Source organism: Rhinoderma darwinii, unplaced genomic scaffold (genome assembly GCF_050947455.1).
Source record: "Rhinoderma darwinii isolate aRhiDar2 unplaced genomic scaffold, aRhiDar2.hap1 Scaffold_130, whole genome shotgun sequence".
NCBI classification, from domain to species: domain Eukaryota; kingdom Metazoa; phylum Chordata; class Amphibia; order Anura; family Rhinodermatidae; genus Rhinoderma; species Rhinoderma darwinii.
In genome coordinates, this window is record NW_027461962.1 from 936,713 (window position 1) to 1,008,801 (window position 72,089).

Here is a 72,089-nt window from a genome sequence, read left to right on the forward strand (position 1 = left end):
GTGGGGTATGTTCAAAAAATTTCAGAGGCGGTAATGAGCAGCAGAGGCAGGCCGGGGCACAGTTCCAGGGCTAGAGTGTGACGGCAGGCAGCGTAGGCCGGGGAAGAGTTCCAGGGCGGTGGGGAGAGGACTAGGCCTCAATCTAAGGAGATCCCCACCAAACAGCAGTGACAATAAAAAGGCCCAAATGTCAAAGAATGAAATTTCTGCTACTGAAAGTGAAACATTTAAAATCAAGTTAAAGTGGGGTATGTTCACAAATGTCAGAGGCGGTGGTGAACAGCAGGGGCAGGCCGGGGCAGAGTTCCAGGGCCAGGGTGTGACGGCAGGCAGCGTAGGCCGGGGCAGAGTTCCAGGGCGGTGGGGAGAGGACTAGACCTCAATCCAAGGAGATCCATTTGGTGACCAAGCAGCAGTGAAAATAAAAAGGCCCAAATGTCAAAGAATGGCATTTCTGATACTGAAAGTGACACATTTAAAATCACGTTAAAGTGGGGTATGTTCAAAAAAATGTCAGAGGCGGTAATGAGCAGCAGAGGCAGGCCGGGGTAGAGTTCCAGGGCCAGGAGTGTGATGGCAGCACAGGCCGGGGCAGAGTTCCAGGGCCAGAGTGTGACGGCAGGCAGCACAGGCCGGGGCAGAGTTCCAGGGCGGTGGGGAGAGGACTAGGCCTCAATCCAAGGAGATCCATTTGGTGACCAAACAGCAGTGACAATAAAAAGGCCCAAATGTCAAAGAATGACATTTTTGATACTGAAAGTGAAACATTTAAAATCAAGTTAAAGTGGGGTACGTTCAAAAATGTCAGAGGCGGTAATGAGCAGCAGAGGCAGGCCGTGGGCACAGTTCCAGGGCCAGAGTGAGACGGCAGCACAGGCCGGGGCAGAGTTCCAGGGCCAGAGTGTGACGGCAGGCAGCATAGGCCGGGGCACAGTTCCAGGGCCAGAGTGTGACGGCAGGCAGCGTAGGCCGGGGCAGAGTTCCAGGGCGGTGGGGAGAGGACTAGGCCTCGAGATAAGGAGATCCATTTGGTGACCCAACAGCAGTGAAAATAAAAAGGCCCAAATGTCAAAGAATGACATTTCTGCTACTGAAAGTGACACATTTAAAATCAAGTTAAAGTGGGGTATGTTCAAAAAATGTCAGAGGCGGTAATGAGCAGCAGAGGCAGGCCGGGGCACAGTTCCAGGGCCAGAGTGTGACACTGTCCGCCGATAGATAACCCTTTGCACATTATCGTCATCATCATTATCAGCAGCAGTTGCTGTCAGCCAGCTCCAGAGTGTATGAGCGGCGTGTGCTGCCCATTGCAGCCCGGGGTAGAGGAGCCGTGTGCAAGCTGTGCATGCCCGGGGGCAACAGTGTATGAGCTCCACAGCGCCAGCGGGGGGGTCCCACTATGTCCCAAGCCGCCTGACATGTACTTCCGGTCCGCTAGGAGGTGGCATGTCAGCTGGGCTGTCAGCCAGCTCCAGAGTGTATGAGCGGCGTGTGCCTGCACCCGTGGGGGGGGATACAGGAGCCATGGGGAAGCTGTGCAGGACCGGGGGCAGCCGTGTACGAGCTCCGCAGCGCCCGCTGTGGACTTCCAGGGCAAGAGCGGTAGGAGCGGCCACATCATGCCGACCTCCTGGAAGTCCCCGTCGGCCTCGCTCGCGGGTCGGTCCCGCTGTTTTTTTTACCTTCTTAATAAAAAAATATATATTTTTTTATGGTATTTTCGGAAGCTTCAAGCCCACCTGCAGTTGCACGAGCAAGGCCACCTCGGTGACTCCTACCGAAAGCGGCCGGGAGCCAGCTCCGTGTACGAGCGGCGTGTGCCTGCCTATTGCACCTGTGGGGGGATAGAGGAGCCATGGGGAAGCTGTGCCAGCCCGGGGGCAGCCGTGTACGAGCTCCACAGCGCCCGCGGCGAGTCCCGTTGTGTCCTCCCGGCTGACAAGCACTTCCGGTCCGCGAATGATGCATGTCAGCGGCGGGGAGCCAGCTCCGCGTATCAGCGGCGTGTGCCTGCCTTCTGCACCCGTGGGGGGATAGAGGGGCCCCGTGGGAGCTTGTGCATGCCGGCAGCTTCCTTGTGGGAGCTGGGCATCGCCCGCGGCGAGTCCTGTTGTGTCCACCCGGCTGACAAGCACTTCCGGTCCGCGAGTGATGCATGCCCCCCCCCAAGGCCACCTCGGTGACTCCTACCGAAAGCGGCCGGGAGCCATCTCCGAGTACGAGCGGCGTGTGCCTGCCTATTGCACCCGTGGGGGGATAGAGGAGCCATGGGGAAGCTGTGCAAGACCGGGGGCAGCCGTGTACGAGCTCCGCAACGGCCGCGGCGAGTCCCGTAGTTCACCCGCCCGACAAGCACTTCCGGTCCGCTGCAGACTTCCAGGGCTCAAGCGGTAGGCGCGGCCACCTCATGCCGACCTCCTGGAACTCCCCCTCGGCCTCGCTCGCGTGTCTGTCTTCATTCACGTTTTGGAGAAAAAACCCTATGAGGTTTTTATTTTGGCCTTCAGCCAAGCAGCCGTTCCAGGAGGCCGGGCATTTTGGCACCTCCCACCGGTGTAATTGGCGAGGTGACACTTTTAGGGGTGTGAACATCTCCTACGCCTGAAATACTGTGAGAGGGAGAACTTGCTCCGCCTCCCAAGTCCAACACTTCCAGGACGAGAGGAGGGCGGGAGGCGTTCCCGGCTTAGGCCGAATGATGCTTCCACGGCGATAGCAGCACCAAGCCGCCCTCTCACGCCGCTGCCCTGGATGTCCCCGTCGGCCTCGCTCGCTGGTCGGGTCCGGTGTTTTTTTTTTACCTTCTTAATAAAATTTATTTTTTTTTTTTATGGTATTTCCTGAAGCCCCAAGCCCACCTGCAGTTGCACGAGCAAGGCCACCTCGGTGGCTCCTACCGAAAGCGGCGGAGAGCCAGTTCAGAGTACGAGCGGCGTGTGCCTGCCTATTGCACCCGTGGGGGGATAGAGGAGCCATGGGGAAGCTGTGCCAGCCCCGGGGCAGCAGTGTACGAGCTCCGCTGCGCCCGCGGTCCTCGGCGGACTTCCAGGGCAAGAGCGGTAGGCGCGGCCACCTCATGCCGACCTCCTGGAAGTCCCCGTCGGCCTGGCTCGCGGCTCGGTCCCGCTGTGTGTTTTACCTTCATAATAAAAAACACTTTTTTTTTTTTATGGTATTTTCTGAAGTCCCAAGCCGACCTGCAGTTGCAGGAGCTCGGCCACCTCGGCAACTCCTACCGAAAGCCGTGAACGAGGAAGTACAAACGGGAGCTGCTCCCGTTCCAAGCCGAGAAGGACTTCCATGGTGTGACCGGTAGGTAGTGGCACCTCCTGCCGTCCTCCTGGAAGTCCCCGTCGGTCTGGCTCGCGGCTCGGTCCCGCTGTGTGTTTTACCTTCATAATAAAAAACACTTTTTTTTTTTATGGTATTTTCTGAAGTCCCAAGCCGACCTGCAGTTGCAGGAGCTCAGCCACCTCGGCAACTCCTACCGAAAGCCGTGAACGAGGAAGTACAAACGGGAGCTGCTCCCGTTCCAAGCCGAGAAGGACTTCCATGGTGTGACCGGTAGGTAGTGGCACCTCCTGCCGTCCTCCTGGAAGTCCCCGTCGGCCTCGCTCGCAGGTCTGTCCTCATTGACGTTTTGGAGAAAAAACCCTATGAGGTTTTTATTTTGGGCCTCAGCCGGGCAGCAGTTCCATGAGCCCGGGTACTTTGGCACCTTACCCCGGTGTATTTGAGGTGTTGACACTTTTAGGGGTGTGAATATCTCCTTCACCTGAAATCCTGTGAGAGGGCATTTAGGTTTTGAGTTCCAAGTCCCAACGGTTCTTCCTAGAGGGAAGTCCTAACCGTTCGTGGCCGAGAGTGACTTCCAGGGTTTGAGCAATAGGTACCGGCCCGCCCTCTCACAGTGCCTCCTGGAAGTCCCCGTCGGCCTCGTTCGCTGGTCGGTCCGCTGCACCTTAACTTCCATGAAAGAACTTTGGTGCATTCTTTCTGGAGTCCCAGGCCGACCAGCAGTTGCAGGAGCTCGGCCAGCTCTGTGACTCCAACCGAGTACCGTGAAGGAGGACGTGCTGCACGTTCTAGCGGGAGCTGCACCTGGTCCAACCCGAGAAGGACTTCCATGGTGTGACCGGTATGTAGTGGCATGCCATGCCGGCCTCCTGGAAGTCCCCGTCGGTCTCGCTCGCTGGTCGGTCCGCTGCACCTGAACTTCCACGAAAGAACTTTGATGCATTCTTTCTGGAGTCCCAGGCCGACCAGCAGTTGCAGGAGCTCGGCCACCTTGGCGACTCCAACCGAACACCTTGAAGGAGGACGTGCTGCACGTTCTAGCGGGAGCTGCACCTGGTCCAACCCGAGAAGGACTTCCATGGTGTGACCGGTATGTAGTGGCACGCCATGCCGGCCTCCTGGAAGTCCCCGTCGGCCTCGTTCGCTGGTCGGTCCGCTGTGCCTGAACTTCCACGAAAGAACTTTGGTGCATTCTTTCTGGAGTCCCAGGCCGACCAGCAGTTACAGGAGCTCGGCCACGTTGGTGACTCCAACCGAGTACCGTGAAGGAGGACGAGCTGCACGTTCTAGCGGGAGCTGCACCTGGTTCAAACCGAGAATGACTTCCATGGTGTGACCGGTATGTAGTGGCACGTCATGCCGGCCTCCTGGAAGTCCCCGTCGGCCTCGTTCGCTGGTCGGTCCGCTGCACCTGACTTTCCATGAAAAAACTTTGGTGCATTCTTTCTGAAGTCCCAGGCCGACCAGCAGTTGCAGGAGCTCGGCCAGCTTGGCGACTCCAACCCGAGTACCTTGAAGGAGGACGTGCTGCACGTTCTAGCAGGAGCTGCACCCGTTCCAAGCCGAGAAGGACTTCCATGGTGTGACCGGTATGTAGTGGCACGTCATGCCGGCCTCCTGGAAGTCCCCGTCGGCCTCGCTCGCAGGTCTGTCTTCATTGACGTTTTGGAGAAAAAACCCTATGAGGTTTTTATTTTGGGCTTCAGCCGGGCAGCAGTTCCAGGAGCCCGGGTACTTTGGCACCTTACCCCGGTGTATTTGAGGTGGTGACACTTTTAGGGGTGCAAATATCTCCTTCACCTGAAATCCTGTGAGAGGGCATTTCTGCTCCGCGTTCCAAGTCCTAACGGTTCTTCCTAGCGGGAAGTCCTAACCGTTCGTGGCCGAGAAGGACTTCCAGGGAGTGAGCGGTAGGCACCGGCCCCCTCATGCCGGCCTCCTGGAAGTCCCCATCGGCCCTGCTCGCTGGTCGGTCCGCTGCACCTGAACTTCCACAAAAGAACTTTGGTGCATTCTTTCTGAAGTCCCAGGCCGACCAGCAGTTGCAGGAGCTCGGCCACGGTGGTGACTCCAACCGAGTACTGTGAAGGAGGACGTGCTGCACGTTCTAGCGGGAGCTGTACCTGGTTCAACCCGAGAAGGACTTCAATGGTGTGACCGGTATGTAGTAGCACGTCATGCCGGCCTCCTGGAAGTCCCCGTCGGCCTCGCTCGCAGGTCTGTCTTCATTGACGTTTTGGAGAAAAAACCCTATGAGGTTTTTATTTTGGGCTTCAGCCGGGCAGCAGTTCCAGGAGCCCGGGTACTTTGGCACCTTACCCCGGTGTATTTGAGGTGGTGACACTTTTAGGGGTGCAAATATCTCCTTCACTTGAAATCCTGTGAGAGGGCATTTCTGCTCCGCGTTCCAAGTCCTAACGGTTCTTCCTAGCGGGAAGTCCTAACCGTTCGTGGCCGAGAAGGACTTCCAGGGAGTGAGCGGTAGGCACCGGCCCCCTAATGCCGGCCTCCTGGAAGTCCTCATCGGCCTTGCTCGCTGGTCGGTCCGCTGCACCTGAACTTCCACAAAAGAACTTTGGTGCATTCTTTCTGGAGTCCAAGGCCGACCAGCAGTTGCAGGAGCTCGGCCACGTTGGCGACTCCAACCGAGTACCGTGAAGGAGGACGTGCTGCACGTTCTAGCGGAAGCTGCACCTGGTCCAACCCGAGAAGGACTTCCATGGTGTGACCGGTATGTAGTGGCACGTCATGCCGGCCTCCTGGAAGTCCCCGTCGGCCTCGCTCGCAGATCGGTCTTCATTGACGTTTTGGAGGAAAAACCCTATGAGGTTTTTATTTTGGGCTTCAGCCGGGCAGCAGTTCCAGGAGCCCGGGTACTTTGGCACCTTACCCCGGTGTATTTGAGGTGGTGACACTTTTAGGGGTGCGAATATCTCCTTCACCTGAAATCCTGTGAGAGGGCATTTCTGCTCCGCGTTCCAAGTCCTAACGGTTCTTCCTAGCGGGAAGTCCTAACCGTTTGTGGCCGAGAAGGACTTCCAGGGAGTGAGCGGTAGGCACCGGCCCCCTCATGCCGGCCTCCTGGAAGTCCCCATCGGCCTTCCTAATGGTCGGTACACTGCACCTGAACTTCCACGAAAGAACTTTGGTGCATTCTTTCTGGAGTCCCAGGCCGACCAGCGGTTGCAGGAGCTCGGCCACGTTGGTGACTCCAACCGAGTACCGTGAAGGAGGACCTGCTGCACGTTCTAGCGGGAGCTGCACCTGGTTCAAACCGAGAAGGACTTCCATGGTGTGACCGGTATGTAGTGGCACGTCATGTCGGCCTCCTGGAAGTCCCCGTCGGCCTTGTTCGCTGGTCGGTCCGCTGCACCTGACTTTCCATGAAAGAACTTTGGTGCATTCTTTCTGAAGTCCCAGGCCGACCAGCAGTTGCAGGAGCTCGGCCAGCTTGGCGACTCCAACCCGAGTACCTTGAAGGAGGACGTGCTGCACGTTCTAGCAGGAGCTGCACCCGTTCCAAGCCGAGAAGGACTTCCATGGTGTGACCGGTATGTAGTGGCACGTCATGCCGGCCTCCTGGAAGTCCCCGTCGGCCTCGCTCGCAGGTCGGTCTTCATTGACGTTTTGGAGGAAAAACCCTATGAGGTTTTTATTTTGGGCTTCAGCCGGGCCGCAGTTCCAGGAGCCCGGGTACTTTGGCACCTTACCCCGGTGTATTTGAGGTGGTGACACTTTTAGGGGTGCGAATATCTCCTTCACCTGAAATCCTGTGAGAGGGCATTTCTGCTCCGCGTTCCAAGTCCTAACGGTTCTTCCTAGCGGCAAGTCCTAACCGTTTGTGGCCGAGAAGGACTTCCAGGGAGTGAGCGGTAGGCACCGGCCCCCTCATGCCGGCCTCCTGGAAGTCCCCATCGGCCTTGCTCGCTGGTCGGTCCGCTGCACCTGAACTTCCACGAAAGAACTTTGGTGCATTCTTTCTGGAGTCCCAGGCCAACCAGCAGTTGCAGGAGCTCGGCCACGTTGGCGACTCCAACCGAGTACCGTGAAGGAGGACGTGCTGCACGTTCTAGCGGGAGCTGCACCTGGTCCAACCCGAGAAGGACTTCCATGGTGTGACCGGTATGTAGTGGCACGTCATGCCGGCCTCCTGGAAGTCCCCGTCGGCCTCTGCCACCTGTCGTTAAGCTGTGAGAGGAGCACGTGCTCCCGCGCCGTTTGAGCTTTGGAATTTGTCCAAGACTCCTCAGATCGATCTGGCTCCCCCGACCCGGCGGCGGAGGGACCACTCGCTCGGCAGTGCTTTGGAGCCCTGTCGGTTACGGCGAGCGCGTCTTCCTCCCACATCGTCCGGGTCTGTTTCGCCCCCGGCCACTTACGGCCGGTGTCCCAAAAAGCCCGGTGGTCCTGCTAAGGCGGGTGCCGGTACCTCTCGCTCCCGCGAGGTGCGTTTGCTCAGTGCTGCTTCTATCACTCTAAAAGGCGTCCGAGAGTGCGCTGGTGTCGCTGGAGCCCGAGGCGCGAGAGAAAGCTTTAAACGACGGGGAGGCAGTGACCGCCCCCGTATGTCCGCTGCTCGCAAGGGCCTCTCTAGCCGAGGTGCTCCCAGGCGCACCCGCGCATGGGGCACGGTTGTTTCTCGCAAGTAGTCCAAAGCCGTCTTCCGCCTCGCCCGAGGCTGGAAGTGTCGGCGTGGCTCCCGAATGCAAGCCACACGCGGCTCCACGGTGGCTTCCCTCCCCCCCTCTCCGGAGGGGGGCGGCCCCATCCCATGTGGAGCCGCTAAGCCGCCGGGAAAGCGGCCTCGGTTCCCCGTGGGCGACAAAGGCGTCCTCCTCGGCACTTTGCGAGCTGGGCCGCCGGAGAGAGCAGTTAACCCGGATTGTCGAGGTTGTCGTTGCCTTTGTCCCATATTACCTAAGCCTGGTCCTTGTTACCTTACTGGTAAGGGTTAGGGACGCTGAGCGCGCTCCATCTTCTCGGCTCTATGTTGGGCTCTCTCTAAACAGGTCCTCGACTTAAGACCGCCCGATCTTCGTAGGCGTCCTTCATCTCGGCAGGTTGCGAGCTGGGCCGCCGGTGAGAGCAGTTAACCCGGATTGTCGAGGTTGCCGTTGCCTTTGTCCCATATTACCTAAGCCTGGTCCTTGTTACCTTACTGGTAAGGGTTAGGGACGCTGAGCGCGCTCCATCTTCTCGGCTCTATGTTGGGCTCTCTCTAAACAGGTCCTCGACTTTCGATTCTGCCCCGACCGACAGACCGGTCTTCGTAGGTGTCCTCCATCTCGGCAGGTTGCGAGCTGGGCCGCCGGTGAGAGCAGATAACAACGCGGATTGTCGAGGTTGCCGTTGCCTTTGTCCCATATTACCTAAGCCTGGTCCTTGTTACCTTACTGGTAAGGGTTAGGGACGCTGAGCGCGCTCCATCTTCTCGGCTCTATGTTGGGCTCTCTCTAAACAGGTCCTCGACTTTCGATTCTGCCCCGACCGACCGGTCTTCGTAGGTGTCCTCCATCTCGGCAGGTTGCGAGCTGGGCCGCCGGTGAGAGCAGATAACAACCCGGATTATCGAGGTTGCCGTTGCCTTTGTCCCATATTACCTAAGCCTGATCCTTGTTACCTTACTGGTAAGGGTTAGGGACGCTGAGCGCGCTCCATCTTCTCGGCTCTATGTTGGGCTCTCTCTAAACAGGTCCTCGACTTACGATGCTGCCCCGACCGACCGGTCTTCGTAGGCGTCCTCCTCCTCGGCAGGTTGAGAGCTGGCCCGCGGTGAGAGTATGTAGCCCGGACTGTTCTGAAGCGTCACAGTGGCATATTGAACCCCCCGGTTGACTTACATTCGTGTGGTCGCGAAACCTGGTTGCGGTCTCAGTACCAATCTGCGTCCAACAACGGGGCTCTTGGTTGCTCTCTTTCCATGTGTCCTCGACTCTTCCGATGCCTTGGAAGGGTCGGTCGGTTGATTGAAGGCATCCTCCTCGGCAGGTTGAGAGCTGGCCCGTGGTGAGAGTATGTAGCCCGGACTGTTCTGAAGCGTCACAGTGGCATATTGAACCCCCCGGTTGACCCCATTTGGAAACTACACCCCTCAAGGCATTTATTAAGGGGTGTAGTGAGCATTTTCACTCCACAGGTCTTTTCTATAAATGATTGCAATGCGGATGGTGCAAATTAAAAATTAATATTTTTCCCTAGATATGCCATTTCAGTGACAAATATGTCATGCCCAGCTTATGCCACTGGAGACACACACCCCAAAAATTGTTAAAAGGGTCTCCCGGGTATGAAGATGCCATATATGTGGAAGTAAACTGCTGTTTGGGCACATTGTAGGGTTCAGAGCGGAGGGAGCACCATTTGGCTTTTTGAGAGCGGATTTTGCTTGGTAGTAGATTTGTTTGATTATTACTGGTGTTTCCATTTATAATGTGGGGCATATGTAAGCTGGGCAGAGTACATCAGGGACATAGTCAGGTGGCATAATAATGGGGTAAAAAAGCAATAAAATGATCCATAGATGTGTGTTACGCTGTGAAGCAATCCTTTCTGCACAGGCCGGTGTCGCACTGATATATGGCGTCCTTTCTTATCCCCCTTTTGGTCCACACTCCGCACCTTTGCAGTTTGGGGAATTTTGCTGGGAAAGTGTTGCACTGGTATAATACGGGCACCCTCGCTTCCAGCAGATATGTTTGGGCCCTGCCCTTCCTGGTTCCCTAATTTTAGGTCCTTGGTAAATCGCCTCTTGAAACAGAAGAAATGTTCCCCTCGGGCCGGCACAACTGCATATTTTTTCTTTCCTGACTTATTGGAGCCTTAACTAATTTTATTTTTTCATAGACGTAGTGGTATGAGGGCTGTTTTTTTGCTGGACGAGCTGTAGTTATTATTGGTACCATTTTGAGGTACATGTGACTTTTTGATCACCTTTTATCCTATTTTTTGGGAGGCCAGGTAAACAAAAAAATACAATTCTGGCATAGTTTTTTTTTTAGTTTTTTTTTATACAGCATTCACCAAGCATTATAAATTACATGTTAACTTTATTCTGCGGGTCCGTACGATTCTGGCGATACCTAATTTCTAGCACTTTTTTATGTTTTACATTTTTTTGCACAATAAAATTACTTTTGTAAAAAGAATGTATTTTTTCTGTCGCCAAGTTGTGAGAACCATAACTTTTTTACTTTTTTGTCGACGGAGCTGTATGAGGGCTTGTATTTTGCGAGACGAGCTATAGTTTTTATAGGTACCATTTTTGGATACGTGCGACTTTTGATCACTTTTTATTCCAATATATGTAGGTCAAAGTGACCAAAAAACAGAAACTCTGGTACGTTTTTTTTTTACGTTGTTCACCGTGTGCAATAAATAATATTATATTTTGATACCTCAGGTCGTTACAGTCCCGGCGATACCAAATACGTATGGTTTATTATTATTTTTCAATAATAAAAGATAAGTGAAAAAGGGCGATTGTGTTTTATTTTATTACTTGAAACTTTTATTGTTTTCAAACTTTTATTTTTTTCACTTTTTTTTGACACTTTTTTTATACTTTTTTTTACACTTTTTCTCAAGTCCCACTAGGGGACTTGACGGTCCAACTGTCAGCTTTAGTTTTTTTCTAATACATTGCACTACCTACGTAGTGAAATGTATTAGATCTGTCAGTTATTCACTGACAGCAAGCCGATTAGGCTTCGCCTCCCGGCGGGGCCTAATCAGCTTCCGTAATGGCAGAGCAGGAGGTCATTGTGTCTCCTGTTGCCATAGTAGCAGTCGCAAGTCCTGATTGCCTGTCAGGGCTAGCGATCTGCTAGCAACCGCTAAGATGCAGCAATCGCTTTCGATTGCTGCATCAAAGGGGTTAATGGCAGGGATCGGATCCTACCATTTCATGTGGATGTCAGCTGTAATATACAGCTGACCTCCACCGCTGATGACGCTGGATCAGCTCCTGAGTCGGCGCCATCTTGCCGGCGGCTACGGAAGCCGATCAGGCTCCGCCGCTGTACGGATCTTGACCGGCTTCCGTGCTAGGCAGACTGGGAGGCCAGTATTAGGCCTCCGGTTGCTATTGCAGCCACCGGAACCCCGGCAATTTCATTGCTGTGGTTCCAATAAGCTGCAAACAGGTTAAATGTAGCGATCACGTTTGAACGCTGCATTGAAGGGGTTAATGGCGGGGATCGAAGCTAATTTTGGTCCCCGCCATTACAGCCGGATGTCAGCTGTCAGATACAGCTGAGATCCGGCGATGATGCCACCGACTCAGCTTCTGAGCCGGTGCCAATTATTTGGCGTAAGTATATTACATTTTGCGGGAAGCACTGGCTTTCCATGTCGTATACTTACGACAAATGTCGGGAAGGGGTTAAGCTTTCTATGCATTTAAACGTCTTTTCTCCTATCCATATGGGACTGTTAATCAGTGGATACAACAACTGGGGTAATACTATCATTTTAATTACGGCTATTCGATCTGCCATAGAAAGGGGTAACCTATTCCATATCTTAATTTTTGGGTGAGAATTTTGTAGCGGGTGTCGATCCACGTAGGGTAGCCTCTTCAATCAACCCATCGGGTTGACCACCAGATCATGGGTGCAGGGGATTTAACAGGTGAGTAATGGCTGTTTTTTTCATTTCAAAACATTCCATGCAACTAGTTTAATGTCTCGGACATTCTTTTTAAGGAAATATCGGGGCACAATGCACCATTTCTGGGCGCTGTATCCAATGTTTATCTGGACAGTCGCCTGGTTATATTTCTGGACTTTGTATGCACTATTTACCTGGATGCTGGGTAATAATTATGTGAGTTAGAAACAGGAGGACCTGCAATCTCATCAACATTGTCCTTTCCTCATAAAATGTTCTTCTTGAGACATCTGATGGATTACTCTGAAAATATGGCGTAGATGCCAATCAAGGTCCAAAGGTTGACATACTCAATGGCCTCAAGGATCTGAATTTTACCTTTTTCTTTCACTAACCCATTTCTCTAGGAGTCATATATAAAGGTTGGGTCTATGGAGCCCAGATGAGCTACATTAGCAACTTTGAAAGAGCAGCCTCAGAGACATTCAGCTCCAGGATGGTCTGTGCCAGATAAGTAGTGGTTCAGAACGCACTGGACGATGTAGGTGCACGAATAGGGTCCCAACCCAATCGTAGTCAAAATAAGTATTTGGCACACAAAGCTGAAGTTTAAAGAAGAAATCTTGATTTTTTTCAAGTGGTTGTAGATGCCAGAGGCTTAGTGCGACGCTTCGGTCATTACATGACCTTCATCAGGCACTGTGCCGTTCTGGTTGCTGGTACATCCAGTAGTTGGCGCTTCGTTCCGAATGGCGGCTGACCGCTGTAGTTGGCGCACTTGAGATTTCTTAAAACTTTGGCTTTGAGTGCCGAATACTTATTTTGGTCTGTGTCAGATGTTAGGGATGAAGTCTACAACTGGCCAGACCACCTATCTTTCCTTCGCTCTGGAAATATAGGACAGTCCACGAGGCAGCACATCATGTCTGGTCAATTCCCCTACTACTCTGTACACTAACATCTTCAAAAGAGAAGAGGAAGGTGCAGATGTGACGTTCAGGTTAGGTATTTGCAGTATTGAAGTTGTATTGTGCTCCCCTTGGAGCGCTGTGCAAAGGCAAAACTCCTTTATTGGAATGATGTGTAGATGGTTGGTACTCTATTTGGGTGCGCAGGCTTAGTTTGTTGTGTGCTCACTTGGCTAGGTCGGCATTAATGAGTGAAATGTATACAGTACCTTAGGAAAATACAGTGTGAGAAAAAGATGATAACAGGAGCGCTCCCTAGAGTAATACCTTGAAAAAAAATGTCAATTAGTCTTCTCACCTTTTAAACCTCTTTGTTGATAAGAACATCGACTGGATGCAGTTGTCTCTCTTTTTGTAGCTTCTTGTTCTTCTGACACAGAGTACAGTATGTCTCAGGCTGGGGGATTTCTTTGCTGGACTTCAATGAATCAGTGACCATGTCCACAATTGATTACACAGGTATAATATAGATTTTATGAAAGTTCTTTGGAATTAAAACAAATTATTTTTATGTATTTGTCTATCCATTTTTATTAGAAATACAATAAATACATTGACGTATGTTTTTATTGACATGTGTTGCTATCAGCCAGACAGGAAAAAAATATGGATGGCCTTGGGAATCTGTAGAGGCAGCTGTTCTACAGGAAAGGGAGTGCAGAGACCCTACCAAACAGGACGAGGGGAGGAAGTCCATTGCCGGGCATCTGAAGAGACTTGCCATTAAACACCCAAAACCATTGTACTTCACCGCAGCCCTGCGAATCATGGACAAGGCTTCATTTTCAAAGACTTCTGGACAGTTGTCTTTTAATTAGATGGATCTTAAAAACCCCTTCTGGACAGTGGGGGATGGGAAGGAGGAGGTGTGGACGGATGACGTTCCGGCATTCTTAGATGGACATTAGTGGTTCATATCTGCTGCCTCTTTAGCGTAGAGACCTTGATCTGGCACATCCCTTTCCATGGCTGACGTTCTCGACACCAGGGCTTCCTCCTGCTGATGTTGTACGGTACATTCCCTTCAGTTCTGAAACAAGAATAAATAAAATGTCCTAGTGAAGAGTTGCTCTCTTGAAGATATTCCCCGTGACCCACACCAAGACCCTTTATCTGCCAGGTAGGTAGATAGTGCGTTCTATGTTCAACTAAGATACAAAATTCACAAGTAAATCTGCTCAACTAAGATGCGGTTAACACAAAGGTTTCAAAACGGGGACAGATAGGGCGCCAAGCGATGGTAGAATTTTATTTAAATACGCGTTTCTGGCACGACTTGTCCCTTTATCTGATCTTAACCTGACGAAGGGACCAGTCAAGTTTAGTCCCGGACCAGTCCGGTCCAGAAATACAGTCAAAATAAAATGGGTTTTACTTTACTGTCCACGTGTGAAGTATTTGTGTTACCCGCCGCTTACCAATTTTTAAAGGGGAACTCCAAGAAAAATTTGTCATGCAATCAAAGGCGCAGTGCCCACCCAAACTACATCGCAGGATTTTATTTAAAAAATTGGCTGTTATCTATTGGATTACTCCAATATGTAAAGGCCAATATCACTAACAGCTCCTGGCTCAGCCAGCAGAGGTGGGGTCCGGAGCCGAATGGGACCCAGAGCTGCTGAAGGAGCGGGAAGTACATAAAGGGGATTTGTCCGGGGGTCTGAATACATTTTAGGGTTTGGTATTAAAGGGGTTTTCCAGGCTTTATAAAAATTGTAATTCAAACTGAAAATTGCACCATTTAGCAAATACCCACCTTCTAATTCTCTGCGGCTCCAGTGCCGGCGGTTCACAATCCCCTGCCGGCCTGTTTACATAGGCTGGACCAGTGATGTCCCGTATCGGCACATGATCGCACTAGTCAATCACTGGCCACAGTGGTCACGTGCCATACTTACTTAGATCACTTCAGCAGGCGATACCCTCCCTCTATACTGTCCTTACTGCAATGTTTTTATAGTGAGGACAGAATACAGGGAATATCTGGTACACAAAGTGTATTCTCACTAACCCTGCCCCATGACAAGCCATGCCCAATGAACCACGTTCTGTCAAAGGTAGGCCCTGTCAAGTCCTGTCTCAATCCATCTGAAACCGAAGTGTCCCTAGAAAGAAATTCCAAATATTGTCAACTATGCTCTATTAGGGTATAGTATGAAGAATCAGTGCAGTAGGGTCTATATACTACTATATACACAAAGCTGCCATGTGCTGAACATTGCAAAACACACTTTTCATAAAAGAGCGTTAATTCCAGTCCTGCAGTCACCCTGATGACCTTATACTGTGCCAGTACTTGAGGTAGGTGTGCCCCTTTATATATTACTTGCAGCCAGAATTGGCACCGGGATTATCAGCTCATTGACGAATTCTTGAGGTCACATTTGTGTCTTGATGTCACCAGTCTGAACCAATCCTACGCCACTTGCTCTTTATAGAATTTTCAGAAAAAAAAATACCCCTAGCAATAAATACTGCATGTAAATAATATTCTCATTACAGTACAACAACAAATAAATGGAAAAAGAGCCATATCCCTATTAGGTCCCGCGGACATCATAGAGGTGGTCCTTGACTTCCAGTCCTGCAGTCACCATGAAGACTTTGTGCTGTCAGTGCAGGCAGAATAAAGCTGACATGGTGACAATGTAATGTTTTATATGTACTACTACTCCCTGTACTGACTGATAGTAGAGAGAATGGACTAAGCTGAAGGATTCCCGACTCTTATCAATTCTTTAAATAGGGAATATGCCCTGAATACTAACCCCAAATTTATATTACATTTATAGTAGGACAGATTTACTATTCAAATTGAGCCAGAATTATGGCGTACATGTTGTGCGCCATATTTATTAATTGTTTTAGACACATTTTGCGGCGTGCTTGACAAGGGGTGTGGCCTAGAATAAAGGGGCGTGTCTTAAACTAAGCCAACCAAGAGGTGGTATAAGGAAGAGAAAAGTGTCTAACATGTCTAGCAAAATCTATCATACATTGTGCACCACTGTGATAAATTTGGCGCAATTTCTGACTTCCTTGTATCAGTTTACACTGTGTAAAACTCAGATAGTTTTAGGCCCCATGCACACTAACTTATTTTTGCGGCCGCAATTCACCCGCAAATCTGCAGGTGAATTGCGACCCCATTCATTTCAATGGGCCCATGCATACGACCTTGGTTTCCACGGTCCATGCATTGCCCAGGAACCTGGACCGCAAAAACAACGGACATGTCTTATTACGGTCGTGTTTTGCGGTACAGGCTCATAGAAAATAATGCACGCGGTCATATGCACGGCCCGCGATTTGAGGGTGGCCGTGGGTGACACTCCGCGGACGTACGAGCCGTAAGTCACGGTCAATGCACCTCACTATGGTCGTGTGCATGAGGCCTTAGTAAATCTGCCCCATGGTAATACCAGTGACAGCCCGCTCTTTCCCGGTGGGGTACAGTCCTCCGCACATCTTCATCCACGTCTCATCTTGTATGTGCCGGATACTTTTCTCCTTATACCCGAGAAGTAACAAAAATAACATCAGAAACTAAAAAAACACAATTCCAAGTATTTCTCCCCATTTCTAAAAATAACATTTCCTGCAGGTGAATAATGGAAAATATAAAGATATAAATATATTCAGGCCTATGTGTCTGTCCAGGGGGTCAGTGAGGGTCCTGCCTGTTATATGTGGGGAGGTCTTGCTGCACAATAACGGAGGGGAAAATGTCTGTACATCAATATATATTTGTCTCTAGGAGCCCCTACAAAGTCTCAGTGAGGGCCCTGTCTGTTATACGGGGGGAGCTTGTATACAGCGTTAGTAACAGGCATGTCACTCCAGTATAGATATTTTGGGTGCCGGTTCTTCGACCTCACTGTCCATAGTTTAATTAAACACCTTAAGAAAATGGATCATCACCAAGAAGTTTTATTTAAAGGGGTACTCCCATCTTACTATTTCTCTGGGACTCACACCTATGTGGAAAACGGAGGTCTCTCCCTGACCCTGTCCTGCTTTTTTCCCACATCCCTGTCCCGTCTAATGGCTGCTGATTCCAGGTGGAGAATGACTTCGGAAAGGCCTCGCACGTCCCTCTCTCTATTCTGTTCTATGGAAGTTTCGGAAACAGCTGAGCGCTGTTGAACTATTTGCGTAACTCCCATAGTACAGAACGGAGAGAGCTGTGTGCATGCGCATAGGTGGATATCACATAAACGTCTGAGATGGAGAAAACACTCTAAAGAGATTATTTCATTAAAGGGGTTGTACATAATTAGAAAAATAGAGCTGATATCTTCCAAAAACAGAGCCACACCTGTCCACAGGTGATGTGCGGTGTGTGGACAGCTTAGCCCTATACATTTCAATACAGAAAAGCTGCAATACCACACACAGCCTCTGGACAGAGGTGGCGCAGAACTTCCATTTGGGTCATAGAGAGGGTCTCCAGCGTGATACCCCCCTCTATGATATCTAAATACCCTTATAGGGCATTTCAGGTGTAACCAGAAGTTAAGGTGATACAAAAAAATATTCCATACGTGAGATTTCCTTAATGGAGATATTGTAACAATAATTACTGAAAATATGTAACTGACTTTTTCCTCCATTGTAGGAATAGAACCCGAGAAGTGACGTTTTGGACTACGGAACAGTCGATCCTCCGGATGAAATGCTGTGTGGTTGGAGCGCAGTCCCAGGAGTGCTGGTGTTGTTGTGCTGATCCATGTTCTTCTTATCTGGAGCTTGTATACAGAACACGCGATCCTTCTGGTCCGACCTACTAACATATATAAGCACAGCCTAAACACACACGTAATGATATATAATAACATAACATTAACATAACATTACTATGTATCAGCCCTGATACGTCAGTGTCATCATATTTCTGGGGTCCCCGCACACAGGATATACGTTACCTCCTGTGATGATGTCACTTCCCGGTATTTCCTGTATGACATGGCTGCTCTTCCTCTTCCCGTTTCCCTTTCTGATGTATTTCCTCTTCCTGTGTGATAAGACGTGTGCTGTTGCCTCCTGCTGTGTATAACACGAGATGCAACATGTCTTATAAAACATGTAAATAATAATCGCAGAAAGCAAAAAACATTTTGTTCATTTCCATTCACATCAATGGTTATTTGTTTGCAGCCGTTTTTCTGAGCCGTACTTGTCTGTTTTTAGAATCAACTACAGGGAGATTTGAGATGTGGTTTGAGAATTTCTTTCCTATGTAAACCCCACCGATAAGGACAGCTAAGAAGCCTCAGTTATCAGCGAGCGACCCCATCATTAGACTAAGCAGAGTGCCCCCATACAGTGCCAGCAGAGTATTGTCCCTTAAACAGTGCCAGTATACTGCCCCCTCATAAACAACACTACCAGCAGAGACCCCTCAATAAACCATATTGCCAGCAAAGTGCCTCCAATAATTAGTGCCAGCAGACTACCCCCAATAACCACTACAAGCAGAGTTCCCCCTCACAAATAGTCCCAGCAGAGTGCCTTCCTTTATGCAGCTACATCATGTAAGATCTTCCCTAGTTTGGAAGTCTCCAGGACAATCTGGGAGAGAAGACAAGTGTGATGTAACCTGGTTGCAGTGTGTAAATGTAGCCTGAAACATCACGTGTAGCCCCTAAGTCTATGTTCACATGTTACATATTTATTGCAGATTTCCATGGTCAAATTGACACATAAAGTATGAATGTGAATAGGGTTATAGAAAACTGCATAAACTTTTAGCAGTAACAATCTGCAGTAGATTGTAATGCAAAGGATGCACAGCCAAATATGCTGCAAAAGCCACATGTAATATATGGAGAAATATTAGGCCTAGTTCACACAGAGTTTTTTGGAGCGTTTTTTTAAGTGGAAAACGCATCGAAAACCGCACCAAAAAACGTCCGAAAACTAATCTTATTGATTTCAATGGGATGCAGAGGCGTTTTTCCCACGAGAAAAAAACACTCACAGGAAAAAGCAGCGTCAAGCCCTTTCTTCAAGCGTTTCCGTCTCTGACCTCCCATTGCCATCAATGGGAGGCAAAGAAAATGGTTTTCGCAGCATTTTTGCCTGCGGTGCTCAATGGCCGTGGTCGAAAAATGCGTAAAAAAAGCGGCAGAAGGAATTTTGAGGCAGATTTTTCCACCTGCAAAAAACTTGGTGTGTAAACAGGGACTTCGTGTCCACATGTGACCTACTCTATCCAATCACAGCTGTAATTCCAGCCAAGGCTGCCTAAGATTATGTTCACACCCCCCACTTCTCCTGCGGTTTGGCCGCTGCAGCCCGATGAGGAGGGATTATAACTAGAAATTGTGGATATAAAGAACATGCAGAGGTTTCTGTGTGACAGTCTAAGGGCATGACCAGACGTGGCGGAGTTCTGCATACACTGTCCGCATCAATGCCGCACATAATCTGCGTTGCAGATTCTGTCGCGGCTTTGCCTAAAATGGGCATTAAATTGATGCGGACTGGCCGTTGCGTATTGAGTGCAGGATAGAGAGAAGGGACAGCCCTTTCCCTAGTAAAAGAAAAATAAATTCATACTTACCCGGCCGTTGTCTTGGTGACGCGTCCCTCTTTCGACATCAAGCCCGACCTCCCTGTATGACGCGGCAGTTCATGTGACCGCTGCAGCCTGTGATTGGCCTGTGATTGGCTGCAGCCGTCACTTGGACTGAAACGTAATCCCGGGAGGCCGGACTGGAGGAAGAAGCAGGGAGTTATGGGTAAGTATGAACTTCTATTTTTTTTACAGGCTGATGTATATTGTGATCGGATGTCACTGTCCAGGGTGCTGAAACAGTTACTGCCAATCGTTTAACTCTTTCAGCACCCTGGACAGTGACTATTTACTGACATCGCCTATTAACGCTCCTGTAATTACGGGTGCACACACGTAATCACCCGTAATTACGGGAGCCCCATTGACTTCCTCAGTCTGGCTGTAGATCTAGAGATACATAGGTTTAGCCAGAATGAAGAACTATCATGTTAGTAAAACCAGTACGCTCCGCAGCACACATAACATCTGCGGACTTCATTGCGGAATTTTCACTCTCCATTGTAGTCAATGGAGAAATTCCGCAATGAGTCCGCAACAAGTCCGCTACACGTCCGCAACAGCCAGTGTATGCTGCGGACACCAAATTCCGCACCACAGTCTATGCTCCGCAGAATTGTCCGCAACGTGTAAACGAACCCAACTAAAAAGCTGTGGAAAGCAATGGAGAAACGTGTACGCTGCGGATTTCCGCTGCGGACTATCCGCAGCGGAATTGCAGAGCAATTCCGCCACGTCTGGTCATGCCCTAAGGCTCTGTTCACATCTGCATTGGGGTCCCGTTCTGACGTTCCCGTCAGAGGTTTTCGTCAGAACAGGACCCTGAGCAGACACAAACTGACACCGACGGAAACCAGGGGTTTCCGTTTCCATCACCATTGATTTCAGTAGTCGACTAAGCTATTGCTTCCGGCAAAACGAAGGGTCCGGAGCACAAAAGAGACAAACGGAAACCACGGGCACCGGCTCCGTCACCATTGAAATCAATGGTGATGGAAACGGAAACCCCTGGTTTTCGTCGGTGTCTGCTCAGGGTCCCGTTCTAACGGAAACCTCCGACGGAACGTCAGAACGGGACCCCAACGCAGATGTGAACAGAGCCTAATATGGATGAGAAAGGGGAGGTGGGACTACTCATTTATTATGCCCTGATACTGAACTGGTATTACTAGTATTATACCCTGTTCTATGAACTCTACCCGCTGGAGTACCCCAAAGATGCTTGTACCACTGATCGAGGTGCTATGTGTTTTGTAGTAAAATTAAATTGGTATTTGATTATTTTTTTTACAGTTAATATTTATTAAAAATTCTGTTTTAAAGTTTTTTGCCTGGCAGTGATAGTTTGATATTTGTCCAAAACCTATTTATTTCCATATTTCATGGATATTATGAGGTGGGACTACTCACCTAACCAGTATGTTCCTGACGGGAGCTGCATGCGTCCATCTCATCAAGTCCCCGATCTCCTGGCAGCTCCACTTTGTACAGATCCTACAATGAAAATCTATGCAAAAAGTTTACACCAAAAAAACTGAACATTCTACTGCGGAACCAGGATTGTTGTTGTGTGGCAGGGCTGCACCTCGCCCTTCTGCTGCCGGAGGTAAACAGTGAAATAGCGCCCCCACCTGCATCACCATAGAGTGGCCATGTGGGGTAGAGAAAAGATAGCAAAGAAAATATAGAAAACCTTTATGTTTACATGTAGTAGAAATCTATTTAATACAAGTGAATAATATTTATAAAAATCGTAATCACATGCTGCGTTAGGCCTCATTCCCACGACAGGGTTTCCAGGCCGGGTGCCGGCCGTTCATAAATCGGCCGGCACCCGGCTGCATTAGGAATAATAGACCCCTAATGGGGCTATTCACACGACCGATTTTTTGACGGCCGGGGAAACCGGCCGTCAAAAAGTAGGACATGCTCTATCTTCGGCCGGGTACCCGGCCGCCCGTCTCCCATAGAAGTCTATGGGGCCGGGTAATACCCGGCCATCACCGGGATGTGTCCCGAGTGATGGCCGGGTTTTTCGGCGCTTGCGCTCTATCTCCTCCTCCTCACAGCGCAGAGTGCATGTGAGGAGGAGGAGTTGATGCCATTCTGACGAATGGCATCGCTGTACACTGTGTTGCAGGGCCGGGGTGTACAGCAGGTGGAAGGGAGCACTGCGCTGGCTCCCTTCCCCTGCTTGTTTTAAAAGCACCCTGGCCCGGCGACACCTTCGATGGCGCCGCTAGCAGCTGCTGCGGCTGCTACTACTGCAGCGACGCCACTATCGCAGAGCAAGGAGGTATCTCCCCGCTCTGCTATGTGCTAGCCGCACTTTAGCTCCTTGAAGGAGCGGAATCCCCGTGTTTTCGGGGATTCCGCTCCTGGACAGAGCGCTTGATGTCTCTGTCCATATCTGGGCAGTGACATCAGGGGAAACTCCTGAAGCGGAATCCCCGAACACATGGGGATTCCCCTTCAGGAGTTGCCGCTGATGTCACTGTCCAGATCTGCCCGGCCCGGATGCAAAACTTTATGCAAACCGGCCGGGCAGAATGGCCGATTTTACCGGCCGGCACTCGGGCTCGGGCGCGACCCGGTCGCGTGAATCCCGCCTTAGGCCTCACTCACACGACAGGGTCCGAGTGTCGGCCGGGAAAATCGGCCGTTTTTGGCCGATTTTCCCCCGCCGTTTGCATCCGTTCCGATTCTGTTCCGGGCCGTGTTGCTGTTTTTACCGGCCGATTTGGACCCGATTTGCATCCGGTTTTTTCCCTGACCGGTTTTTAATCGGATTAATTTTTTGCACTTTACTTATTTTTTTATTATTATGTTCTGTCCCTCAAAGGTCAAAAAAGACCTTTTTGGAACTTTTAATATTTTTTTTCTTTCTTTTACACCATGTTTTTCCCTGTAACTGGAGCTGCACAGCAGCCCCAGTTACAGGGGAAATCAGCCCTCTCACAGTGACGATTGTCACTAATAGGATTGTGCTAGGTCTAGTAAGACCCAGCAGCAGTCTGTCACTAACGGCACCCGGCGATCATGTGACCAGTCACATGATCACCGGGAGGAATAGAGACAGCACCGCTGCTGTCTCTATTTCTATACACAGCGTTCATTGAGCGTTGTGTAAAAAGACATCGTAGAAGACAGAAGCAGTGAAAGCTGCTTCTATCCTCTCCGTAGGTTCCCCGGCAGTCACGGACAGCCGGAGACCCGACACTCAGCTGCCCGATCGCGCGGGCAGCAAGTTAAAACCCGAGCCGTAAAAAGTCTATGGCTCGGGTTTTAAGGACCCTGACCACTGGCCGTAAAAACACAGCCAGCGGTCGGGAACCGTAACAAGCAGGGGAAGGGAGCCAGCGCAGCGCTCCCTTCCACCTGCTGTACACCCCGACCCTGCCACACAGTATCACCAGCGTAGCCATTCGTCCGAATGGCATCAACTCCTCCTCCTCACATGCACTCTGCACTGTGAGGAGGAGAGAGTGCGCGAGTGACGGTTGACCCGGCCATCACTCGGGACACATTCCGGTGATGGCCGTGTATTACCCGGCCCCATAGACTTCTATGGGAGCCGGGCGGCCGGGTACCCGGCCGAATATAGGGCATGTCCCATTTTTTGACGGCCGGTTTTCCTGGCCCGTCAAAAAATCGGTCGTGTGAATAGCCCCATTAGGGGTCTATTATTCCTAATGCAGCCGGGTGCCGGCCGATTTATGAACGGCCGGCACCCGGCCGGGAAACCCTGTCGTGTGAATCCCGCCTTAATTCTGCAGTGTATTACTGACATACCTACCTACCTGCACTCATTATATTACACTCATCCATTATATACCTACCTGCACTCATTATATTACACTCATCCATTATATACCTACCTGCACTCACTACGTTACACTCATACATTATATACCTACCTGCACTCATTATATTACACTCATACATTATATACCTACCTGCACTCATTATATTACACTCATCCATTATATACCTACCTGCACTCATTATATTACACTCATCCATTATATACCTACCTGCACTCACTATATTACACTCATCCATTATATACCTACCTGCACTCATTATATTACACTCATCCATTATATACCTACCTGCACTCATTATATTACACTCATATATTATATACCTACCTGCACTCACTATATTACACTCATCCATTATATACCTACCTGCACTCATTATATTACACTCATCCATTATATACATACCTGCACTCACTATATTACACTCATCCATTATATACCTACCTGAACTCACTATATTACACTCATCCATTATATACTTACATGCTGGCCCTTTAAGAAACGGCCTGGGCCAGCGCACACTTGGGAACCGGCTGCCGTGAGCAGGAGACATCAGTGGACGTTAGCGACCTCGTGGTGGAGGAGGCTGTCAAGCAAGGTACAGGATCCAGCGACGGAGACCACTGGCAGGAGAGGGACCTGCCGCCAGCGTTACAATAACTTTACCCCAGTCCTCTGCAGTCCAATCAATATACTTAAAACAGGATGTCAGTCTGTCCTTGATGTTTTTCTTGGAGAGAAGTGGCTTCTTTGCAGCTCTTCTTGACACCAGTCCAGCCTCCAAAAGCCTTCACCTCACTGTGCGTGCAGATGCACTGACAGATGTCTGAGGAAGCGCTGCACTGCTGTTGAACCGATCCCATAGCTGAATCCTCTTTAGGAGAAGGTCCTGGTACTTGCTGGAATTTCATGGACACCCTGAAGCCTTCTTCATAGCAAATGAACCTCTCTCCTTGAAGTACTGGATGATCCGATAAATGGTTCATTTTGGGGTAATCTTACAAGCAGCAATGTCTTTGCCTGTAAGGCTCTTTTGATGCAAAGCAATGATAAGCAAGTTAACGACATCCACCGGGATCCGTTATATGTCAATGTGGTGATGTATCTAGACGACATCAAGATTTTCTCACCCGCTTTGACTACACATTGGAAACGTGTTCGACAGGTCTTTCAACGGTTGCTGGAGAATAAGCTCTGTGCAAAGTTGGAGAAGTGGGTCTTCCAGAAATCCTCCCTTCCCTTTCTAGATTATATAGTCTCTGACCAGGGATTGAAGATGGACACCAACAAAACATCTGCTGTGTTGAACTGGCTTTGTTCTCAGGGTCTCCGTGCAATTCAACGCTTTCTGGGATTTGCACATTTCTGCCGGCAGTTTATTCCCCACTACTCTTCATTACTGGCGCCTATTTCAGCTCTTACAAAGAAAGGAGTGAATGCCAAAAATGAGACCCAAGAGACCAAATTGGCATTTCTTCAACTCAGTCTATCTCTGCCGCCCCTATATTGCAGCATCCGGACATCTCCAAGCAATTCTTCTTTGAGGTGGATGCCTCTACTATCGATGCAGGTGCAGACCTGACGCAAAAAGGTCTTACCGGCAAGACTGTTACCTGCGGCTTCTTCTCCTAGTTATTTTCTCCTGCCGAGAAGAATTACTCTTAGAGATCAGATTCTGGCCATTGAATTGGCATTGGAAGAGTGGAAACATCTGCTAGAAGAGGTCATGCATCCTGTAATTATTTTCAGACCACGAATATTTGGTCTATCTACAGACCGCTCAGCGGTTAAATCCGCGCCAGGCCAGGTGGGCGCTCTTCTTTGCCTGATTTGAAATTCTGTTACATTTCCGTCCTGCCGAAAGGAATACTAAGGCTGACGCTCTGTCTCGGTGAATTGAAATTAACTTGGTTTTTATTTTTCCAAAGTACAATACAAAAGTATACAACATCCCAATGATACAGTCTCACAGTGTTGTATACAGAACACAGAAAAAGCTTGCACCTTTAGATATCAGAAACGTGCCTCGGACGTTGACATACTGACATATTAACAGACAAACAAACATAAAAACAGACATACAAAGAGTGGTGGTGATAAATACAAGCAATTATACATATGAGATGTCAAAAAGAAACAGGATGATGCAGGATATGAAAACCATGTATAAGTTAGCATAGATACATTCACAGAGTGACAGAGTTCTTGCGGAGCAGAAGTTGAACATGGGGTAACTCCGTCCAAGGGGCCCATTGAGACAAACACTTCTGCCTATATCCTTTAGATGTAGCAAAGTGCAATACGTAATAGAAGTGAAGATAAACCCTGTTTAGCACCTCCGAGAGATTCAGAGCCTCAGCTGTTTTCCATCTCTTGGCTATATGGAATCTGGAAGCGATAAGAATATGGCTTATTGGCCACCTATATTCTAAAGGGATCTCATCCATCTGCATATCAGTTAAAGCCAATGCAGGGGAAGGTAAAAGTTCTGCTCCCATTAATTCTGATATGTAGCGGAAGATAGGCTTCCAGAATGGGTAGACTGATTTACATGTCCACCATAGATGAAATAATGTGCCCCTTGCTCCACATTCCCTCCAACACAAAGGAGAAGCCCTGGCTTGCATATGTTGTAACAGGTGTGAGGTACCAACGAAACTGAATTATCCTAATGGCTTCTATATGATTGACACATTTGGATATCCTATGTGAGTGATGTAAAGCAGCCCTCCAGTCCTCCTCCGAGAACTCCCGACCCATATCCGTCTCCCACTGAGACATGTATTTCAATTTGAGAAATGAGCTGTGGGTGTTTAAGGACAAGTAAGCTGAGGCCAAACCTTTCAGCGATGTAATATCCGAATCTGTCTCGGTGATTTGATGACTCTGATCAAGTGAAACATATAATATCGATCCTTCTCGCATCATTCTGGTGGCTCCAGTCCTACTGAAGGATATCCATCATCGTAAAACCTTTGTTCCCTCAGCCAGAAGAAGGACAGTGCTTTCCTGGGGACATAACCCTAAACTGGCCGGTCACGCAGGAGTGCATAAAACCAGAGAGCTAATTTCTCATCAATTTTGGTAGCCAGCCATGGTCCAGGATGTTCAGGACTATGTGGCTTCCTGTTCCTTCTGCTCCCAGAACAAGACCTCCAAGTCCAGACCACCTGGTCTTCTTCTACCTCTTCCAGTCCCTGATTCTCTGTGGCAACATATTGCGATGGACATTGTGAGGGATCTACTCCTTTCATCCAAATGCAATACCATCTGGCCGGTGGTAGATCGCTTATTCAAAATGGCACATTTTGGTCTTTTGTCTTGTTTGCCTTCTGCTCCTCATCTTGCCGGTCTCTTTATACAGCATATATTTCGCCTGCATGTTCTTTCCCATCATATTGTTTCAGGCCACGGTGTACAGTTCACCTAAAGATTTTGGAGAGCTCTGTGTGGCCTGCTGGAAGTCAAGTCAGATCTTTCTTCTGAATACCATCCACAGTTCAATGGCCAAGTGGAGAGGGTCAACCAGATCCTAGAGAACTTTCGACACCATTTCAGGCAACGTGTCCGCTAGTATCAATTGTATCAGTTATTACAAAATGTTTCTTCACATTTAAGTGTTTTATCTGCTGCTGGGGCGCAATCGCCACCTCCTCAATTTGCTGCCTTCAGTCCTGGATTGCATCTTCCAACTCCTCCACGTTACAAAGGCGACTCCAAGCCTTGTAGAGGATTAAATCAATGCACAATCCGTTTTGAGCTAGTAGCGCAGCAATTAGCTTCCGACCACGCTAAGGTAGCCAACATCTTGTCTCTACTGTCTGGTGAGGCGCAGGCCTGGGCTTCACCTCTATGGAAAAGGAAAAACCCATCATCTTTGTTATCCAAGAATTTTTCACGACTTTTAAAAAAGTCATCATCTGCTTCTTCGTCACTACTCCAGTAGGACAATATGCCATCCAGTTTTGCACATTATCCACAGAGTTACAGTGGAACATTGATTCTCTTGTCGCTATGTTTTGGAAAGGTCTGGCAGACCGCATCAAGGATGAACAGGCCCTGTATTAACTACCGAGGTCTTAATGAAATCACGATAACAAAAAAAACACGTTCATTTCCAAGCTCTTTGACTGACTGCAAGGTGCTAAGATTTTCACCAAGCTAGACTTACGTGGTACTTACAATTTGATTCACATCTGTGAAGGGAATGAGGGAAAAATCATGTTTAACACTAGAGATGGAAACCATGAATATCTAATTGTGCCTTTTGGTCTCAGAAATCCCCCGGCTGTCTTTCAAGAACATGTTAACGACATTTTGCAAGATCTATTATACGGCTGTGTTTTGTTATATTTGGATGCCATTTTTGTTTTCTCCCCAGACCACTATACTCATCGCAAGCAATAGAGTCTTGTTCTGCACCGACTTACAGAGAATCATCTATATGCCAAGCTTAAAAAATTGCTTTTTGAGTGATCCAGACTGTCTTTTGTAGGATATATCTCTGATCAAGGAATTCAAATAGATCCAGCAGTACTTAAATTGTCTAGTCCCCATGGACTCAAAGCCATACAACGACTTCCTGAAGTTACTAATTATGATCGACAATTAATTCCTAAATTTTCTTACCTGGTGGCACCCATCTCTGCTATCACCAAAATGGGTTTCATTGCCAAAATTCGGACTTCTAAAGCTGTTTCTGCTTTCCTCAGCCTTAAACAGGCCTTCTCCTCTGCCTTAGTTCTCCATGGACCGGACTACAGTAAAACCTCCATCTTGGAGAAGCAGGTCTCATCTGTAAGGAGCGCGTGCTGTTCTTTTTCAAAAAAATTATAAAGCAAAAACGCTTTCCTGTGGATTCTTCTCCAATGCCTTGTCCCCTACCCAGAAAAATGATGGCATTGGAGATCAGGAACTCTTGGCCATAAAATTAGCTCTCGAAGAATGGAGACGTTTGCTAGAAGGTGCTCATTATGCCATCACTGTCTACACCGACCACAAAAATGTATTGTATCTGCAAACGGCATATTAACTAAACCCTCATCAAGCAGGTTGGACTTGGCTTACCAAGTTGCTCTGGTTGTACTGTAATCTGGTTCGTAGTTGACTGTTTTTTGAAGATGGCACACTTTATTCCTCTGACCGGCCTTTCTTCTGCTAAAAGTCTGTCTAATCTCTTCAGTAAACACATTTTTCGTCTGCGATGACTCCCTAAGCATATCGTGTTCGATAGAGGAGTGAAATTTACTTCAAAGTTCTAAAGGCCACTCTGCAAGTTGTTTGAAGTTAAGTTGGATTTTCTTTCCGCCTACCACCATTAATCTAATGGAGAATTGGAATGGTTCAACCAGGTTTTGGAAAACTTTTTCAGCAATTTTGTGTCCGCACTTCAAGATGACTGGACTAGTCTCCTTCCCTGGGCAGAGTTTGCTTATAATAACTACACCTGGGAATTCACACCTTTTTTCTTGATTTATGGACAGCATCCAAGAATCCCTCTGCCAGTTCCAACACTGTCCAAAGTTCCAGCAGCCAGTTTCACTCAATTCTTGCACAAAGGGCAGGAGGCCAAGGAGTCTATAAGTAAAGGAGTAGGCCGATTGAAGGGAAATGCATACAAGAAGTATAGAGTTCCTCCACAATTCCACCCAGGAGACAAGGTCTAGTGATCCACCAAGTACATTTGTTTGAGGACCCACTGTTTTAAATTGGATCCTTGGTTTTCTACAAGCTCCGACTCCCACAGTCTTTGAAAACTCCCAAATGTTTTCATGTGCCTCTTCCCAAGTCTCTGTTCCGGAATCACTTCTCCAAGAAGTTTCCTCGTTCTCCTGCTTCCTCCACTCCTGATAGAGAGTATGAAGTCAACGGGATTCTGGGCACCAAGAGGTCCAGAGGGAAGCTCCGGTACCTGGTCAATTAGAAAATCTTTGGTCTGAGGAGAAATCTTGGGAACCTGAGGAAAATGATCATGCTTCATCTCTCCTCTGGAAATGTTGTCTTCACTTTCCCCACAAGGCTAAAAAGAGGGGGCATAAGGCTCTCTGCGGCTGCCATATACTTACCTCTACATGACGTCCTCTGGCTCCTGGCCACCACCACATACCTCCATCACTACGTGACATACACCTACTAACCCACACTTACTATATTGCACACATCCATTACATACCTACCTTCCTACCTGCACTCACTATATAACACTCATCTATTATATACTTCTTTGCACTCACTAAATAACACACTAAATAACACACTTCCATTTTACACAAACCTACCCACACTCACTATATTATACTCATCCATTACCATTTATTTTAGCCTCTTTAGGGCTCTATGTGCTCTGACCCTTCTAGGGCATCTGTTTTTGGCCCCACGCAGGCACCATTTCAGTGGTCCTCGGGCACTATTTATATAGTCCTTACTCGGGAACCATTTCTATGGTCTTCATCTAGGTACCATTTATTTTGCCTCTTTAGGGCTCTCTTTGTTTTGGCCCTTTTCTAGGGCATCATCTGTTTTTGGCCACACGCAGGCACCATTTCAGTGGTCCTCGGGCACTATTTATATGGTCCTTTCTCGGGCACCATTTCTATGGTCCTCATTTGGGTACCATTTATTTTGGCCTCTTTAGGGCTCTATTTGTTTTGACCCTTTTCTAGGGCATCTGTTTTTGGCCACACGCAGGCACCATTTCAGTGGTCCTCGGGCACTATTTATATAGTCCTTTCTCAGGAACCATTTCTATGGTCTTCATCTAGGTACCATTTATTTGGCCTCTTTAGGGCTCTCTTTGTTTTGGCCCTTTTCTAGGGCATCATCTGTTTTTGGCCACACGCAGGCACCATTTCAGTGGTCCTCGGGCACTATTTATATGGTCCTTTCTCGGGCACCATTTCTATGGTCCTCATTTGGGTACCATTTATTTTGGCCTCTTTAGGGCTCTATTTGTTTTGACCCTTTTCTAGGGCATCTGTTTTTGGCCACACGCAGGCACCATTTCAGTGGTCCTCGGGCACTATTTATATGGTCCTTTCTCGGCCACCATTTCTATGGTCCTCATTTGGGTACCATTTATTTTGGCCTCTTTAGGGCTCTATATGTTTTGACCCTTTTCTAGGGCGTCTGTTTTTGGCCACACGCAGGCACCATTTCAGTGGTCCTCGGGCACTATTTATACAGTCCTTACTCGGGAACCATTTCTATGGTCTTCATCTAGGTACCATTTATGTGGCCTCTTTAGGGCTCTCTTTGTTTTAGCCCTTTTCTAGGGCATCATCTGTTTTTGGCCACACGCAGGCACCATTTCAGTGGTCCTCGGGCACTATTTATATAGTCCTTACTCAGGAACCATTTCTATGGTCTTCATCTAGGTACCATTTATTTGGCCTCTTTAGGGCTCTTTGTTTTGGCCCTTTTCTAGGGCATCATCTGTTTTTGGCCACACGCAGGCACCATTTCAGTGGTCCTCGGGCACTATTTATATGGTCCTTTCTCGGGCACCATTTCTATGGTCCTCATTTGGGTACCATTTATTTTGGCCTCTTTAGGGCTCTATTTGTTTTGACCCTTTTCTAGGGCATCTGTTTTTGGCCACACGCAGGCACTATTTCAGTGGTCCTCGGGCACTATTTATACAGTCTTTATTCGGGAACCATTTCTATGGTCTTCATCTAGGTACCATTTATTTGGCCTCTTTAGGGCTCTCTTTGTTTTAGCCCTTTTCTAGGGCATCATCTGTTTTTGGCCACACGCAGGCACCATTTCAGTGGTCGTCGGGCACTATTTATATAGTCCTTACTCAGGAACCATTTCTATGGTCTTGATCTAGGTACCATTTATTTGGCCTCTTTAGGGCTCTCTTTGTTTTGGCCCTTTTATAGGGCATCATCTGTTTTTGGCCACACGCAGGCACCATTTCAGTGGTCCTCGGGCACTATTTATATGGTCCTTTCCTTGGCACCATTTCTATGGTCCTCATTTGGGTACTATTTATTTTGGCCTCTTTAGGGCTCTCTTTGTTTTGGCCCTTTTCTAGGGCAACATCTCGTTGTAACCCGTCATCTACAGCGTAATCTCGCAAGATTACGCTGTGCTCTGCTGTAACTACCATAGACACATTAAAGAAGTGCAGAGATTGTGAATAGACATCCCGTGGAATGTCTATTCACTGTCTAAACACTTCAGTATTGTTAATGTGTTAGTATAAGACAGCACATAGCGATCTAAAAGGATCCCTATGCGCTGCCTAAATGAATGGAGAGGAGTGCATGACGCTGATTGGTCAGCGTCATACACTCCCCTGTACAATGCCCACTTGGTCTGAAGTAAAAACACGCCCACTTGGGCATTATGACACTCATTAGCATAAATCTAAAACCGCTAATAAAGTGGTGAAAATAGATCATGTTTTTTTTAATAGAAAGCATTACTGTCACCTACATTACAGCGCCGATCTCCCTATGTATGAGATTGGGCACTTATAATGTGGTGACAGAGCCTCTTTAACCCCTTCCTGCTGTGGCCACTTTTGACCTTCCTGACAGAGCCTCATTTTTCAAATCTGACATGTTTCAATTTATGTGGTAATAACTCCGGAATGCTTTTACCTATCCAAGCGATTCTGAGATTGTTTTCTCGTGACACATTGGACTTTATGTTATTGGCAAAATTTGCCCGATACATTCAGTATTTAATTGTGGAAAAACACCAAAATTTTGCGAAAAAAGGCAAAAATTAGCATTTTTCTCAATTTAAATGTATCTGCTTGTAAGACAGGCAGTTTTAACACACAAAAATTTTGCTAATTAACATCCCCCATATGTCTACTTTAGTTTGGCATAGTTTTTCGAACATCCTTTTATTTTTCTAGGACGTTATAAGGCTTTGAACTTTAGTAGCAATTTCTCACATTTTCAAGAAAATTTCAAAAAACTATTTTTACAGGGGCCAGTTCAGTTGTGAAGTGGCTTTGAGGTCATTGGCTTTTAGATATTAGAAACCACCAATAAGTCACCCCATTTTAAAAACTGCACCCCTCAAAGTATTCAAAACAGCATTTAGAAAGTTTCTTAACCCTTTAGACATTTCACAGGAATTAAGGCAAACTAGAGGTGAAATTTACAAAGTTCATTATTTTTTTCCAGAAATTCATTTTGAATCCATTTTTTTTGTACCACAGAAGGTTTTACCAGAGAAATGCCACACAATATTTATTGCCCAGGTTCTGCAGTTTTAGGAAATATCCCACATGTGGCTCTAGTGTGCTACTGGACTGAAGCACCGGCCTCCGAAGCAAAGGAGCACCTAGTGGATTTTGGGCCTCCTTTTTATTAGAATATATTTTAGGCACCATGTCAGCTTTGAAGAGGTCTTGTGGAACAGTGGAAACCCCCCAAAAGTGACCCCATTTGGGAAACTACACCCTTCGAGGAATTTATTTAGGGGTGTAGCAAGCATGTTGACCTGCCAGTTTTTTTTCAAAATTTTTTGGAACTAAGCCATGGTAAATGAAAATCCACATTTTTTCAAATAAAATGTAGGTTTAGCTAATTTTTTTTCATTTCCAAAAGAACTAAAGTAGAAAAAGCACCACAACATTTGTAGAGCAATTTCTCCCGAGTAAAACAGTACCCCACATGTGGTAATAAACGGTTGTTTGGACACATGGCATGGCTGAGAAGGGAAAGAGCGCCATTTGGCTCTTGGAGCTCAAATTTAGCAGGATTGCTTTGCGGAGGCCATGTCGCATTTGCAAAGCCCCTGAGGGGACAAAACTGTGGAAACCCCCAACAAGTGACCCCATTTTGGAAACTACACCCCATGAGGAAATTATCTAGGGGTACAGTGAGCAGTTTGACCCTACAGACGTTTTACAGAACTTATTGGAAGTAGGCCGTAAAAATGAAAATCTTCATTTTTTCAAAGAAAATGTAGGTTTAGCTATTTTAATTTTTATTAAGGACTGAAGGAGAAAAACCACCGCAAAATTTGTAAAGCAATTCCTCCCGAGTAAAACAATACCCCACACGTGGTCATAAACATCTGTTTGGACACACGGTAGGGCTCAGAATGGAAGGGGCACCATTTGGATTTTGGAATGGTTTCTGGGCGCCATGTCACATTTGCTGAGCCCCTGTAGTACTAGTAGTCATTTGTGTTGCACATGATTAGAAATTCCCATGTAGCCCCAACCTAAAGCATAAAGCTCCTTCATGGGCAAAGTTGCCAACAAAAATAGGTATTTCCCATGATGCAGTAAAGTGATTTGGAAGGATATGGGGGCTGTAGATGGGATCTGCTCCCAATCGTACACGCATTCTCATATGTCTCACTATAGAGACTCTCTTCATGTAAGGGGCAGACATTACAAGATATCTGCAACCCCGGCATTATTCCCCATGTAGAAGATCATTACCACAAAAATCCTTCATGTGTCTACAACTGTCCATAAAAGAGAGTCATTCATTCCTAAATATGTCACCAATCTTTCCTGATTACGCCATTTTATGGGTGCAACACGTCCGGCCATGTGTAGCAGTATACATATATACTCTATGTGAATAACGCAGACAATACATTCATATTAAATAGTCACCTACCTCTTGTAACTTACCTGTTCACCACATAGGAGTAGGACTGATGACATCATATGAAGACACGTCATCTCTAAAAAGGGAAGAAAAAACAGTAAATAGATTGTAAATAAAAATAATAATTCTCAGTTAGACCCCGTTTACACAGAGTTTTTTTGCAGGCAGAAAAATCTGCCTCAAAATTCATTCAGGAATGGAAAATCTGCCTGCAAATTCTTGCCGCTATTTTCATGGCCTTTATCGCTGCATTTTTCGGGTAAAAAACGGCTCGAAAAACGCTTTCTCTGCCTTCCATCGATTTCAATGGGATGTAGGAGGCGGAACCGCGGCAAGAAAGAGTATGCCGCTTTTTTGTAACACGAGCGGCTGAAAGCCGCCGCGGAAAAAAACGCCTCCGCCTCCCATTGAAATCAATGGGAGGCTGTTTGGGACTTTTTTTGACACTGATTCTGATACGGTTTCCGCATCAAAAAACTTTGTGTGAACTGGGCCTTACAGATGTGTTAACCCTTAACTTGAATCAAGTTATACAATGTATCATAATACCAATTCAATACAATCTCGTGCCATCTAGGAAAAAAAAGCAACGTACACTTGTTTTTAACATGGGAGTCTATGGGCGACATATGGCATCCGTCGGAGTAAATACTTTCTTTTACATCTTCGTTTAACATCTCGCGCCATATATCTCGGGTTAGGCCCCATGCACATGACCGTATTTTCATCTATCCGTAAATACTGTCGGTAAATACGAATCCGTAGTCAGCCGTATATATATATGGAACGGTATCCGCAAATATGGTCTGTAGTGCATCCGTATTTGATCCGTATATACGGATACGTAAAAAAAAAGGGAGGCTGCAAATGATGTCACTAACCTGTTGCTTAGCAACGCTTCTGTAAATACGGACGATTTATGCATACACATCCGTAGCCGTCCGTATATACGGAAGCGCCCATAGGCTTCTATGGGAGAGTGGCAGGTTCTATCATTTTTTCAGCAAAAATACAGAAAGGTGTCCGTGGCCAATAGAAATGAATGGGTCCGTAATTACGGATGAAAAATACGGTCGTGTGCATGGGGCCGAAGACATAAGTTAAGGAAGGACACTTCTGTATATCTGCCCAGAGAAAACCCAGACAACTGTTGTCACCCAAATTGTCCACACTCCTGAATGGCAAGACTGCTTAGTAATGTAACGCCACAGTATGGTGAGGTGACATATCACTTCATAACTAGACTGATTTACTATTTCTATAGAGATATGATAAAATCAATGCTTCGGGGGCTGAAGGGAGGCAGAAAAGAAGAACGTTTTGCTTCTGAGTTATTTCCTGTTAACCCTTTCCTGTCGCTGCACTGGCTATTTATGCAAAGGAAAGGGTATTTAAATATGGCGCCTGCTCAGAAGCAGAGCGGGCGTCATAGCCGCTGGGTCTCTGCTGTGTAACACCGGCTCACACGCGGCAAGATGGTGGGAGCCGGTGTGTTCCTCTAGCAGCTGGCCGCCTTGTGAACGCTCCCAGCCCTGCTATAGGAAGATTGCTATTAGGACCTGCCTGTGGCAGGTCTCAATAACAAAGTACTGATTTCACCAGACTGCAATACTGTGATATTGCAGTCTATGGCACAAGCGATCCAATGATCGCAGGTACAAATCCCCTAGAGGGGCTAAAAAACAATAAAAATAATTCCCTAGATCACAATATAAAAATAAACATAAACACATTAGGTATCCCTGCGTCCGAAAATATCCAAACTATAATAATATAAAAATATTTATCCAATATGGTGAACGCCGTAGCGTGAAAAAAATAAAAAATGTCTGAATCGCTGTTTTTTTGCCACTACAACCGCCCACAAAATTGAATGAAGTGTTTGAAATGCCCGATATTCCCCAAAATGGTATCAATAAAAACCACATCTTTCCACGTACAAAAAGACGCCTTACACAGCCCTGTACACAGAAATATAAAAACGTTATTATGGGGGTCACAATATGGTGCAAATATTTTTTTCAAACTTTGTATTTTTTTTAAAGGTAATAAAACATAACAAAAACTATATAAATTTGGTATCACCGCGATCGCACTGACCCTCAGAATAAAGGTAACACGTCACTTTCACTGTACAGTGAACACCGTAAAAACGAAATCCATAAGAAAATGCCGGCCTGCTGTTTTTTTCCAATTCCACTCCATTCTAAAAAAAAATTCCAGCTTCCCAGTACATCACACATAATATTAACCCCTTCCCTCCTTAGCCACTTTTGACCTTCCTTGACAGAGCCTGATTTTTCAAATCTGACATGTTTCCCTTTATGTGGTAATAACTTCGGAATGACACATTGGACTTTATGTTACTGGCAAAATTTGCTCGATACATACAGTATTTAAATGTGAAAAACACCAAAATGTAACGAAAAATTGCAAAAATTAGCATTTTTCTAAATTTAAATGTATCTGCTTGTAAGACAGATAGTAATACCACACACAATTATTGCTAACTAACATCCCCCATATGTCTACTTTAGATTGGCCTCGTTTTTTGAACATCCTTTTATTTTCTAGGACGTTACAAGGCTTAGAACTTTAGCAGCAATTTCTCACATTTTGGGCGGGTTCACACATGGCGGAATTTCACTTAAATTCCGCTGCGGACACTCCGCAGCGTTATACCGCAGCGGAGCCGTTTCTCCATTGACTTTCACTTTAATTTAGCAGTGTTCGTTTACACGATGCGTACAATTCCGCTGCGGAGCATAGGCTGCGGAGCGGAATTTGGTGTCCGCAGCATGCTCTGTCTGTTGCGGAGCAGTGGCGGACTCATGGCGGAATTTCTCCATTGACTTCAATGGAGATTCAAAGTTCCGCAATGAAGTCCGCAGCTGTCATGCACATGTCATGTGTGCTGCGGATGCGTCTTGCTTTTTTAACTTGACATTTCTTCATTCTGGCTGGACCTATGTATTTCTAGGTCTACAGCCAGACTGAGGAAGTCAATGGGGCTCCCGTAATGACGGGAGCGTTGCTAGGAGACGTCAGTAAATAGTCACTGTCCAGGGTGCTGAAAGAGTTAAGCGATCGGCAGTAACTGTTTCTGCACCCGGGACAGTGACTACCGATCTCATTATACAAGTATCTGTAAAAAAACATATAAGTTCATACTTACCGAGAACTCCCTGCGTCTGTCTCCAGTCCGGCCTCCCAGGATGACGTTTCAGTGTAAGTGACGGCTGCAGCCAATCACAGGCCAAGCACAGGCTGCAGCGGTCACATGGACTGGCGCGTCATCCAGGGAGGTCGGGCTGGATGCCGAAGGAGGGACGCGTCACCAAGACAACGGGCGGTAAGTATGAATTTCTTTTACTATCACTAGGGAAAGTGCTGTCCCTTCTCTCTATCCTGCACTGATAGGGAGAAGGGAAGCACTTTTCCCGCAGTCTGCAGCAGCTAGTCCGCATCAATTTTCTGCACATTTTGTGCAGATCCGCAGCCGTAATCCGCAACCCGGATTAGGTGCGGCATTGATGCGGACAGTTGCGGAGGAATTCCGCCATGTGTGGTCATGCCCTTTCAAGAAAATTTAAAAAGGCTATTTTAACAGAGGCCAGTTCAGTTGTGAAGCGGCTTTGAGGTCCTTAGATCTTAGAAACCACCAAAAAGTCACCCCATTTTAAAAACTTCACCCAAAGTATTCAAAACAGCATTTAGAAAGTTTCTTAACCCTTTAGACGTTTCACAGGAATTAAACAAATGTAGAGGTGAAATTTACAAACTAAATTTTTTGTTGTTGCAGAAATTAATTTTTAATCCATTTTTTTTGTAACACAAAGTTTAACCAGAGAAACGCAACTCAATATTTATTGCCCAGGTTCTGCAGTTTTAGGAAATATCTCACATGTGGTCCTAGTGTGCTAATGGACTGAAGCACCGGCCTCAGAAGTAAAGGAGCACCTAGAGGATTTTGGGGTCTCCTTTTTATTAGAATATATTTTAGGCTTCATGTCAGTTTGAAGGGCTCTTGTGGTACCAAAACAGTGGAAACCCCCCAAAAGTGACCCCATTTGGGAAACTACACCCCTCAAAGGAATTTATTTAGGGGTATAGTGAGCATTTTGACCGGACAGTATTTTTGCAGAAATTTTTTGGAAGTAGGCTGTGAAAATGAAAATCGACATTCTTTCAAATAAAATGTAGGTTTAGCTATTTATTTTTTTTTTCCAAAAGGACTAAAGGAGAAAAAGCACTGCAAAATTTGTAGAGCGATTTCTCCCGAGTAAAACAATACTCCACATGCGGTCATAAATGTCTGTTTGGACACACGGCAGGGCTTAGAAGGGAAAGAGCGCTATTTGACTTTTGGAGCTCAAATTTAGCAGGAATGGTTTGCGGAGGCCATGTCGCATTTGCAAAGCCACTGAGGGACCAAAACAGTGGAAACCCCCCACAAGTGGCCCCATTTTGGAAACTGCACCCCTTGAGGAAATTATATAGGGGTATAGTGAGCATTTTGACATTGGAATTGGAAGTAGGCCGTGAAAATGAAAATCTACATTCTTTCAAAGAAAATGTAGGTTTAGCTAATTTTTTCTAATTTCCACAAGGATTAAAGGAGAAAAAGCGGCGCAAAATTTGTAAAGCAATTTCTCCCGAGTAAAACGGTACCCCACATGTGGCAATAAACGGCTGTTTGGACACACGGCAGGGCTTAGAAGGGAAAGAACTCCATTTGGCTTTTGGAGCTCAAATTTAGCAGGAATGGTTTGCGGAGGCCAGGTCGCATTTGCAGAGCCCCTGAGGGGACAAAACAATGAAAACGCCAAAAAAGTGACCCCATTTTGGAAACTACACCCCTTCAAGATCTACATGTGTGGTGATCATTTTGACCCCCACATGTGTTTCATAGAATTTATTAGAATTGGGCAGTGAAAATAAAAACAATCCTTTTTCATCAATAAGATGTAGCTTTAGGTCAACATTTTTAATTTTCTCAACAAATAAAGGAAAAAAAGAACCCCCCAACATTTGTAAAGCAATTTCTCCTGAGTACGGCAATACCCCATTTGTGGTCATAAACTGCTGTTTGGGCACATGGCAAGGAGCAGAAGAGAAGGAGCGGAATTTCGCTTTTGGAGCCCAGATTTTGCTGGATTGGTTTCTTGACACCATGCAAAGCCCCTAAGGTACCAGTACAGTGGAAACTACCCAAAAGTGACTCCATTTGTGATACTACACCCCTTCAGGAATTAATCTAGGGGTGTAGTGAGCATTTTGACCCCACAGCTGTTTCATAGATTTTATTTGAATTGGGCAGTAAATTACATTTTTTTTCCCAATAAGACGTAGCTTTAGCTCAAAAATTTTCATTTTCTCAAAAAATAAAGCAGATAAAGAACCCAAACATTTGTTAAGCAATTTCTCCCGACTACGGAAATACCCCATATGTGGTTATAAACTAATTTTTGGGCACACAGCAGGGCTCAGAAGGGAAGGAGCGCAATTTAGCTTTCGGAGTACAGATTTTGTTGGATTGGTTTCTGGTCGCTATGTCGCATTTGCAAAACCCCTGTGGGACCAAAACAGTGGAAACCCCCCAAAAGTGATCCCCATTTTGGAAACTACACCCCTCAATGCATTTACCTAGTGGTGTAGTGAGCATGTTAACTCTGCAGCTGTTTTGGATAAATTAGTGTGCACTCGATATTGCAGAGTGAAAATGGGATTTTTCTCCATAGATATGCCAATATGTGGTGCCCAGCTTGTGCCACCATAACAAGACAGCGCTCTAATTATTATGCTGTGTTTCCCGGTTTTAGAATCACCCTACATGGGGCCCTAATCTTTTGCATGGACATTTGACACGGCTCATTGAGAGAGTACCATGTGAAATTGAGGCCTAATTTGGCGATTTACACAGAATTGGTACACAATTGCAGAGGCTCAGATGGGAAAAAATAAAATAAACCCCCCAGAAGTGACCCCATTTTAGAAACTACACCCCTCAAGGCATTTATTAAGGGGTGTAGTGAGCATTTTAACCCCACAGGTTTTTTCCATAAATAAATGCGCTGCGTATGGTGCAAAGTAAAAATTAACATTTTTCCCCAGAATTGCCAATTCAGTGGCAAGTATGTCGTGCCCAGCTTATGCCACTGTAGACACACACCCCAAAAATTGTTAAAAGGGTTCTCCCGGGTATGGCGGCGCCATATATGTGGAAGTAAACTGCTGTTTGGGCACACTGTGGGGCTCAGATGGGTGGGAGCGCCATTTGGCTTTTGAAGCGTAGATTTTGCTTGGTAGTAGTTTTGTTTGAGTATTACTGGTGTTTCCATTTATAATGTGGGGGTACATGTAAGCTGGGCAGAGTACATCAGGGGCATAGTCAGGTGGCATAATAATGGGGTAAAAAAGCAATAAAATGATCCATAGATGTGTGTTACGCTGTGAAGCAATCCTTTCTGCACAGGCCGGTGTCGCACTGATATATGGCGTCCTTTCTTATCCCCCTTTTGGTCCACACTGCGCACCTTTGCAGTTTCTGGAATTTTGCTGGGAAGTGTTGTCCTGGTATAATACGGGCACCCTCGCTTTTAGCAGATATGTTTGGGCCCCCCCTTCATGGTTCCCTAATTTGAGGGCCCTGATAAATCGTATCTTGAAACAGACGAAATGTTCCCCTCGGGCTGCACAACTGCATGTTTTTATTTCCTGACTTATTGGAGCCATAACTAATTTTATTTTTTCATAGACGTAGTGGTATGAGGGCTGTTTTTTTCAGGGACAAGCTGTAGTTATTATTGGTACCATTTTGGGGTACATGCGACTTTTTGATCACCTTTTATCCTATTTTTTGAGAGGCAAGGTGACCAAAAAACAGCAATTCTGCCATAGTTTTTTTAGGGTTTTTTTTATACAGCGTTAACCATGCGTTATCAATTACATGTTAACTTTATTCTGCGGGTCGGTACGATTCCGGCGATACCTAATTTATGGCACTTTTTTATGTTTTACAACTTTTTGCACAATAAAATTGCTTTTGTAAAAAGAATGTATTTTTTCTGTCGCCAAGTTGTGAGAACCAAATATGTATGCTTTATTTATTTTTTTCAATAATAAAGGACTTGATAAGGGAAAAAGGGCGATTGTGTTTTATTTTATTACTTAAAACTTTTATTATATTTTTTACAACTTTTTTTAAAAAATTTTTACACTTTACTTTAGTCCCAATAGGGGACTTGAAGGTCCAACTGTCAGATTTTTTTTTCTAATACATTGCACTACCTACATAGTGCAATGTATTACATCTGTTAGTCATTCACTGACAGCAAGCCAATTCGGCTTCGCCTCCGAGCGGGGCCTAATCGGCTTCCGTAATGGCAAACAGGAGGCCATTGTTAGGTCTCCTGGTGTCATAGTAGCAGTCGGCAGTTGTGCGATTGCAGGGCACAGCTGCCGATCTGCTAGCAACCACAAAGATCCAGCGATCGGATACGATCGCTGCATCTGAGGGGTTAATGGCAGGGATCAGAGCTAGCTCCGGTTCCTGCCGTTACTGGTGGATGTCAGCTGTAACATAAAGCTGATATCCACCGCTGATGGCTCCGGCTCATCTCCTGAGCCGGCGCCATCTTGCCGGCAGCTACGGAAGCCTTTCAGGCCACGCCTCCGGGCGGAGGCTGGAAGTTTTCCGTGCTAGGCACACCGGGAGGCCACTATTAGGCCTCCGGTTGCCATTGCAGCCACCGACACCCCAGCGATTTCATTGCTGGGGTGTCGATGAGATGCAAACACCTTTAATGTAGCCATCGCTTTTGACGGCTGCATTTAAGGGGTTAATGTCGGGGATCGAAGTTAACTTCGGTCCCGCCATTACAGCAGGATGTCAGCTGTCAGATACAGCTGACATCCGGGGATGATGGCATCGGCTCAGCTTCTGAGCCGGTGCCAAACATTTTGCGTAAGTATACGACATTTTGTGGGAAGCACTGGCTTTCCATGTCGTATACTTACGACAAATGCGGGAAGGGGTTAAATAGCACCATTAGAAAGTACAACTTGTCCCATAAAAATGAAACCCACACATGGCCGTGTCAACAAAAAAATAAAAAGTTATTACTCTTTGAAGGCAGGGCGGAAAAAAAAAGCATAAAAACTAAAATCAGTCTGGTCCTTAAAGGGTTAAAGGGCTATTCCAGTTTCTGCGAATAAAAATTATTTTTTGTATAAAGGAAAGATATAACATTTTTCAATATACTTTCTGTATTATTTCCTTACAATTTTAAGATCTCTGCTTGCTGTCATTGAATAGTAATGTACATTTTTTTTACTTATATTGGATAAAAATCTGTCAGATGTCAGACCCCAAAATTAAATTCAGACCCCAGACCAGAGCCCTAAATTAATTCAGACCCCGATATTAATACTGTCTCTAGACCAGACACCTGAATATATTCAGACCCCTGACTAGACCCCAAATTCAATTAAGACACCAGACCCAGAGCGGCCATTAGTAGTATCTGGGCCCTGTACTGACAAATGGTTAGGGCCCCTTTGGCTCCCAACCTCCATTGTTTACTTTTGGTGGAGACTTGGGTATTACATGATCCTGCTCCAGTATAATAATTGGGGGATCCCCACACACAGAGCTCCTTGATTTGTGGGTTTATATTGCAGTTCTGTGCTAGAAACGAGTGCTGAATTATCAGAGTGTCTGTATTATTGGATGACGGATTAAAGGAATTACACTTTATGTTTATATTAACACACAAGCTGTAGAGATATGAACATTATATACACAACATATATACAGCGTGGCTGCGGGGGAGGGGGGGCTGCTCTGTGTAATGACGGCCATGTGGTGTAATAGAGTATATGGACAGGGGGTGTATAAAGCAGATAGACCCTATAAGTGAGCAGGTGAGAGGGGTAAAGACAAGGAGAATTGTGGGTAAACCAGTGGGCGGACAGGTGTGAAGCTCCACCCCCGCTCTCACCTGTCTTACAGGAAACCTCCGGCCACAGATGAAGACTTCCCAGCGCTCCTGAATCCTCCGCTGCGGTATCTGGGTGACGTCTTTCTGTTCAGGGCTCGGCCGTTTGCTGTACTGACGTCTCCTGCCTCCTAATGCAGAAGCAGGAGGGTCTGTCACACGGGAGGACTTGATGGAGGGGCTGCTCGGTCCTCTGGTCTGGACGCTGCTGCCGTCCCCTCGTCCTCATTTCCATGGAGTGATTGTCACCCCCAGAATCATGGAACTGCTGAATAGTGACGTCACTGGGAGGTCCTGAAGCTCCGGCGTCTGCAGAAATGGAGGGATCGCAGATCCTTGTGCAGCTTCACTCAGATCCAGATAAGATAAAACCGCTCTCCTGCAGGAGTGTCCCCATAATCCAGCGCTTTTATTATCTCCCCTGTGGACATGTCCTGGCGTCTTCTTGTTATAGTCACCGGACGTCTGATTTACCCTCTAACGCCAGAAAACACTGAGATGTCGGCTTCTGATCAGAGTTATGGCGCTCTACCTGCCCCCGATATGTCACCTGAATGGCGCCGTTCTGGAGATCCCCCGCTGTCCTCTACTAGGCCGCAGCTGAAGCCGGTAATAACCATGACAACAGAGCAGCGTTGCCATGAGCCACCCAGGAGCTCGTATAGGAAATATTACAACTGCCATTACCAGTGAGCGGAGATATTGGAAGAGATTTATTATTAGTGTCATGAGGAACATTGTACATAATAAATGACTTGTGACGTTTCTCTTCTTTACGACACCTCATGACTGACATTTATATGCACCCCAAAAAATTGGACAGCTGCATGTATGGTAAAATAAAAAAAAGCCCATAGTCCCCTGGAAATTCCCCGCTGCTCCAGCGCCGATGACCCTGTGGTCTCCCGCCAGTCTCTGTTTTTTTTCCTCAAAACCTGGACAACCCCTTCATTTGTGAGAATTGAGAACCTCCAAGAAGAAAGTCCGAAATAAAGCGCTTAAAGAGGCTCTGTCACCACGTTATAAGTGGCCTATATTGTACGTGATGTGATCGGCGCTGTAATGTGGATCACAGCAGTGTTTTTTATTTAGAAAAACGATCATTTTTGACGGAGTTATGACCTATATTAGCTTTATGCTAATGAGTCTCTCAATGGACAACTGGGCGTGTTTTACTATATGACCAAGTGGGCGATCACATCATGTTCAAGATAGACCCCTTATAATGTGGTGACAGCGCCTCCTTAAGGTTTGTCTCATGAAGAACAGCCCCCTCTGCAATCAGGGTATGATCACACGGAGTGTTTTCAGGCGTATTTTGGGGCGTTTACGCATCGAAAAATGCCTGAACAAAATGGAAGAACGCCTGCAAACATCTGCCCATTGATTTCAATGGGAAATACAGCGTTCTGTTCCGACGGGGCGTTTTTTTACGCCTCGTTTTCCAAAATAAGGCTATTCCTTTAGCATGGAATATTCTGCGATCACTTTTTGAGTCATACGTGTTACCTCAGCTCTCTCTTCTAGTCCATTTCTATCCATGTTCAGTAGTGGGGGGGACTCTGCTGCACCACTGCCATACCTGCCCACAGGTTGTGTGTGTTATTGCAGCCCTGCCTCTTTTACTACAATGAAGCTGAGCTGCAATACCAGGCACGACCCATGGACAAGTCTGGCGCTGTTTTTGGAAGAAAGCAGCCATGTTTTTCTAATCCTGGACAACTTCTTTAACCCTTCCCTGCCAAAATGGGAATCTCATACGTCCCGGCAGGAAGGCACCTTGCAGTGGCGTAACTACCGCCGTAGCAGCAGTAGCGGCTGCTACGGGGCCCGCGGCATGAGGGGGCCCGTGTCGCCCGCCGGCACGGGCCCCCACCATGGCCGGAGGCTCCGCTAGCAGCTACTATGGCTGCTACAGCGGGACGCCACTGAACACTACGGCAGAGCAGGGAGGCATCTCCCCGCTCTGCCATTAACTGGTTCCCGACCGCTGGCTGTATTTTTACGGCCAGCGGTCAGGGTCCTTAAAACCCGAGCCATAGACTTTCTACGGCTCGGGCTTTAACTTGCTGCCCGGGCGATCGGGCAGCTGAATGTCGGGTCTCCGGCTGTCAGTGACTGCCGGGGACCCTGAGGAGAGGATAGAAGCAGCTTTCGCTGCTTCTGTCTTCTCTGATCACTTGTACACAGCGCTGAATGCGCGCTGTGTACAGGAATAGAGACAGCAGCAGCGGCGCTGTCTCTATTCCTCCCGGTGATCATGTGACAGGTCACATGATCGCCGGGTGCCGTTAGTGGCAGGCTGCTGCTGGGTCTTACTAGACCCAGCACAGCCCTATTAGTGACAATCGTCACTATGAGAGGGCTGATTTCCCCTGTAACTGGGGCTGCTGTGCAGCTCCAGTTACAGTGGAAAAACATGGTGTAAAAGAAAGAAAAAAATATATATAAAGTTCCCCAAAGGTCTTCTTTGACCTTTGGGGGACAGACCATAGTAATAAAAAAATAGTAAAGTAAAGTGCAAAAAAAAATGTAAATAATAAATACACATAAAATACCCACCCCAAAAAAAAACGTTCCCCCCCGCCAATCATTGTTGTAACGCTAGCGCTGACCCAATTACCCTAATATAGACATGTAATATATAAAAATTTACGGTAGACAATTACTATCACAAATAAAAGGTCTATTTTAGGGTAAAACTATGTTATTACCAAAAAAAAATAGCTTAAATGTAAAAAAGCTTATTTTTTTACTATTTTTTTCAAACTTTATGAATAAAAATTCTAAAATAGCAAAAAAGGTCTGTATAAAAACAATAAAAAAAGAAACCTGCATTGTCTACGGAAAAAACGTCGCAAAAATCACGTCGTTAGCCCAACAAATAAAAAAGTTATAGCCATTTAACTAACACGTGCTAAAAATGGCTAAACGGTGTCTGGTCCAGAAGAGGCTGGACGCAGCTGCAGGCTTGAGGGAAGCCGACATGACCGTCCTGGTAGGGAAAGGGTTAATGTTAAGAGGTGAGGGAAAGGTGAAGAAGCTGAAGGAGGGACGGGGAGGAGCTAGGGGGGACGGGGGGGCCGTTACTGCGCTTCCCGCTGTTTCTCGGCATTGAGCCGGAAGCAGCGGGAGGAGTAGTACACAAGAAGCAAAGCTCCCCGTTGCCCGGCTTTTTAGTATGGCAGAGGCCCTGATTTTAGAGCGGCTGCGTGCCGCTGCTGTGCACCACGGTCCCGGATGGCTGGAGGAGACCGTGGCTGCATTAACGCGGATCCCGGACGCCGTTTCGCCACGTCGGGCACGGCGTTCGGGGTCTGTTGTAAGGGACAGGCTCCCCTCCCCCGGCCCCCCTACGAGCATGGCTATGGCGGCGGGGGGGGAGTCGGCAACAACCGCTCCTGCGCTGGGCAGGCAGAGAGCGGTAGCAGGGGTGACGGCGATGCAGGCTGTGTCGACCCGTCCCTCTCGGCGGTCCCGACCTCCAGAGCGCCTGAGTCCGGAGCTAGTCCCGCGGACACGGCGTCGCAGAGGGAGCCCGATCCCGGACGCTGCAGGCCAGGCAGCTGGGAGGACCGCCCCTTCCCAGGCCCTGCGTCCTGGCAGGAATCCCAGGCCGCGACGGGGTCCGGCGGTAAGCAGGGAGTCGCAGGCCGGGCTCCCTGTCACCCCTCCCCCATCAGATGGAAGATGTCAAGAGCAAGGTACGGCCGCCCCGCATGGTGATGTTCCGGCCAGGGGGCAGGCTTCGTCAGGATCGTCTAGACGGACGACTAGATCTGCAGCGACGTCGAGGCAACAGGTCCGGTCGGAAGTCTGGGTCCCGGCGGTCGGGCGGCAGGTTGCCGGCCCATCGGTCAGCGCGTCCTCATCCCCTTTCCGAAGAGGTCGTTGGGAGGGACAGTCGTCGGCGAGAGAAGAACTGGAGGAAGGTGAACTGGACGTCTATCGTCGAGGTCAGGATGGTCCGGCTGACGGGAACACAGCGCCTGTGCAGCCCGGTGAGTGTATAACTCCTTTATTGTCTTATCCAGCGATTTTTATGTCGGGTGTCGGCGGGGGGGCTGCTAGCATAGCATCGGGGGCCGGTAGTGGCGCGGGCGGACGCGACGGAGCGGGTTTGGCAGATTTAGTGGGTTGCTTACGGGAGCTGGTGGGGCGCCTGGATAGGGCCGCGGCGCCGGTAGTAACGGAAGTGTCCCCTGCGGTAGTTTGGGAAGGCTCCAGGGAAGTGGGATCGTTGCAGGCGCGTCCTGTGGTGGCGGTTAGAGAGGCGGTCGCGGTGTCGGTGCAGACTGAGGCACAGAAGGACGGCGATCGAGTGCGCATGGACGATCGTGCTCGGGGGGAGGTGTATGTTTGTTTTGAGGGTCCGTTGGGGGCGCATTTAAAGCAGGAGGTGCGTGATCGGATCTGGAAAGATGAATATGTTGAAATTTTTTCTCTCTTGCCGCTGGCTAAATTCAATTTGGATAAGAGCAAGCGGGATGAGAGTAAAAAGGACGAGGAGGAACGGCGGCGGTATAGGCTTATCCCGCAGACGTTCGTTAATTGGTCGCAGGCGTTCGCCATATTGGCTAGTGTGATAGGGGAAAAGGCGCCGGAAAATTGTTCGGCGTTATTTTGTTATTTTGATGCTATTGGGGAGGCTCATAGGGCGTATGGGGGTCAGGCGTGGCTGCGATATGATGAGCAATTCCGTCAGCGGAAGGCGGTTCGGCCGGCGATTCGGTGGGACCAGAAGGATATTGCTCTCTGGTTACGGGTTACGGTTCCGGTTAGGCAGCCCTTTCCCGGGAGCGGTGGCCAGGGAGGCCAGACTAGTCAGAGTGGACCAAGCGGCGGGGGAAAGGCGGGGTTTTGCTGGCAATTCAATGAAGGCCAGTGTAAGTTCGGGGCCACGTGCAAGTTCAAGCACGTGTGCTCCGAGTGTAATGGTGCATCACACGGGGCGGCAAAATGTCTGCGTAAAAAGAGGTCCGGGAACCAGCACGGGGCTGGTCAAGGGGGTGTCGCCGGTGAGGGTGGAAAGGATGGCCCCTTATCTAAATGAGTATCCGGATAGGGCGGCGGCTAAGTTGCTTTATGAAGGGTTTAGTGTTGGTTTTGTTATTCCTCCGCCTCCTTATGAGGTTCCGGTTACGCGGAGAAATTTAAAATCGGCTTACGTGCATGCGGAAGTCGTGTCGGAAAAGTTGTTAAAAGAAGTTTCGTTGGGGCGCATGTCGGGGCCATTTGTGGAGTCGCCGGTGAAAGATTTAGTTGTGTCCCCTTTGGGTATTGTCCCTAAACGCGAGCCCGGAAAGTTTCGTTTGATTCAACATTTATCGTATCCCAAAGGTTCGTCGGTAAACGACGGGATCGATCACGAGTTGTGTTCCGTAGTTTATACCTCATTCGATAAGGCGGTGGGGTTAGTGCGGGCTGCGGGTCCGGGGGCGCTGCTAGCAAAAACCGACATCGAGGCGGCGTTCAGGTTGTTGCCGGTGCATCCAGAAAGCCAACGGCTGTTGGGCTGTTTTTGGAATGGGGCCTTTTACGTGGATCGGTGCCTTCCGATGGGGTGTTCTCTTTCTTGTGCATACTTCGAGGCGTTTAGTAGCTTCGTGGAGTGGGTAACGAGGGGAGTATCCGGGGTCGATTCGTTGATCCATTACTTAGATGATTTTTTGTGCGTTGGCCCGGGGGGTTCGCCGGTTTGCGGTAACTTGCTTCATGCCCTGCAGAAGGTGGCGAGGGATTTTGGGATCCCTTTGGCGCCGGAAAAAACGGAGGGCCCGTTAGCGACGATTTGTTTCTTGGGAATCGAAATTGACTCGGTGGCAATGGAGTGTCGGCTCCCGGCGGATAAGCTGGGTGCTTTGAGGCTGGAGGTGCGACGGGCTTGTAGAAGGAAGAAAATGTCGTTGAGGGAGCTTCAGTCGCTGCTGGGGAAGTTGAATTTCGCCTGCCGGATTATGCCGATGGGGAGGGTGTTTGGTAGAAGGTTGGCGGCGGCAACGGCGGGAGTGCGGGCGCCGCATCATTTTGTGAGGCTCAAGGAGGAGCACCGAGCTGATCTTCAGGTTTGGGATGACTTCTTGGGCCAGTACAATGGTCGCTCGCTATGGATGGCCCCAGCGCAGGATACGAGTGATCTGAATATTTTCACGGATGCGGCTGGGGCGGGTGGCTTTGGAGCTTACGGGGGAGGTCCGTGGTGCGCAGGTCAATGGCCGGCTAGCTGGGTGTCCAGTGGATTGACGCGGAATCTGGCCCTGCTCGAGCTGTTTCCCATCGTGGTGGCGGCTACCATTTGGGGGGACAGGCTCAGGGATAAGAAGGTCCGTTTTTACTGCGACAACATGGGTGTGGTGCTTGCCATTAATAACATCACGGCGTCCTCTCCTCCGGTAGTTCAATTGTTGCGACATTTAGTGTTGGTGTGTTTGTCGCTGAACGCGTGGGTGGTGGCGGTGCATGTCCCGGGTGTACGGAATTGTGTTGCTGATGCTCTTTCTCGCTCGCAGTGGGACCGGTTTCGGCAATTGGCTCCGGGAGCGGAACGTATTGGTTTGGCGTGTCCGGATCATCTATGGGATCTGGTATCGGTCCCGTAGAGCAGCTGTTACAAAGGTCTTTGGCGGGCACGACGTGGAGGGCTTATGCTGCTTGTTGGAGGCAGTGGGAGGAGTGGGTAAGAGAGTTGGGTGATGACAATACGGATAGAGACAGGTTGGTGGCACTTTTGTATTGGTTAGGGGATGCCTGGGAGGCGGGGTTTTCAGTAGCGAAGGTGAACCGGTTTATATCCGCGGTGGCGTTTGGGCTTAAGTTGCGGGGCTTGCGGGATGTATCGAAGGAATTTCTGGTATCGCAGGCTTTGAAGGGGTTGCGCAGAGGTAGGGTGGAGGCGGATAGTAGAAGGCCGGTGTCGTTTGCTTTGCTGGGCTTGTTGGGTGGTTCATTGGCATCGGTGTGTCGTTCTTCAGATGAAATGGATTTGTTTCGGTTGGCTTTCTCGTTGGCGTTCTTCGGAGCATTTAGAATAGGTGAGTTGGTGTCGCCAAGTACTAAACAGGCAGGGGGGCTGAGATCTGGGGAGGTGAGCCTTTTTGCAGATCGGTTGGAGGTATGGTTGCGTAGATCAAAAACTGACCAATTAGGGAAGGGAAAACTGATAGTTTTGTTCGCTCTCCCGGGGTCGGTCATGTGCCCAGTAGAGTGCATGCGTGGTTTTACAAAAAACAGGGGGTCTCCAGATTTGCCTTTGTTATGTCATGTGGACGGGTCGTTCTTGTCCAGGTTTCAGTTTGGAGCTGTTTTTAAAAAATGTTTGACGGCGGTTGGGGTTGCGGCAGGCTCATATTCATCTCATTCCTTCCGGATTGGCGCAGCAACGGAAGCAGGGCGCTGGGGGTTGGATGATGAGGGGGTGAGGCGTATTGGTCGTTGGGAGTCTAAAAGGTTTAAGTCCTATGTCCGCCCCCATATGTTGTAATTTTGTTGTTTATGCTTGCAAATGTATATGGTGGTGCCTAACTGTGTTTTCCGTTTCAGATTCGCCTCCTTGTCTGGTGTGGTTGATGGGTCATTCGTACGTGCACTGGGGGGCTTTGAGGGCGGACGTCCGCCCGGATGGTCGCCAGTTGCGCATTCCGCGACAGGATGCGGTTGTGCATTGGCTGGGGTTTAGAGGTATGTCGTGGAACAGGGTGTTGGCGGAATTCCAGACATATGTGCGGCTTGATAGGGTTCCGGAGGTTTTAGTGTTGCACGTGGGTGGGAATGACTTAGGAGTCCGCCCTTTTCGTGAGTTGGTGCGGGATATCAAACATGATTTGTTGTGTTTGTGGGTATCTTATCCCAAGTTGGTGGTAGTGTGGTCGGACATAGTCCCAAGGAAGCATTGGCGGTTAGCTAGATCGGTGGAGAGAGTCAATAAGGCTCGGATAAAAGTTAACCGGGCGGTGTCCCGTTTTGTGGCAAAGAACGGGGGCATTTGCGTGAGGCATAGGGATTTGGAGTCAGGATTGGGGAATTTCTGGAGGAGTGACGGGGTTCATCTGACCGAGGTTGGCATTGATATTTGGAGCTTGGCTATAGCAGAAGGCATAGAAAGGGCGGTGGTGGTGTGGAGGAACTCACAGGCTTAAGGTGGTCAAGGCCTGTTTCGCGGTGGCGGGGGGAGTCCTTGAGGCCAGTCAGTACAAAATGGTGGGGGGGTCGCATCGGGGGTATGCGTCCCCCAAAAAAGGTACATGGTTGAAGACTTCATCGGGTGTTATCCCTTTGAAGTGGTCTTCTGGTAGAAGGTATGTCACTTGAAGGCTTCATCGGGTGTTATCCCTTTGAAGTGGACTTCTAGTGGTCGGTATATCACTTGAGGGCTTCAACGGGTGTTATCCCCTTGAAGTGGACTTCTAGTGGGTGGAGCCATCTGCAGAGGTGAACGGTGCTTCCGAGCTGGTTTACGGCTGGAGGTAATTAGTGGTTTGCAGATGGCTAATTCGGTGTGTTCTTGAAAGGAACATCTGAAGGGGCTTCAAGGACTTCCTCTGCTCGGGTTAATGTTAACGTTTAATGGTTATTTATGATTCTGACCCATGTTGGGTCATGTGAATTATTAGGAGGAATTCTCTGGTGGATTCCTAACTAGTTATCCGAATGTTTCGGATTTAAATTGTTTTTATAAAACTGTGAAATTAATAAACGGCTGCTGTGGCCATTTCACATCCAACCTCGGTGTCATGTGTCGTTACTAAATGGGGGTGGGGGATAGTATGGTTTAAGGTTAACACACGACTCTACCTAGGCAGGTCAAGAAGAGGCTGGACGCAGCTGCAGGCTTGAGGGAAGCCGACATGACCGTCCTGGTAGGGAAAGGGTTAATGTTAAGAGGTGAGGGAAAGGTGAAGAAGCTGAAGGAGGGACGGGGAGGAGCTAGGGGGGACGGGGGGGCCGTTACTGCGCTTCCCGCTGTTTCTCGGCATTGAGCCGGAAGCAGCGGGAGGAGTAGTACACAAGAAGCAAAGCTCCCACCCTCCCACCCTTGTTTTGTTACTCCTTAGGTCTTCTGTACGTCCGTATATGAGCGTTGTGTTTTATTTTGTGTGTTTATTTAACATGTTTTTCTTTTTTCCGGAGTAGGTTCTGTTGTCATGGCAGCTGGCGGGGGGAGTCCTTGAGGCCAGTCAGTACAAAATGGTGGGGGGGTCGCATCGGGGGTATGCGTCCCCCAAAAAAGGTACATGGTTGAAGACTTCATCGGGTGTTATCCCTTTGAAGTGGTCTTCTGGTAGAAGGTATGTCACTTGAAGGCTTCATCGGGTGTTATCCCTTTGAAGTGGACTTCTAGTGGTCGGTATATCACTTGAGGGCTTCAACGGGTGTTATCCCCTTGAAGTGGACTTCTAGTGGGTGGAGCCATCTGCAGAGGTGAACGGTGCTTCCGAGCTGGTTTACGGCTGGAGGTAATTAGTGGTTTGCAGATGGCTAATTCGGTGTGTTCTTGAAAGGAACATCTGAAGGGGCTTCAAGGACTTCCTCTGCTCGGGTTAATGTTAACGTTTAATGGTTATTTATGATTCTGACCCATGTTGGGTCATGTGAATTATTAGGAGGAATTCTCTGGTGGATTCCTAACTAGTTATCCGAATGTTTCGGATTTAAATTGTTTTTATAAAACTGTGAAATTAATAAACGGCTGCTGTGGCCATTTCACATCCAACCTCGGTGTCATGTGTCGTTACTAAATGGGGGTGGGGGATAGTATGGTTTAAGGTTAACACACGACTCTACCTAGGCAGGTCATGAAGGCGCAAAATAGAGCAAAAGACATGTATCCCCCCCTCTCCACAGGACATGTATCCCCTCTCCACAGGACATGTATCCCCTCTCCACAGGACATGTACCCCCTCTCCACAGGACATGTATCCCCTCTCCACAGGATCTCCACAGGACATGTATCCCCTCTCCACAGGATCTCCACAGGACATGTATCCCCTCTCCACAGGACATGTATCCCCTCTCCACAGGATCTCCACAGGACAGGGGATACATGTGTGATCGCTGGCAGCGATAAGGAGAACGGGTTACTGAAAGTCCCCTGAAGTTCTCCATCACAAACCTCGGACTTCCGTGGTCTGTATCGGCAGCTCCGTAGAAATGAATGGAGCGCCGGTCGTGCTTGTGCGCATGCGTGACCAGCGCTCCTTTCATTTTTATTGAGCTGCGCAGACGCCGGAAGTCAGAGGTTTGTCATGGAGAAGTTCAGTCCCCCGTTCTCCCTATTGCTGCCAGCGATCACTCATGTATCCCCTATCCTGTGGAGATCCTGTGGAGAGGGGATACATGTATTTTGTAGGACACATTGTAGGTCGAATTTTTTTGGGAGGGTGGACGCTGTATGGCGTTCCCTACAGGGGGGAGCTGTATGGCGTTCCCTACAGGGTGGGTGGCTGTATGGCGTTCCCTACAGGGGGGGAGCTGTATGGCGTTCCCTACAGGGGGGGCTGTATGGCGTTCTCTACAGGGGGGGCTGTATGGCATTCTCTACAGGGGGGGCTGTATGGCGTTCTCTTCAGGGGGGCTGTATGGCGTTATCTACAGGGGGGCTGTATGGCGTTCTCTACAGGGGGATGTATGGCGCTATCTACAGAGGGGCAGCTGTATGGCGTTATCTACAGGGGGAGCTGTAAAAAAGGCACTATCTACAAGGGGGGGGTTGTGTGACACCCAGGGGAGGGGGGGCCCCAGTGAAAAGTTTGCTATGGGGCCCAGTCTTTCCTAGTTACGCCCCTGGCACCTTGGTAGACAAGGACGAATAAATCAGGAACTAACATGAAGTTTAACCCCTTCCCGACATTTGACGTATCCATACGCCAAAGTCGGGAAGGGGAAGTATGGAACGGGCTCACGGAGTGAACCCGCTCCATACGATGCCGGTGTCGGCTGTATAGGACAATCGTGCGCGATCCCACTTGTTTAACTCGTTAAATGCCGCGGTCAATAGCGACCGCAGCATTTAAATCGTTAGAAAGAGGGGGGCGACCCCCTCTAACAGCTCATCACGCCCCCCGCAATGCAATCGTGGAAAGCGATGGTTGCTATGGCTGCCTGGGGGCCTAATGAAGGCCCCCAGGTCCGCCATGTTTGTGCGCCTATTAAGCTATGCCTCCGGCAGGGCTTAATAGATGCCGGTCAGAATCACTATATATACATTAGTATTGCAGTATATAGTGCAAGCGATCTGACGATCGCTGGTTGAAGTCCCCTAGGGGGACTAATAAAAAAAGTACAAATTAGTAAAATAAAGTTGTTGTTTTTTTATGCCAAAAATTTTTTAAGATTAAAAGTTCCAAACACCCCCCTTTTCCCATTTTCCCCCAAGAGCATAGTAAAAAATAAATAAACATAATTGGTATCGCCGTGTCCATAAACTATTACAATATATCATTATGTAACCCGCACGGTGAACGCCGTAAAAAATAAATTGTAAGCGCCAGAATCTCTATTTTTTGGTCACCTCATCGCCCACAAAAAATAAAATAAAAAGTGATCAAAATATAAAAGTTACGGCTCTCAGAATTTGGCGACACAAAATAAACTTTCTTTTTTACACTTCGGTTTTTACTTGTAAAATATAGAAAAAACGATATATATTTGGTATCGCCGCAATCGAATTGACCCACAGAATAAAGTTAACATGTTGTTTTAATTGCACAGTGAATTCCGTAAAAACGACGCCCAAAAAACAATGGAGGAATCGCTGGTTTTTTTCATTTTCTACCCCACAATTATTTTTTTTCCCGTTTCCAAGTACATTATATGGCACGATAAACTACAACTCACCCTGCAAAAATCAAGCCCTCATAGGACTATATCGACGGAAAAATAAAGACGTTATGGCTTTTGGAAGGTGGGGAGGAAAAAACGAAAATGAAAATCTGAAAAAGGGCTGCGGCGGGAAGGGGTTAAGGACTTGTCCACACGTAATCTTATCCTCACGATGCGTAAAATTTTGGCTCAGAAATTCACCTGCGCTATGTATTTTTCGTACCGCAGAATGTGAATTCCTGCTGCGGAAAGTGGACTGAATTGCTGCAGTAAAAAATGCAGGAAATTTTGCTGTTTTAGGCCCCATGCACACGAACGTATTTTTTCCTGTCCGTAAATACGGGTCCGGTGTCACCAGTATTCCACCCGTATTTACGGACCCATTTTCTCTGCACTAATCGGCAGCCCCTTCTCTCTATCAGGATAGAGAGAAGGGGCAGACCTTTCGGGCAGAGTTTCCGCAGCGTTTGAAAGTACAAAAAAGTTCATACGTACCCCGGCCGTTGTCTTGGTGACGCGTCCCTCTCTTGACATCCAGTCCGACCTCCCTGGATGACGCGGCAGTTCATGTGACCGCTGCAGCCTGTGATTGGACTGGAGGAAGAAGAAGAAAAAGCCTAAGTCTACAATCATTTTGTACATTGAAAGATTTCAAAATCAAAACACAGAACTAGAGTGGCATCTAGTGGAGAAACAACAGAATGCAGGAACTCATATTCATATATATATATATATATATATATATATATATATATATATATATATATATATATACATATAAATAAAATAATATTTCTAGAGCAGCCTTTTTTCAGACTGTCCCTAATGCATTCCTCCCAAGTGCCCAATCACAATCCCGCGTAGCCCCTGCCGAGTAGGAGCTCTTGCTACGTGAGATTCATTGTGATTGGGGCGCTGTGCTGGTGCTGTTGTGGGAAAGATATTATTGGAGCGTTGTGGGTGAAAACTGGGACTTGGCTATAAGGAGTGCAGAGGCAGCAGTCGTATCTGGGTTCCAGTGCCTGAGGCGGCGCAAAGGCCCCTCTATCACATAAGAAGACACCAGTATTATAAATGGCACCTGGTAGGTGGGGGTCCCCGTTACAGATCTCTCAATGGGGCCCATTACACCTGACTAGAACTGTTGTTGCAGCTATCACTGTGACTGTGGTTGGCACTGTTATGGGAGTACTGTGGCTGGCATGATTATTGGAGCACTGGCTGGCATGGTTATGGGAGCACTGTATCTGGCACTGTTATGGGAGCACTGTGGCTGGCACTGTTATGGGAGCACTGTATCTGGCACTGTTATGGGAGCACTGTGGCTGGCACTGTTATGGGAGCATTGTGGCTGGCACTGTTATGGGAGCACTGTAGCTGGCACTGTTATGGGAGTACTGGTTGGCACTGTTATGGGAGCACTGTGGTTGGCACTGTTAAGGGAGCACTGGATGGCACTGTTATGGGAGTACTGGATGGCACTGTTAAGGGAGCACTGGATGGCACTGTTATGGGAGTACTGGTTGGCACTGTTATGGGAGCACTGTGGTTGGCACTGTTAAGGGAGCACTGGATGGCACTGTTAAGGGAGTACTGGATGGCACTGTTATGGGAGTACTGATAGTAACTGTTATGGGAGCACTGGTTGGCACTGTTATGGGAGCACTGGATGGCACTGTTATGGGAGCACTGGATGGCACTGTTAAGGGAGCACTGGTTGGCACTGTTATGGGAGTACTGGTTGGCACTGTTATGGGAGCACTGTGGTTGGCACTGTTAAGGGAGCACTGGATGGCACTGTTAAGGGAGTACTGGATGGCACTGTTATGGGAGTACTGGTAGTAACTGTTATGGGAGCACTGGTTGGCACTGTTATGGGAGCACTGTGGTTGGCACTGTTAAGGGAGTACTGGATGGCACTGTAAGGGTATGTGCACACGATAACTGCAATTACGTCTGAAATTTCTTCTCGGACATAATGGAGGCGTTTTACGCCTCGAATTACGCCTGAAAAGACGGCTCCAATACGTCTGAAAATAGGTCGTGTGAACCCAGCCTTATGGGAGTACTGTGGTTGGCACTGTTAAGGGAGCACTAGATGGCACTGTTATGGGAGTACTGTGGTTGGCACTGTTAAGGGAGCACTGGATGGCACTGTTATGGGAGTACTGTGGTTGACACTGTTAGGGTATGTGCACACGACCTCTTCTCGGACATAATGGAGGCATTTTACGCCTCTAATTACGCCTGAAAAGACGTCTCCAATACGTCGGAAAACATCTGCACATTGCTTGCAATGGGTCTTACGATGTTCTGTGCAGACGAGCTGTCATTTTCCACGTCGCTGTCAAAAGACGGCGCGTAATATTACGCCCGCGTCAAAGAAGTGCAGGACACTTCTTGGGACGTAATTGGAGACGTTTTTCATTGACTCCAATAAAAGACGTAAAAGACGCCGCGAGAAACGCGAGTACTTTTAAAAACGTCTGAAATTCAGGAGCTGTTTTCTCCTGTAAACAGCTCTGTAATTTCAGACGTATTTGGCCTTGTCGTGTGCACATACCCTTAAGGGAACACTGGCTGCCACTGTTATGGGAGCACTTTAGCTGGCAGTTATGGGAGCACTCGTTGGCACTTTTATGGGAGAACTGGATGGCAGTGTTATGGGAGCACTGTGGTTGGCACTGTTATGGGAACACAGTACTTGGCACTGCTGCGGGAGCACTGTGGTTGGCACTGGTATGGGAACACAGTACTTGGCACTGCTGCGGGAGCACTGTGGTTGGCACTGGTGTGGGAACACTGTACTTGGCACTGCTGCGGGAGCACTGTGTTTGGCACTGGTATGGAGACACTGTGGCTGTCATTTATTATGAGGGCAATGTGGTATTTTGTTGCACTGTGAATGTCCTTAACCCCTTCCCGCTCCTTTAGGTCTGATTTATACTCTCCATATACAGCCTGGACGTACTATTAGGTCATGGTAGCTGTATCGTTCTCGCTCCATGACCTAATAGTACGTCTCGGGAGTAACGGCCATTTCGGCCGTCCTCCCGATACATACAAGAGCTGTGACAGCTGCTGTCTTGTTCAGCAGCTGTCACAGCTCCTACAGCGGGGACCGATCGCTGTGTCCCCGCTGATTAACCCCTTAAAAGCCGCGCTCAATAGGGATCACGGCTTTTTAGGGGTTAAGCTACAATCGCCGGCCTGCTACACGAAAGCGGCCGGCGATTGTAACTATGGCAACCGGACACCAAACAATGGCGTCCGGCTATGCCATCGACGGAAGCCTAGTGGGTCCTGACAAAGTCAGGACCCACTATGCTTGCTGTCAGTGAGTAGATGACAGCTCTAATACACTGCACTACGCATGTAGTGCAGTGTATTAGAATAGCGATCAGGGCCTCCTGCCCTCATGTCCCCTAGTGGGACAAAGTAATAAAGTAAAAAAAAAGTACAAAAAAGATGTGTAAAAATAAGAAAATAAAAGATTCAAAAGTAATAAAAGTAAAAATCCCCCCTTTTCCCTTATCAGTCCTTTATTATTAATAAAAATAGATAAATAAACAAATAAACTATACATAATTGGTATCGCCGCGTCCGTAACGGCCTGAACTACAAAATTATTTCATTATTTATCCCGCGCGGTGAACGCCGTAAAAAAAAATAATAATAAACCGTACCAGAATCACAATTGTTTGGTCACTTCACCTCCCAAAAAATGGAATAAAAAGAGATCAAAAAGTCGCATGTACCTAAAAATGGTATTGATGGAAACTACAGTTCGTTACGCAAAAAATAAGTCCTTGCACGGCTTGATGGAAAAATTATAAAGTTCTGGCTCTTAGAATAAGGTAACACAAAAAGTGAATGATTTTTTACAAAACGTATTTTATTGTGCAAACGCCATAAGACATAAAAAAAACTATAAACATCTGGCATCGCCGTAATCGTATCGCCCCGCAGAATAAAGTGAATATGTCATTTATAGCGCATGGTGAACGCTGTAAAAAAAAATTGAATAAAAAAACAATAGTAGAATTGCTGTTTTTTAGTCACCGCGCCACCTAAAAATAGAATAAAAACTGATCCAAAAGCCGCATGCACCCCAAGAAAACTACAATGGATTCCTCAAGGGGTCTAGTATCCAAAATGGGGTCATTTTTGGGGGATTCCGCTGTTTTGGCACCACAAGACCTCTTCAAACCGGACATGGTGCCTAATAAAAAAGAGGCCTCAAAATCCACTATTTTATTGCTTCGGAGGCCGGTGTTTCAGTCCATTACCACCCGAGGGCCACATGTGGGATATTTCTCAAAACTGCAGAATCTGGGCAATAAATATTGAGGTTTCTCTGGTAAAACCTTTTGTGTTATAGAAAAAAAAGGTATAAAAATGATTTTCTGACAAAAATAAATATGTCAATTTCACCTCTACTTTGCTCTAAATTCCTGTGAAACACCTAAAGGGTTCATAAACTTTCTAAATGCTGTTGTGAATACTTTGAGGGGTCTAGTTTCTAAAATGGGGTGTCTAATATATAGGCCCCGCAAAGCAACATCAGAACTGAACTGGAACCTAAAAAAAAAAAAATCCTAATGAGCATTGGCTACTCCAAGATGACCCCAGTTTTGACCGTTTGTATAAACGGAGACCCCTATTAGACCGTTTCAGTGCCCGGTTTTCCCAAGCATACACCCCCGAGAAGTGTATTTCTATTGATGAGTCCTTGGTACATTTTAAAGGGAGGCTTCAATTCCTCGAGTACCTGCCGGGTAAGAGGGCAAGGTATGGCGTGAAGATGTGTAAGCTGTGTGAGTGCATCAGGGTATACCTACAGATTTAGGATACATGAAGGGAAGGGCACCAGTATTCAGCCCCCAGAATGCCCCCCCCCCCCCTTACTGGGAGTTATGCAAAAATTGTGTGGGATTTGGTGCACCCACTGCTGGACCAGGGTTACCACCTTTACCTGGATAATTTTTATACCAGCGTCCCACTCTTCAAGTGCCTCGCTTCCAGAAGTCCGGCGGCATGCGGCACTGCTAGAACAAATCTGAGAGGCCTCCCTAAGACTCTGCAGGGCAAACACTCAGAAGGGGTGAGAGCAGGGCACAATCTAGCAGCAACAGATTGTGTGTCAAGTACAAGACAAGAGAGATGCCACACCAGTACCCATGTACCTGTACGAGGTACCAGTACAGAGACCCCCAAACCAGACTGCATCCTGGACTACAATAGGTACATGGGAGGGGTGGACTTGTCAGATCAAGTCCTGAAGCCCTACTGCGCCATGCGGTGTGGTATTAGAAGCTGGCCGTGCACATCATACAGATGACATTGTACAATGCGTACGTGCTACATCCATGTACAGGCCAGACGGGAACTTTCCTGGAATTTCAAGAGGTGGTTATCAAGAAACTAATTTTTAGGGACCAAGAAGGGGGGACACCCAGTACTTCTGGAAGCAAGGCCACACGCATCGTACCAGGGCAACACTTTCCAGGAGAAGTTCCCCAAACTGGCAAGAAAGGAAAAAGTCAAAAGAGGTACAAAGTCTGCTATAAGAGGGGGATAAGGGATGACACAATATATCAATGTGACGTGTCCCGAAAAACTAAGGCTCCGTATGAAAGAGTGCTTCAAAATGTATCATACATCACTTGATTTTTAATCTACCCCAGTTTTACTTACCCTGATGCACTCCGCACAGATTATCCCCCTCATCTTTCCCTTCTGAGCCCTGCCGTGTGCCCAGGCAGCTGATAACAGCCACATTGAGGGTATTGCCATATCCGTGAGAACCCACATTACAGTTTATGGGGTGTATGTCCCGGTAAAAATGCTCACTACACCTCTAGATGAATGCCTTAAGGGTGTAGTTTTTAAAATTGGGTCACTTCTCAGAGGTTTCAACTGTACTGGTACCTCAGGGGCTTCTGCATACATGACTTTGCACCAGAAAATCCCCAGTAGACCAAATGGTGGTCCTTTCCTTCTGAGCCCTCCCATGAGCCCAAATGTCAGTTTATCACCACAAATTGGGCATTGCCGCACTCAGGACAAATTGGGCCATAAAATTGGGTATTTTATTTCTTGTGAAAATAATATATTTTGAGCTAAAAAAAACATATTATTGGAAAAAATTATATTTTTTTAAATTCCCAGCCCAATTCAAATAAGTTCTGTGAAGAAACTATGGGGGTCTAAATGGTCACATAACCCATCATTTAATTCCTTGAGGGGTGTAGTTTCCAAAATGGGGTCACTTCTGGTGGGTTTCCATTGCTTTGATACCTCTGGGGCTCTGCAAATGCGACATGGCACCCAAAAACCAAACCAGCAAAATCTGGACTCCAAAGAACACACAGCGCTCCTTCCCTTCTGAGGCCTCCCATGGGCTCAAACGGCAGTTTATCTCCACAAATGGGGTATTGCTGCACTTAGTAGAAATTGGGCAACAAAATGGTGTATTTTGTTCCCTGTGAAAATAAGAAATTATGATAAAAAATTACATGTTATTGGAAAAAATTTCATTTTTTTTATTTCACAGCCCAATTCAAATAGGTGCTGTGAAAAAACTGTGCAGTCTAAATGGTAAAAAACAACCATAAATGAATTTCTTGAGAGGTGTAGTTTCCAAAATGGGGTCACTTCTGGTGGTTTTCCATTGCTTTGATACCTCTGGGGCCAGGGCCGATTCTAGGTTTTCTGCTGCCTGAGGCGAAAATGGAAATGGCGCCCCCCCCCCCCTCCACACAAAAAAAAAAAAAATTGTAAGTAAGAAACAACTTGTAAAACGAAACAAAAAAATTAAAGCTGTGTGAACAAAAAAATACATTAGGGCCTGTTCACATCACCGTTCGCTTCTGTTCGGAGGTTCTGTCGGGTGAACCCCGCAACGGAAAGTGAAAGTGACAGCACAGCTTCCGTTTCAGTCACCATTGATCTCAATGTTGATGGAAACATCGCTAATGGCTTCCGTACGTCACCATTCCGGCTGGTTTCCGGTTTTCCGACGGAATCAATAGCGGAGTCGACTAATGAACGGAACGGAATCGAACGGTGATGTGAACAGGCCCTTATTGAACATCATTGTTATAAACTGCAAGGTCTCATAATGCTACAGGCAATTGTGTAGTAAATATCCCTATATTGCCCCAGCTATAAATACTAGTAAAATGACCAGGGCAACGTGTATCCAAAATTCAAACACAAAAATGAAAGAACAATGTCAGTGTTCAAACTTGTGTCAGGGCTCCTTTAATGGCTCTTTACAGTCAGTATAGTAACACATGCGGCACTTTACAGTCAGTATAGTAACACATGCGGCACTTTACAGTCAGTATAGTAACACATGCGGCACTTTACAGTCAGTATAGTAACACATGAGGCACTTTACAGTCAGTATAGTAACACATGCGGCACTTTACAGTCAGTATAGTAACACATGCGGCACTTTACAGTCAGTATAGTAACACATGCGGCATTTACAGTCAGTATAGTAACACATGCGGCACTTTACAGTCAGTATAGTAACACATGCGGCATTTACAGTCAGTATAGTAACACATGCGGCACTTTACAGTCAGTATAGTAACACATGCGGCACTTTACAGTGAGTATAGTAACGCACGCTGCACTTTACAGTCAGTATAGTAACACATGCGGCACTTTACAGTCAGTATAGTAACACATGCGGCACTTTACAGTCAGTATAGTAACACATGCGGCACTTTACAGTCAGTATAGTAACACATGCGGCATTTACAGTCAGTATAGTAACACATGCGGCACTTTACAGTCAGTATAGTAACACATGCGGCATTTACAGTCAGTATAGTAACACATGCGGCACTTTACAGTCAGTATAGTAACACATGCGGCACTTTACAGTGAGTATAGTAACGCACGCTGCACTTTACAGTCAGTATAGTAACACATGCGGCACTTTACAGTCAGTATAGTAACACATGCGGCACTTTACAGTCAGTATAGTAACACATGCGGCACTTTACAGTCAGTATAGTAACGCATGCAGCACTTTACAGTCAGTCTAGTAACGCACGCTGCACTTTACAGTCAGTAAAGTAACACATGCTGCACTTTACAGTCAGTATAGTAACACATGCGGCACTTTACAGTCAGTATAGTAACGCACGCTGCACTTTACAGTCAGTATAGTAACACATGCGGCACTTTACAGTCAGTATAGTAACACATGCGGCATTTTACAGTAAGTATTGTAATACATGCGGCACTTTACAGTCAGTATTGTAACACATGCTGCTCTTTACAGTCAGTATAGTAACACATGCGGCACTTTACAGTCAGTATAGTAACACATGCGGCACTTTACAGTCAGTATAGTAATACATGCGGCACTTTACAGTCAGTATAGTAACACATGCTGCTCTTTACAGTCAGTATAGTAACACATGCGGCACTTTACAGTCAGTATAGTAACACATGCGGCACTTTACAGTCAGTATAGTAACACATGCGGCACTTTACAGTCAGTATAGTAACACATGCGGCACTTTACAGTAAGTATAGTAATACATGCGCCACTTTACAGTCAGTATTGTAACACATGCGGCTCTTTACAGTCAGTATAGTAACACATGCGGCACTTTACAGTCAGTATAGTAACACATGCGGCACTTTACAGTCAGTATAGTAACAAATGCGGCACTTTACAGTCAGTATAGTAACACATGCGGCACTTTACAGTCAGTATAGTAATACATGCGGCACTTTACAGTCAGTATAGTAACACATGCTGCTCTTTACAGTCAGTATAGTAACACATGCGGCACTTTACAGTCAGTATAGTAACACATGCGGCACTTTACAGTCAGTATAGTAACACATGCGGCACTTTACAGTCAGTATAGTAACACATGCGGCACTTTACAGTCAGTATAGTAACACATGCGGCACTTTACAGTCAGTATAGTAACGCATGCGGCATTTTACAGTCAGTATAGTAACGCACGCTGCACTTTACAGTCAGTATAGTAACACATGCGGCACTTTACAGTCAGTATAGTAACACACGCGGCACTTTACAGTCAGTATAGTAACACATGCGGGACTTTACAGTCAGTATAGTAACACATGCGCCACTTTACAGTCAGTATAGTAATACATGCGGCACTTTACAGTCAGTATTGTAACACATGCTGCTCTTTACAGTCAGTATAGTAACACATGCGGCACTTTACAGTCAGTATAGTAACACATGCGGCACTTTACAGTCAGTATAGTAACACATGCAGCACTTTACAGTCAGTATAGTAATACATGCGGCACTTTACAGTCAGTATAGTAACACATGCTGCTCTTTACAGTCAGTATAGTAACACATGCGGCACTTTACAGTCAGTATAGTAACACATTCGGCACTTTACAGTCAGTATAGTAACACATGCGGCACTTTACAGTCAGTATAGTAATACATGCGGCACTTTACAGTCAGTATAGTAACACATGCTGCTCTTTACAGTCAGTATAGTAACACATGCGGCACTTTACAGTCAGTATAGTAACACATGCGGCACTTTACAGTCAGTATAGTAACACATGCGGCACTTTACAGTCAGTATAGTAACACATGCGGCACTTTACAGTCAGTATAGTAACACATGCGGCACTTTACAGTCAGTATAGTAATACATGCGGCACTTTACAGTAAGTATAGTAATACATGCGGCACTTTACAGTCAATATTGTAACACATGCTGCTCTTTACAGTCAGTATAGTAACACATGCAGCACTTTACAGTCAGTATAGTAACACATGCGGCACTTTACAGTCAGTATAGTAACACATGCGGCACTTTACAGTGAGTATAGTAACACACGCGGCACTTTACAGTCAGTATAGTAACGCACGCTGCACTTTACAGTCAGTATAGTAACACATGCGGCAATTTACAGTCAGTATAGTAACGCACGCTGCACTTTACAGTCAGTATAGTAACACACGCGGCACTTTACAGTCAGTATAGTAACACATGCGGCACTTTACAGTCAGTATAGTAACACATGCGGCACTTTACAGTCAGTATAGTAACACATGCGGCACTTTACAGTCAGTATAGTAACACATGCGGCACTTTACAGTCAGTATAGTAACACATGCGGCACTTTACAGTCAGTATAGTAACACATGCTGCACTTTACAGTCAGTATAGTAACGCACGCTGCACTTTACAGTCAGTATAGTAACGCACGCTTCACTTTACAGTCAGTATAGTAACACACGCTGCACTTTACAGTCAGTATAGTAACACATGCGCCACTTTACAGTCAGTATAGTAACACATGCGGCACTTTACAGTCAGTATAGTAACACATGCAGCACTTTACAGTCAGTATAGTAACACATGCTGCACTTTACAGTCAGTATAGTAACACATGCGGCACTTTACAGTCAGTATAGTAACACATGCGGCACTTTACAGTCAGTATAGTAACACATGCTGCTCTTTACAGTCAGTATAGTAACACATGCTGCACTTTACAGTCAGTATAGTAACACATGCGGCACTTTACAGTCAGTATAGTAACACATGCGGCACTTTACAGTCAGTATAGTAATACATGCGCCACTTTACAGTCAGTATAGTAACACATGCGGCACTTTACAGTCAGTATAGTAACACATGCGGCACTTTACAGTCAGTATAGTAACACATGCAGCACTTTACAGTCAGTATAGTAATACATGCGCCACTTTACAGTCAGTATAGTAACACATGCGGCACTTTACAGTCAGTATAGTAACACATGCGCCACTTTACAGTCAGTATAGTAATACATGCGCCACTTTACAGTCAGTATAGTAACACACGCTGCACTTTACAGTCAGTATAGTAACACATGCGCCACTTTACAGTCAGTATAGTAACACATGCGGCACTTTACAGTCAGTATAGTAACACATGCAGCACTTTACAGTCAGTATAGTAACACATGCTGCACTTTACAGTCAGTATAGTAACACATGCGGCACTTTACAGTCAGTATAGTAACACATGCGGCACTTTACAGTCAGTATAGTAACACATGCTGCTCTTTACAGTCAGTATAGTAACACATGCTGCACTTTACAGTCAGTATAGTAACACATGCGGCACTTTACAGTCAGTATAGTAACACATGCGGCACTTTACAGTCAGTATAGTAATACATGCGCCACTTTACAGTCAGTATAGTAACACATGCGGCACTTTACAGTCAGTATAGTAACACATGCGGCACTTTACAGTCAGTATAGTAATACATGCGCCACTTTACAGTCAGTATAGTAACACATGCGGCACTTTACAGTCAGTATAGTAACACATGCGGCACTTTACAGTCAGTATAGTAACACATGCGGCACTTTACAGTCAGTATAGTAATGCACGCTGCACATTACAGTCAGTATAGTAATGCACGCTGCACATTACAGTCAGTATAGTAACGCACGCTGCACTTTACAGTCAGTACAGTAACACATGTGGCACTTTACAGTCAGTACAGTAACACATGTGGCACTTTACAGTCAGTATAGTAACACATGCGCCACTTTACAGTCAGTATAGTAACACATGCGGCACTTTACAGTCAGTATAGTAACGCACGCTGCACTTTACAGTCAGTATAGTAACACATGCGCCACTTTACAGTCAGTATAGTAACACATGCTGCACTTTACAGTCAGTATAGTAACACATGCTGCACTTTACAGTCAGTATAGTAACACATGCGGCACTTTACAGTCAGTATAGTAACACATGCGGCACTTTACAGTCAGTATAGTAACGCATGCGGCATTTTACAGTCAGTATAGTAACGCACGCTGCACTTTACAGTCAGTATAGTAACACATGCGGCACTTTACAGTCAGTATAGTAACACACGCGGCACTTTACAGTCAGTATAGTAACACATGCGGGACTTTACAGTCAGTATAGTAACACATGCGGCACTTTACAGTCAGTATAGTAACACATGCGCCACTTTACAGTCAGTATAGTAACACATGCGGCACTTTACAGTCAGTATAGTAACACATGCAGCACTTTACAGTCAGTATAGTAACACATGCTGCACTTTACAGTCAGTATAGTAACACATGCGGCACTTTACAGTCAGTATAGTAACACATGCGGCACTTTACAGTCAGTATAGTAACACATGCTGCTCTTTACAGTCAGTATAGTAACACATGCTGCACTTTACAGTCAGTATAGTAACACATGCGGCACTTTACAGTCAGTATAGTAACACATGCGGCACTTTACAGTCAGTATAGTAACACATGCGGCACTTTACAGTCAGTATAGTAATACATGCGCCACTTTACAGTCAGTATAGTAACACATGCGGCACTTTACAGTCAGTATAGTAACACATGCGGCACTTTACAGTCAGTATAGTAACACATGCAGCACTTTACAGTCAGTATAGTAACACATGCTGCACTTTACAGTCAGTATAGTAACACACGCGGCACTTTACAGTCAGTATAGTAACGCACGCTGCACTTTACAGTCAGTATAGTAACACATGCAGCAATTTACAGTCAGTATAGTAACGCACGCTGCACTTTACAGTCAGTATAGTAACACACGCGGCACTTTACAGTCAGTATAGTAACACATGCGGCACATTACAGTCAGTATAGTAACACATGCAGCACTTTACAGTCAGTATAGTAACACATGCGGCACTTTACAGTCAGTATAGTAACACATGCAGCACTTTACAGAACGCATGCTGCACTTTACAGTCAGTATAGTAACGCATGCTGCACTTTACAGTCAGTATAGTAACGCATGCGTCACTTTACAGTCAGTATAGTAACACATGCGGCACTTTACAGTCAGTATAGTAACACATGCGGCACTTTACAGTCAGTATAGTAACACATGCGGCACTTTACAGTCAGTATAGTAACACATGCGGCACTTTACAGTCAGTATAGTAACACATGCGGCACTTTACAGTCAGTATAGTAACACATGCGGCACTTTACAGTCAGTATAGTAACACATGCTGCACTTTACAGTCAGTATAGTAACACATGCTGCACTTTACAGTCAGTATAGTAACACATGCGGCACTTTACAGTCAGTATAGTAACGCACGCTGCACTTTACAGTCAGTATAGTAACACATGCTGCACTTTACAGTCAGTATAGTAACACATGCTGCACTTTACAGTCAGTATAGTAACACATGCGGCACTTTACAGTCAGTATAGTAACACATGCGGCACTTTACAGTCAGTATAGTAACACATGCGGCACTTTAGTCAGTATAGTAACACATGCGGCACTTTACAGTCAGTATAGTAACGCACGATGCACTTTACAGTCAGTATAGTAACACATGCTGCACTTTACAGTCAGTATAGTAACACATGCAGCACTTTACAGTCAGTATAGTAACACATGCTGCACTTTACAGTCAGTATAGTAACACATGCTGCACTTTACAGTCAGTATAGTAACACATGCGGCACTTTACAGTCAGTATAGTAACACATGCGGCACTTTACAGTCAGTATAGTAATACATGCGCCACTTTACAGTCAGTATAGTAACACATGCGGCACTTTACAGTCAGTATAGTAACACATGCGGCACTTTACAGTCAGTATAGTAACACATGCAGCACTTTACAGTCAGTATAGTAACACATGCTGCACTTTACAGTCAGTATAGTAACACACGCGGCACTTTACAGTCAGTATAGTAACGCACGCTGCACTTTACAGTCAGTATAGTAACACATGCAGCAATTTACAGTCAGTATAGTAACGCACGCTGCACTTTACAGTCAGTATAGTAACACACGCGGCACTTTACAGTCAGTATAGTAACACATGCGGCACTTTACAGTCAGTATAGTAACACATGCAGCACTTTACAGTCAGTATAGTAACACATGCGGCACTTTACAGTCAGTATAGTAACACATGCAGCACTTTACAGAACGCATGCTGCACTTTACAGTCAGTATAGTAACGCATGCTGCACTTTACAGTCAGTATAGTAACGCATGCGTCACTTTACAGTCAGTATAGTAACACATGCGGCACTTTACAGTCAGTATAGTAACACATGCGGCACTTTACAGTCAGTATAGTAACACATGCGGCACTTTACAGTCAGTATAGTAACACATGCGGCACTTTACAGTCAGTATAGTAACACATGCGGCACTTTACAGTCAGTATAGTAACACATGCGGCACTTTACAGTCAGTATAGTAACACATGCTGCACTTTACAGTCAGTATAGTAACACATGCTGCACTTTACAGTCAGTATAGTAACACATGCGGCACTTTACAGTCAGTATAGTAACGCACGCTGCACTTTACAGTCAGTATAGTAACACATGCTGCACTTTACAGTCAGTATAGTAACACATGCTGCACTTTACAGTCAGTATAGTAACACATGCGGCACTTTACAGTCAGTATAGTAACACATGCGGCACTTTACAGTCAGTATAGTAACACATGCGGCACTTTAGTCAGTATAGTAACACATGCGGCACTTTACAGTCAGTATAGTAACGCACGATGCACTTTACAGTCAGTATAGTAACACATGCTGCACTTTACAGTCAGTATAGTAACACATGCAGCACTTTACAGTCAGTATAGTAACACATGCTGCACTTTACAGTCAGTATAGTAACACATGCTGCACTTTACAGTCAGTATAGTAACACATGCGGCACTTTACAGTCAGTATAGTAACGCACGCTGCACTTTACAGTCAGTATAGTAACACACGCTGCACTTTACAGTCAGTATAGTAACACATGCGGCACTTTACAGTCAGTATAGTAACACATGCGGCACTTTACAGTCAGTATAGTAACGCACGCTGCACTTTACAGTCAGTATAGTAACGCACGCTGCACTTTATAGTCAGTATAGTAACACATGCGGCACTTTACAGTCAGTATAGTAACACATGCAGCACTTTACAGTCAGTATATTAACACATGCAGCACTTTACAGTCAGTATAGTAACACATGCGGCACTTTACAGTCAGTATAGTAACACACGCTGCACTTTACAGTCAGTATAGTAACACATGCTGCACTTTACAGTCAGTATAGTAACGCACGCTGCACTTTACAGTCAGTATATTAACACATGCAGCACTTTACAGTCAGTATAGTAACACATGCGGCACTTTACAGTCAGTATAGTAACACACGCGGCACTTTACAGTCAGTATAGTAACACATGCGGCACTTTACAGTCAGTATAGTAACACATGCAGCACTTTACAGTCAGTATAGTAACACATGCGGCACTTTACAGTCAGTATAGTAACACATGCAGCACTTTACAGAACGCATGCTGCACTTTACAGTCAGTATAGTAACGCATGCTGCACTTTACAGTCAGTATAGTAACGCATGCGTCACTTTACAGTCAGTATAGTAACACATGCGGCACTTTACAGTCAGTATAGTAACACATGCGGCACTTTACAGTCAGTATAGTAACACATGCGGCACTTTACAGTCAGTATAGTAACACATGCGGCACTTTACAGTCAGTATAGTAACTCATGCGGCACTTTACAGTCAGTATAGTAACACATGCGGCACTTTACAGTCAGTATAGTAACACATGCTGCACTTTACAGTCAGTATAGTAACACATGCTGCACTTTACAGTCAGTATAGTAACACATGCGGCACTTTACAGTCAGTATAGTAACGCACGCTGCACTTTACAGTCAGTATAGTAACACATGCTGCACTTTACAGTCAGTATAGTAACACATGCTGCACTTTACAGTCAGTATAGTAACACATGCGGCACTTTACAGTCAGTATAGTAACACATGCGGCACTTTACAGTCAGTATAGTAACACATGCGGCACTTTACAGTCAGTATAGTAACACATGCAGCACTTTACAGTCAGTATAGTAACACATGCTGCACTTTACAGTCAGTATAGTAACACACGCGGCACTTTACAGTCAGTATAGTAACACATGCGGCACTTTACAGTCAGTATAGTAACACATGCGGCACTTTACAGTCAGTACAGTAACACATGCGGCACTTTACAGTCAGTATAGTAATGCACGCTGCACATTACAGTCAGTATAGTAACGCACGCTGCACTTTACAGTCAGTATAGTAACACATGCGGCACTTTACAGTCAGTATAGTAACACATGCGGCACTTTACAGTCAGTATAGTAATGCACGCTGCACATTACAGTCAGTATAGTAATGCACGCTGCACATTACAGTCAGTATAGTAACGCACGCTGCACTTTACAGTCAGTACAGTAACACATGTGGCACTTTACAGTCAGTACAGTAACACATGTGGCACTTTACAGTCAGTATAGTAACACATGCGCCACTTTACAGTCAGTATAGTAACACATGCGGCACTTTACAGTCAGTATAGTAACGCACGCTGCACTTTACAGTCAGTATAGTAACACATGCGCCACTTTACAGTCAGTATAGTAACACATGCTGCACTTTACAGTCAGTATAGTAACACATGCTGCACTTTACAGTCAGAATAGTAACACATGCGGCACTTTACAGTCAGTATAGTAACACATGCGGCACTTTACAGTCAGTATAGTAACGCATGCGGCATTTTACAGTCAGTATAGTAACGCACGCTGCACTTTACAGTCAGTATAGTAACACATGCGGCACTTTACAGTCAGTATAGTAACACACGCGGCACTTTACAGTCAGTATAGTAACACATGCGGGACTTTACAGTCAGTATAGTAACACATGCGGCACTTTACAGTCAGTATAGTAACACATGCGCCACTTTACAGTCAGTATAGTAACACATGCGGCACTTTACAGTCAGTATAGTAACACATGCAGCACTTTACAGTCAGTATAGTAACACATGCTGCACTTTACAGTCAGTATAGTAACACATGCGGCACTTTACAGTCAGTATAGTAACACATGCGGCACTTTACAGTCAGTATAGTAACACATGCTGCTCTTTACAGTCAGTATAGTAACACATGCTGCACTTTACAGTCAGTATAGTAACACATGCGGCACTTTACAGTCAGTATAGTAACACATGCGGCACTTTACAGTCAGTATAGTAACACATGCGGCACTTTACAGTCAGTATAGTAATACATGCGCCACTTTACAGTCAGTATAGTAACACATGCGGCACTTTACAGTCAGTATAGTAACACATGCGGCACTTTACAGTCAGTATAGTAACACATGCAGCACTTTACAGTCAGTATAGTAACACATGCTGCACTTTACAGTCAGTATAGTAACACACGCGGCACTTTACAGTCAGTATAGTAACGCACGCTGCACTTTACAGTCAGTATAGTAACACATGCAGCAATT